We start from the raw sequence: 72,089 nt of genomic DNA, 5'->3' as shown, positions 1-72,089 counted from the left end.
TAGGTTTGGTATTTTATTGGGGATTTTGTTCTCTGTGCAACCACCACAGTGCTTACGTCTCTTTTCTTGGATGTGCCACCAGACTATAGAGCCTTGTTGGTAGCTTGCAAAGCCTCAAGGTTTGTGACCATACCACTTTTAATGCCTTCCTCGATCCTCTCCCCTAGCTTGATGATGTCAGAAAATTTCTGGCCTTCAATCAGCATCAACCTTTCATAGTACTGTGGGTCTTAAGCTCGGACGAAAAACCTGTTCATTTGTTCTTCTTCCAAAGTCGGCCTTACTTTGGCAGCTTCTGATCTCCAACGAGTAGCATACTCGCGGAATGTCTCCGTAGGCTTCTTCTTTAAGTTCTGGATATAGAACACATCTGGCGCATTCTCCGTGTTGAATCTGAATCTGTCCATGAAATCGAATGCCATACTTACCCAATTCGACCACCTCTTTGGGTTTTGGCTAATGTACCAAGATAGAGCATCCCCTTTCAGGCTTCTCATAAAGAGCTTCATGCGAGTCTTTTCATCCTTCCTTACTTCGACCAGCTTGTCACAGTAGGTCCTCAAATGGACTCTGGGATCCCATGTGCCATCAAACATCTCGAACTTGGGAGGTTTGTACCCCTCGGACAGTTCGACATCTGGCTGAATGCAAAGGTCTTCGTAATTCAATCCCTCGATCCCCTTGCTTCCTTCAACACCCTGAACTCGGCTAGTCAGCTTCTTGATTTCTGCAGCCAGATTCCTGATAAGAGAGTCTTTGTCATCAAACTCAGGTGTTCTTGAAATAGGTTGAGTATAGTGTGGTATGGTTTCCACATAGATGGGGGTGTTGTGGAGATGATCATTTGTAGAGTTTAGTGGTTCAGGGATGAGCAGTAGGGTGTTGTTTGAAGTGTGACATGTGTTGCAGTGGTGATGGGGAGCGGATTGGTTTTATTGTTTCAGGATGTTTTATGGAGGTGTGGGGGTTTGAGTGTTGCGAAAGTTGACATCTGGGGTGGTGAGAGAAAATGACAAGCTTGCCAAGTTCCGAACTTTGTCCAGTTCTTCCTGAAATTTCAATAACTTCTGTTCGAGCTGAGAGTCACTTTCCTTGGAAACCTGAATACCCTGAGGAACCTTTACCCTTTCAATTGAGTTTTCCTTTTTGATGCTGCTCAAATCTTTCATTTTTCCCTTGTTCTTGTTCTTGATAAGACTCGGAGGAGGAGGAGGTGGAGGGACCTTAGATCTTGTGGAGTATGATAACGATGCCAGAGTGCACGGACTAACATTTGGGGAGGGGAATAAAACAAAAGTAAAAACAAAAAGGTAGCAAGTTAGTGCGGATTATGAGAAGAAAACGTTGCAATATTTAAACACATAGTGCAAGAATATAAATCATGTCCTAATTTGGGAGCCTCATTATGCCAGAGGTAGGCCTAGTGACAAGTTGATTTGGAGAACTTATAATTCTAAATGCTTCATTTTATTGATAAAAATAAGACGAATCCCAAAACAACACTAAAAATAGCAGAAAATAAAATGTCACTAATGGCCATTGGCCTTATTACATTCTTAAAGCAAAAGAAAAGATCCTAACTACTTGGTCCCAGAAGGACCTTCCCCAGACTCGGCATCTTTAGCTCCATTGAACAACTTCACCAGCTCACGTAGTCCCAGCAGCAGGTAGGCTCTAGCCAGGCGTCCTCCTTCGTTTCCCTCGGCATTCTGGCAGTTTTCGATCCTCTGGATGAACTTCCTTTCTAGCTCCACTAAACCCCACTCCAAATATCCCAGCCGCTTGTTGGCGTTGACAACCATGTCTTTCCATTCTTCAATCAGCTTTTGATGGGCTTCCTGAATTCTCCGATGCTCACTTTCGCATTCCTGAATCCTCTTGCGCAATTGGTTGTACTTAACCTGTACTTTAGCCTTTTCGTCGATGATTCTGTGACCTCGAACAAGCCCGAGTTGTCCTAACCCACTATGATCGTCTTCCAACCAACTTGGATAGTATGGAGTATAACCAGCATGGTACCTATCTGGTTCTATGGAATCCTTTCCCAGGATGATTTTGCAGTGCCACATATGCTAAGCTTGACACTTGTATGGACTATCGTCATCTTGAAAGTCAACCCTGAAGTGACTCATTTTGTCGACCCTGGGTATAACATGCTTCCTTCCTTCCTGCCTCATGACTCGGAGAAGGACATAAGGATAAGTTCCTCTCAGACCAATGAGTATAAGAAATGGTGCATCCCGAGATTGGACAATGACTCTCCAATAGGGAACCATTCGAACATCCATTGCACTTGGTCCTCTTTCAGATTTCCGAACAACTCTACCCACCCTTTAGCATCTTTTGGTTGGGAAAACATGTTATGTATATAGTTCATTTGCCTTGGGTGATGGAAGACGATAAGATCATCCCAGTCTCTGCGCAGAATCTCTTGTCGATATTCACCCTTTTGGAGGTGCCCCATGAGCCAGAGTTGGAGCAGTAAGTTACAACCCTCAAAGTGTTTGGCCCCTCATTGATAGTTTTCCAGGGCTCCGCAACGATCATTTGTATTATGCTAAAAGGCTGCCCGCCAATTCCTTCCATCAAAGTCTTGGTGACCATGGCCAGTCTGGTATGGATCTTAGCCTTCTTCATAGGAAATACTATCATCCCCAAAAAGCAAAACATAAAGACGAAGACTCTTCTGTGGATATGCCCTAATGATGTGAGGGCGAATTCATCTAGGTAAGTGCGGTAGGACTTGCTATGGCCGTACCTCTCGTACAGATAGTCGAAAGGAATTCATCTAGTCAAGTCTGTGTTCTTCTTTAGTCCCATCATTTTGAGAAAGCCCCTACCCTTGCGATTTTCCGGCATAAGTAAACCCAGAGTCTCCCATAGAATACCAGCTAATACTCCTATTTCCTCGAGCAAAGGTGTCATTTCAAGGTCTCCGAAGCGGAACACCGATCTATCTCCGTCCCAAAATAGAGTTACAACCTCTATGATTTTGTTGTCGGGTTGGATCTCCAAAAGAGAAGGCAAATTTCCTAAATATTTGCGGATGAGGGTCTGATCACTGGAGTGAAGGTCTTCCTACCAACTTAGCAACCTTGGGTGAATGTTGGTTACCATGCCTAATTTGGGGACTTCATGCCTCATTTTTCTGCAAAATAAAGTATTAGACCCTTACCCCCGCCAGACCCGACTATTTAAATATCAATAATTGGCATAAGCAACATTTAGTTCTCCAAATAAATGCACAGACGTGGTAATGTCCGTTTGGGTTCCAAGGGAACCTAGTGGACTTTGGACAAGGCTATCTTAAAGAGTCATTATGCGGATATCATAACTGACTCGGCTAGGTTTGACAGTGATGCATGCACAATTGAATAGAGTAAGGTTTCTATGGGTATTAGACCGGTACCCTTGAGCGGACAACTCAAGAGGGAAAGGCACAGAACCATCGACTGCACCGCTGATCGATTGGTTTTACCGCAAATACGCCTTTGCCAAATTTAGGGGTGACAATATTGGAAGGGAGCAACCACTCATTATAAGCGTTGCTATGGTATTTTGTTTTTGCACGAGTGGAATATGATGTTGAATATGCAATTACAAGAATGAAAAAAGTTGTCATGTATTTGCACGTTCATAAAGTAATGATTACAATAATTGCTCATAATTACAACAGTATTGAAGGAAAGCAGTAAAAGAAAGCATTAAAGAAAAGAAACAAAGAGCCAAGTCAGTTTCATAGCAGAAAAGAGGTAGAGACATTAAATAAAGGTAATAAAGAAGCAGTGAAGTCACAAGTAACATGAGATGGTAAAAGCCTAAAGAAGTCCCCAGCAGAGTCGCCATGTTGTCGCGCCCCCTTTTTATAAAAGCGAAATCGAGTTCATGACATTTGGGAGGACAACTCGTTCCCTCTTGGGAATTGGGTTTTTTGGGTTGAAGAGTCTCCACCTAATGATTAAAGTGCATTAGGACACTAAAGAAGAGTTCGAGTTGGAAAACCAGAGTTCGGGTAAGGGCTAGAAATTATCTCGAGGTGAAGGTGTTAGGCACCCCCCAAGATCCACTAGTGTGGTTCCCAGCCATACTACAATTGTGACTTTGAATAACAAGTAAGCAAATAGAAGTCTCAAGTAGAAGGGGGTTTTCACATAATATTGCAAGCAAGTTGAGAGTTTGACGAAAGTAAAGAAAGCAGAAATTTTAAAGAAATTGTTTGAGGATAAAATAAACAAATAAAGGAAAGGGGGTCCTAGGTTTACACATAATATGGATCACATCAATGCAATACCCGGTAATCACTCCTCAAAAGAGGGGCTACACGTGGTATTAGCGCAGCAAGCATCATATCCATATCTACCCTTCCCACCCCGTTAAGGTATTAAAGCGCGGAATAGTATCGTTTCTTATTGCATGCTATTACCCGTCCCAAACCTATCAGTCCCGAAGGCATTTGAGACTACTAATCCTAAAGGGGAGGGAGTTGGGGATTTCCAGAGTTTTAAAAGGATAAAAGTCTAGGCGACAAACAAAACACATAAGCAATTAGGGGAAAAACAAATAGCAGTTAAGGCTCAAACAAGCCTCCTCACCGAGAGGAGCAAATATATAGCATGACTTCAAATACTGGTTATGGTCTGAATTAAAGTGTTAGGACAGGCTGATTTATCACATATTTCTCAAATGAGGAGTCCGAATTAGCCTTGTCTGATTGTAGTTTATCAAAACTGACACAGTTAATTAATCACCTAATGGTTCGCCTAGGTGAGACCTATAGGCATGACATCTAACAACACTGATTTTAAAGAAGGGATTACTGGTTTTATAAACAAGAGTTCTACAGATTGTAAACGATATTACTACTGATTCTAAACTCAGAGATGGAATAGCGAAACTAATTCAATTGATTACTCCTATAGGCATGATTTCTAAGCGTTATTGGTTTTTAAACGATTGCAAAAATGCAAGAGTCCTATAGGCATGATATCTAGAATGAAGTTGATTATTATTAAACCTATGATTGTTTGCCCAATGACATGTATATGCAGAAGTGCAGAAAACCTATGATCATGATTTCTATATGCAGAAATGCAGAATCCTAGATACAGGATTTCTAATGCAGAAATGCAGAAACCTAGATACATGATTTCTATATGCAGAAACGTAGAAACCTAGATACAGGATTTCTATATGCAGAAACACAGAAACCTAGATACAGGAGTTCTATATGTAGAAATGCAGAAACCTATAGGCATAATTTCTAATATGCAGAAATTTATAAGTAACCTATAGGCATGCTGTTTGTGTGAATGCAGGAATCAAAAAATCCTATAGGCATGTTATCTACCCCTTTGCATACATTCATCCCATCTCTTTCCACTAGCCATCCCCAATAGTTATTACAAAATATTACAGACCTGAATGACTCAGAGAAAAAAAAGGTAAAAAAAATACATCAGAAGTTCCAGCTACAACCAAACAGCCTAATTCAGACTCAAAGTCCAACAATATAAGATAAACCAACTTCCAAGATCGGATTTCCAAAAGCCTTTCTCATACTTGGGATGTGTCAAAGTTCCTAAGAGTCTCAAAGGGACTCCGGACAGTGCTTAGACCCCAAACACATTGCAGAATTAAGATCATAGTGCAGTGTGGAAGGGCCAGCCCTCAGATGTCCAAGTTTAGAGGGAACTTAAGGTCCCAAAGCAAGGCTCATAAGAGGGGGGCAGAACTTAAGAGTCTAAGAGTAAGTGTAAGTGCATAGGGGAGATCAGGGAAAGCCATGGCAGGCTGGTGATCATGCCCAGCAATTGGGAGTGCTAGCACACCCCTAACCATCTTATTAGCCAAATCTTAGGAGTTAGGATCCATTGTGGATCAAGTTATGACCTGGGCAGTAATTTGGATACTGCCAGGCCAAGAACCTTAACTCAAACACATAGAAGGGAATATGGGGTAGGGATTCACAATAGAAACATATGCAAAGAAAGGACATACGTAGTTTAATCACTGAACAACAATATTAAAGTAGACAAGAATGCCGAAGCTATGAAGTAAAAACATAGGGGTGAGGCAGAAAATTAAACCAGAACATACCAGTTTAAGGGAAAACAAGTAAAAACTGTAATCTTGAAAGAGCCAAGTTGTAAGCAAAGCAGTTCCAAAAGATCTCAAGCAAAGCAGAGTATTGAAAAAAGTATTGAATTCAAAGCAGTATTGTAAGTATTTAATTGAAAGTTTAAAGATTGGTAGTGTGAAGGTGTCGTGTATTGAACTCGAAGTGTCTTAAAAATGCAGAAGGGTAGTCCCTTTTATAGTGCAGAGAAACAAGTAAGAAAGGCAAGGAAATATCATTGAAATCAATCTCCCTTTGGTTAAGGGATTCTGATTCCACGGGTAAAAGCCAGTTAAGGAAATAAATTTTAATTAAAACCTTTCAAAGTAGCACAAAAGGGGAAAATACATAGAAGTTATTTAAGGAAAACATTCAATGGTACACGGTTTGTGCCAAATATGGCAAGGGAATCAATCAAACAACCATGAAACCAAAATTACAGGTTCAATTCGAATGAACCAAGTCAAGAAAGGTAAAGGAGGTTCAATCGAAGAAAAATCAGTGACAATTCGTCAGCCTTATTAAAAGGATTTCGGAATCAATCAATCAGTTGGTAAAAACCTTTTGAAAGAGAAATTTCACATATATAAAGCATACCAATCAAACGAAAGGAATCGTCAGGTTACTCAGAAAAAGAGTCTAACATTGAAAGCCTTAGAGTCACAAACAAAAGGGAATCGAGTTCAGTTATAGACTCATAGTGAGTCTGAAAGCCTAGGGTCCCAAAGTGGAACCCTAATATCACCTGCCAAAGAAAACCCCAAATCCTAGAGTTTCGAATTGAGTCAGACATAGAGGTGAGAGAGCAGGTCATTGAAAGAGGCTCAGAAGTCTCTTCTAAAGACTTTATGAGAAACAAACATACATGATAGAAAGAACTAATTCAAGGTCATGAGAACATATTTGAGAAAACTCGGAGTTTAAACAAGTTCAGAAGAAAGAGATGATATGAGCTTAAACAAAAACAGGTGAAATTTGCTTAGCAAGAACACAAACAGAGCTAAATAAAGTGAACAAAATCAAAGAACTCAACCATAAATACGTATAGCAAAGAATAAGGATTAACAACACGGATTAACATGTGAGTACAGGAATAGCTACAAAAGTAGAAGAATCTTGCATAATAGGAAGGAAATAAAAGAGCAAACTCAAGCATAGTAGAAAAGAAAGAGTACGAGCATAACATAGGTAAACACACATGAAAAAATGACAGAAAGAGTCGGAAAGATATTTGAAGAAACTTTTTTAGAAACCCTAAAATTGAAATTGAGCGATTTTGAAAAAGAAATTTGGGGAAAAACCTTTTAAAATGTCAAGTAAAGCCCAGACATATCATAGATCTAAGAAAAAAATAGGCGAGTACAGAACCTCAGATGGCTTAGAGTTGCAGAGAAAACCCTAGAAATGAGAAAGGTCTTGAGGAAAGTCAGATCCTGAGTCGAAAAGACTCATATTGCTTGAACATGCCGGGGTAATGGCCGGAGAAGCCATAGATCTACAGATCTAAGAAGGATATGAAGAGAGCCATCAAGGTCAGGTCTCGAATCTTCGAACAACCATGGTTTACTGATGGAGGGGAGTGAGTACCAACCATCCATGGCCTGAGAAGCCATAGATTCCGGTGGAGTGGTGGTTGAAGAGGGGTAAAAGGAGGCTAGGGTTTCGGAGAGTTTGAGAGAGTTTGAGAGATGAGAGGTTTCAAAGGCGGCTGATAGATGGGAAATGAGGGATTAGGGTAGTCGTTTGGGGTTAAAAAAAGTAAGGGTAGTTTATGGCCGTTGATCAAAATGATCAACGACCTGGATCAATAGTAGGAATCGGGCGGGTCATTTGGAATCGGGTCGTGGGTTGGGTCCAAATAGAATTGGGCTGGTTTAATTGAGTCAAATTAAGGGCTACAATTGAAATGTAATGGGGCTGTTATTGAAATAAAAATGGGGCTAAATATTAAATAGCCAATTTTCCCTTTTTATTTTATAAAAATAATAATTTTAAAAGTAAATTAAAAATATTGAGCCAACAAATACTATATAAATATTAATTTAAAAATATTAGAAATAATTTTATAATTTTAAAATGCTACTAATCGTGAGATAGACTATAATTTCAATTACATGCAATTTAGCTTAAAAATACCAAATAGATTTGTAAAAAATTTACAAAAATCATCTTAATTATATTTTGGTGTAAATATGAGAATAAAATAAGTTATTCACCAAAATGATAATCTTGGGAATAATTATTGGATTTTGTACTGCTAAAAATAGACAATAAATTAATTTTAAAATCTTAAAAATTAGGAAAAAATACCAAACTCTTGGGCATGCTTATATATGTATGTAAATGTTATTTTGAAAGTATTTTGTATATAAAAATACATAGGGAAAAATTGGGTATCAACAGGTAGAATGACCAGGAGTCCCTCTCCACTCTAAACGGGGCAAATCCGGTAAGGCTAAGGTCATAGTTTTGGAATGATAGTCCAAGATAGCGTGGTAAGGTGATAACCAGTCCATCCCCAATATAACATCGAAATTGACCATGTCTAGAAGCAACAAATCCATGCGAGTCTCAAGACCCCCAATCACCACAATACAAGAACGATGGACTCAATTGATCATAATAAAATCACCCACCGGTTTAGACACATAAACAAGAATACTCAATGAATCACTAGGCATGACCATGTACGATGCAAAATAAGTTGACACATACGAATAAGTAGACCCTGGATCAAATAGCACTGAAACATCTCTATCACAACCCAGAATGGTACCTGTAATGACTGCATTTGAAGCCTTAGCCTCGGGCCTAGCTAGAAGGGCGTAACATCGGGGCTGGGCCCCACCACCCTGAACTACCTCTCTGGGACGGCCTGTTACTGGTTGGCCTCCACCTCTGGTGGCCTGAGCTCTAACTCTTGGACCTCTACCTCCACCTCTAGCACCTCTACCCCCACCTCTAACTAGCTGGGCGGGCCGTGGAACACCTGATGCCTGTACCATAGCACGAGAACCTTGATGTTGAGAGCTACCCAGTGCTCGAGGGTAAAATCTGGCAATATGACCCGGATCACCACAAGTGTAACAAGCCCTCGGCTACTGAGACTGCTGGCCCTGTCGACCTGAATGACCACCTCGGAAACTCTGAAGCGGCGGTGCACTGATGGGAGCTGGTGGTGCATTGTAAGGCTGCTGATCAGAATAATGCGTCTGAGAACCACGACCACCTGAAGTACCATGTGAGACCTGGAGAGCTGACTGAAAGGGCCTAGGAGGATGGCCTCTACCATATGAATCTCTACCTCCAGACGAGGTACCACTGAATATGCCTGAATGACGGGGCCTCTTATCCGACCAATGACCACCTCCTTGTGACAGAACCATCTCAACTCTACGGGCCACATTGGCCGCCTCTTGAAAGGTGATCTCACTCCCGGCCTCCTTGGCCATCTGAAGATGAATCGGCTGAATAAGACCATCAATAAACCTCCTCAACCCCTCTCTCTCTCTCTCTCGGTAGGAAGTATGACAAGGGCATGGCGAGCTAGATCGATGAACCTGATCTCATACTGGGTGACCGTCATGGAACCCTGCTAGAGGTACTCAATCTGCCTCCGATAGGCCTCTCTCTAAGTAACGGGGAGAAACTTCTCCAGAAACAACACTGTAAACTGCTCCCATGTCAAAGATGGCTAACCGGCTGGCATGGCTAAGCAATAATCCCTCCACCAAGTCTTGGCAGATCCCGACAGACGAAAGGTAGCAAAATCAACTCCATTGGTCTCAACAATCCCCATGTTCCGAAGAACCTCGTGCAACTATCCAGATAATCCCGGGGATCCTCAGTAGATGCATCGCTGAATGTAGAAGTGAAGAGCTTGGTGAACCTATCCAGCGTCCACAAAGCATCGGCGGACATAGCCGCTCCATCGCCAGTCTGAGCTACTACACTCAACTGAACTACTCCAGCTGGCTGAACCGCTAGAATTTGAATCTGGGGAGCCACCTGCTCCGGAGTGCGAGTAGCAGGAGTCTGAGCCCCTCCTCCAGCCTGAGAAGTGGCTGGTGCTACAGGAAGCAAACCTGCTCGGGTGACACTCTCCATGAGGCCCACCAATCGGACCAGAGCATCTTGAAGAACTGGGGTGGCAATGAACCCCTCTGGGAATTGAGCTGGTCCCACCGAAACTGCTAGGGCCGGAACCGCCTCCTCAAAATCAACCTGAGGCTCCGCCACTGGTGCTGCTGCTCGGGGCTGAGCTCTGCCCCAACCTCGACCTCTAACACGGCCTCTACCTCGCCCACTGCCCCTAGTGGAAGCCGCTGCTGGGGGCTCGGGCTGCTGAGCGGTAGATGAGGAAGCGCGTGTTCTCGCCATCTGTGAAAGAATAGAGTAGAAATCCAATTAGCATTGAGAAACAAATCCGCACGACAAGAAAGAACAAATGTGAAATTTTTTCTAACTCTATAGCCTCTAGGGGATAAATACGGACGTCTCCATACCGATCCCTCAGACTCTACTAAGATTGTCTGTGAAATGTGAGACCTATGTAACCTAGAGCTATGATACCAACTTATCACGACCCGATTTTTTTTTGTCATGACCCGGATTTCCCACACTTGGGAGTCGTGATGGCGCCTACTAATAAGAGCTAGGCAAGCCAACCCTTAACTACCTTTTTCATTAACAAATTATTTTTTTCAATTACCAGTGATAACATGAAAACAACGGAATTAAATAAATCAGCGAAAGTCAACAATTTTTATAACTCAAGACTACGTCTCTTACAACTTTCAAAATCTCAATACCCAAAGCCTGGTATCATAGTGTCACAGACTGTCTAAGAGTCACTACAAACAAGGCCTGAAGAAAATACAATAAATTGTTTCTGAATGAAAGAAAATGAACAGGAAATAGAGATAGAGGGAGATGCCAGGGCCCGCGAACGCCTGCAGGTCTACCTTGGGTCTCCGAGTGGACTGAAGGAAGCCCTCCAACTACTGTCCGTAAGCTGCTCCGGGAACTGCACACAGTGCAGAGTGTAGTATCAGCACAACCGACCCCATATGCTGGTAAGTGTCTAGCCTAACCTCGACGAAGTAGTGACGAGGCTAGGACCAAACTACCAAATAAACCTGTACAATTTAAATATATACAACGGAAAGGAAAATGCTGAAATAACCAGTAAATGTGGGAAGGGGAAACATGCTGTGGGGGAATAACGATTCCGAATAGAAAGCATCAGGTAAGGAAAGTAACAACATAACTAGAATATCATCAAGAATCAGAAATCAACAATTTGCACGGCATCACCCTTCGTTCTTTTACTCTCGTTCTCACCAAATCAATCATATAATAACAACGTGCACAGCATCACCTTTCGTGCTTTTACTCTCGTCCTCACCAAATAATATTTTATAACAAAAGGGTACACGACATCACCCTTCGTGATTTTACTCTCCTTCTTCACCATATAGTCAATGATAATCGGTACGGAATGGTACATCGTACGACACAACATCACCCTTCGTGCTTTACACTCTTTCCTCACCATAGCAAACAATGCACGACATCACCCTTCGTGCTTTAACGCTCTTCCTCACCCAAACAACAATCACAAACAAAGGGGCAATGGAGTAAAAAAATAACAATAGAAATCCCGAAAAGGGAACACAATTAAAGAGTTAAATTACGGCAAGGGAACAATATCAATAATCTCAGCATCCCGGCAAGGGAGATAATCAACAAAGCAACAAACATCCCGGCAAGGGAACAATTTAAAAACTCTTTCTCTTTTTTTCACTTTTACTTCATAACTCACTTTACCATTTGAGCCAATGCTCCAAAGGGTTCAATAATATCATATACTTTCACACTTTGTAATATAACTCGAGCCAATGCTCCTCGAAGTTCAAAGGTCATAATTTCTTTCACAAGCTTTTCACAACATAAAGAAATCATCACTAAGGCATGAAAGACACAACAAAATCAGGATATTCACAACATAAAGACTCACGATCATGCTAGACACCAACGTATAGATACTCGTCACCATGCCTATACGTCGTACTCAATAATTATCACATAGCAAATAGGACTCAACTCCTAATCCCTCAAGCTAAGGTTAGACCAAACACTTACCTCAAACTTCCACGGATAATTCAATCCTCAATTACCGCTTTTCCTCTAGAATTTGGATCCAAATCGATTGTATCTATACACAAATGACTTCATAACATCAATAAATGCTAAACAATTCGAATCCAATGCCTAATTATTGCTTCCCAAGTATTCTTCCCAAAATCCCAAAAATCGACCTCGGACCCGCTTGGTCAAAACACTAGGTTCAAACCAAAATCCGATAACCCATTCATCCACGAGCTCGAATATATAATTATTTTCAGAATTTTACCCCAAAACGAGGTCTAAATTACAATTAATTAAAAAGCCCTAACTCTACCCAATTCCCTAATTTCTACCTTTAATTACATGTTTTAGGCCTAGAAATTCAATAGATGTTGATGAAAATGGAAGGAAATAAGTTAAAGATTACTAACCCAAGAGTTTATGGTGAAAGGATGCTCCAAAAGTCGCCCTAGAACTTTGGAGAAGAAAGAGTTTGTGAAATTTTTGTGAAATCCGTAATGGGTTCTGTTTTAGGACTTTGAAATAACTGGGCAAAATCCTTCTTCGCGTTCGCGATAAGCTCAACGCGTTCCGATGAGTCAGGTCTGAAGACCTTCGCGTTCGCGATACTAGGATTGCGTTCGCGATGCTTTAGCACCTCGAGCCCTCGCGTTCGCGGGCCAGTGGCCGCGTTCGCGTAGAATAAACTGGTGGCCCCTCCCCTGAACCCTATGCGTTCGCGAAGGGTCTCCCCTCTGAGCTTTGCGTTCGCGTATCAACCTCCGCATTCGCGAAGAAGAAACTAGGCACTTGGGATATTTGCCTTACGCGTTCACGAGTGAGACCAGGCGAACGCGAAGAACAAAATCCCTGGGCACAACAACAGAAAATCTGCAACAATTCTAGAGCCAAAAACCATTCCGAAACACCTATGAAACACTCCCGAGCCCTCGGGGCTCCTAACCAAACATAGACACTAACTCAACAACATCATATGAACTTATCTGTGTGATTAAATCGCCTAAATAACCTCAAAATCAATGAATCAAATCTCAAAATCAATGAATCAAACCTCAAAATCAAGAATTTTTCCTCAAATTCATCAAGTTTCCAATTTAGAAATTTAAGTCCGAAACACGTCAAACGACGTCCAATTTCAACCAAATTTTACAAGAACTTAAAACATATATAAGACCTGTACCGGGCGCCGAAACCAAATTACGGGCCCGATACCATCACTTTCTAATCAGATTTCATTTTCAATTTCCTTAAACATTTTCAGAAAATAATTTTACTTAAAAATTCATTTCTCGGGATTGGGACCTCGGAATTCGATTCCGGACATATGCCCACGTCCCATATTTTCCTACGGACCCTCTGGGACTGTCAAATCACGGGTTCGGGTCCATTTGCCCAAAATGTTGACCAAAGTCAAACTTATTCATTTTAACATCAAAACTTAGCATTTTTCACAAAATTTCATATTTAAGCTTTCCGGCTACGCGCCCGGACTATGCACGCAAATTGAGGTGACTCTAAATGAGGTTTTCAAGTCCTCGGAAGCACAAAATGGATAAGAATATAGGTGATGACCCCTTTGGGTTGTCACAAAACCATATTTGCGATGCCTTGCCCGCACCTGCGCCTTCGCAGGTGCGGCTCCACAACCGCTTATACGGCTACAACTTTCCCAGCCTATTTTTGCTTCTGCGACCAATCTCCCACATTTGCGGCGTCGCACCTTCGGTCCTAAATCTGCAGGTGCGGAAACAACAGAAATAGCAAATCTGCAGCATTCATCAAACTCCTAATCTCTCCATCGACCATCCGAAATCACCCCGAGGCCCCCGGGACCTCAACCAAAAGCACAAACATATTCGATAACCTTATTCAAACTCGTCCCAACCTTCGAAACGCTCAAAACAGAATTAAAACACCTAAATCACATCAAATTCAAGCTTAGGATTCCAAAATCTTCCGAATTCCGCTTTTGATCAAAACCCAACCAAACCACGTCCGAATGACCTGAAATTTTGCACACAAATCCCAAATGTCACAACAGAACCACTGCAACTTCCGAAATTCCATTCTGACCTCTATATCAAAATCTCACCTATCAACCGGAAAAACACCGAAATCTCAATTTCGCCAATTCAAGCCTAAACCTTTCCACGGACTTCTAAAATGCATTCCGATCATGCTTCTAAGTCCCAAATCTCCTAACGGAGCTAACCAAATCATAAAAATTCTGATCTGAGATCATATACTAACAAGTCAAATCTTGGTCAAACCTTTCAAATTTCAAGCTTCAAACTGAGAGTTGTTCTTCGAAATTCATTCCGAATACCCTGAAAACCAAAACCAACGACTTACATGAGTCATAATACATCACACGGGGAAAGCCATGACCGAGAACTAGCGAGCAAAGTGCAAAAGCTCAAAACGACCGGTCGGGTCATTACATCCTTCCCCACTTAAACATACGTTCGTCCTCGAACGTACCCAGAGTTGTTCCAAAAGCCAACCAATTGCTGAATAACCTTACCATGCATATACCCTATCTCGTATAGGTCCGATAACACAATGTAGCTGAAATTTTACAATCCAACCTAGCCCATAAACCTTAGAACCACATTTCCACTCCCGAAATCATCCACCAGACCAGAATCTCACATTTATACTCTGAATTAAGGGTGTTAAACGGGTGGTCCGGGCCAGGTTGGGTTGGGATTTTTTGGACCCGTACAAGTTATGGTCCGGGCCGGTTACGGGTTGGGGCTTACCAGGTTTAACGGGTTTGGGTTCATCCGGATAAAAATTGAACCGTAAGGGTTACGGGTTGAGGAGGCCGGACCGGGCCGGGTTTTGTGTATTTTTAATTTTTTTTTTGGAATTTTGTATAACTATTGTAAGTTATATTAATACTTATATTAATACAAAGTATTAATATAAAGAATACAAGGAAGATGGGGAAAAATTGCACTTATAAATTGCAAGTGCTACATTTATTTCAAAATTCAAACTTACAAATTGAAAGGTTTACATTTAACAAGTAAATTAACCAAAAAAGAGTAAATTCAAAGGTTTTGCATTGCCTTAGTTAGTTCTTCATAATCAATATGAACTGAATGACCTTCTTCTGGAGTGTTAAATTCGGATGGGTTACCATGTGTTAATATATCTCCAAGTTCCTCGTCTTCTGGGCTATTAACATCTCCACGTCCTTGATTTCTTCGTTCCGATCTAATCCAATCTCTGAAACATACTAAAACTTCCAAAGCATTGCTTCCCAATGAGTGCGAGTGTCTCCAAGTTGTTGTCTTGCTTGGCTAAATGCACTCTCTGATGCAACAGTTGAAATTGGCACATTCAGCACGTCCCGAGCCATAGCGAAAAGAACAGGAAATTGCTTTCCATTCTCATGCCACCATCCAAACGGTGAAAATTCCTTTGTGCGAGGCTCTTTTTGCTTCTGCAAGTAGAATTGAAGTTCATCAATGTTCCTGCTACTGGTTTGAGTGTTAGAAAATGTAGAAAAAATATTAGAACTATCAAGGCCTTCTTCATCATCCACAGTAGCAGAAGTGGTACAGTGCATAGTGGGATTAACATTGCCTACCTTAAGAGCATCATCATCAATTACATTTGCATAATAATTATATAATTATTGTAAATATTCATTTAGCTTGTTCATACAAGTATATAAATCTGGGGTTTCAGTTGGTCCAATCTCCATATAAGTACATAAAACATTCATTAATTGGTGACAATCAGACATCTTAATAGAAGGATTTAAAACAGCACCAATTAAGTAAATCGGAGGAATTGGAAAGAAATATTTTTTGAATTTTGCTTGCATTTTTTCAACAACATCCCTATATTTTTCTTTCTTCTTAAATTCAAAGAGTAGAAAAGAAATTTCAGCTATATGTACTAAAGCCATAGTAACAGTAGGGTAATATGCTCCAGAAAACTCAAAGTAGCTGTATAAAATTTATGTAAAAATTTAACAACATCATTAATGATCTCCCAAGTAATAGTTGTTAACATACGGTTTGGATAAGTACAATGCGCATTAGCAACTTCAATTATTGGGAATCTATATTTGTAGCAATATTTTAAAAATATATATGTAAAATTCCATCTAGTAACAATTTCGTCTGGCATGAATCTGGGTTTAAGGTTATACTGGACACACTTATTCTTAAATTCTTTTATTCTAGATTGTCTATTATTTCCTTGAATAACACCAACTGCTCTTCTAACATGAGTAATCTCAGTTGAAAATAAATCAAGGCCACTTTTAACAATTAAATTATAAACATGACATGCACACCTAACATGAAAAATTTCATCAAGAGGTGGTTGCAAATACAATTTTAATATTGAAATTGCGGCATTATTGTTAGAAGCATTATCAAAAGACATACACAATACTTTTTGCTTGAGATTATAAAATTCAACAACTTCACAAATAGTACTACTTATAAATACAGCAATATGACTCGGATCTTCATCATATCTAAAAGTGATAATACGTTTTTGCATACAAGTAGTATCATCTATCCAATGACATGTAATTGTAAAATAATCATTTCCATTAACAGCTCGCCAATACCAGAAGTTAGAGAAACTCTACAAGGAAGGTGGCTAAACAAATAACGTATGTATGTTTGATATTGTCCATGAAGTCTAAAAATATCAACTCTACAAGTACTTCTAGGGATACCTTTAAATAAAACATTGTAAATCCTTTGAATATACATAATAAGATATGATGAAAAAGCAAAAGAAAAAGAGACAACCCAAAGCAATCATTTTTGCTAACTCCTCACGATCCTTCATTTTATCATATTTCACAAGACCACCAGTAGTAGGGTTTAGAGTTGATTGATTTCCATCTCCATCAGATCCCCATTCTATAGGATGCTCAGTTCTCATATGTCTACTAAGTGTCCCAGTCCCCCGTAATTATCCCCCAGTCTTATGTTTAAAAGTATCATTACAAAGTTTACATTTAACTCTATTAGTACCTTCTATTTCCTCAAAAAATTTCCAAACCTTACTTCTTTTTCTACGATTACTAGTCGGGGCCACAAGTGGTCTACTACTAGCAACATGACCACCACCCCTGCTAGCAGCTCCAACACTACTAGGTGTAAGTGGTATCTCATCTTTCATTTCTAATTCATTATCATCTATACCAAAATCTTCCTGCAATTGTTCATAATCTATATTATTATCAGGTAATGTTTCAGGAATATTAGGAGAGGTATTTAAATTACTACCAGATGCTGAACCTGAAGTACTACCTCTTTTTTTATTTCCCCGATTAGTAACCTTGTTACAAACTCTTTTTGCAGCATTAAACATATTGTAAAAATTTAACTACTAGAAACAAAACAAATAAATATGCAAATAAATTAGTAAATAAGAGGAAGAGTTGGAGGGAGTGCACCGAATTTGGCAATAAATTGAGCTCTTGATGATTCTGCAACTCCAATGTTACCACAAAGAAACGCCAATTGTTCCAATTTTGAAGTTCAATTGTTCAAACTTCAAAAAATAAATACTACGATAAATTAAATTCCCAAAAAATAGCCAAATAGTTGATTGCACTTTAATAGGTGAAGAATGAAGATTGAAGAATGAGAGAATATGAGAATTGAGAGATGAGTGAAAAAATGAGGAAGAGGGGGGGGGTATTTATAGATTTTGAAAGGGGGTTAATTTAAAAAAAAAAAAACCCAAAATTGGGCTATTTGTGCAATTCACCCGTTGGGCAACGACTATTTTCTGAAATGGACCGTTGCCAACGGTCAGATCTGGCCCATATTTTAAAAAAAATTTAAATTTTTTTTACCGTTAAACCGGGCCGGGCCGGGCCGGTTAAGCGGTTTACGAACACTGTTCACCTAATGAGTTGGACCGGTCCGGGTAACCGGTATTCCAAACGTAAACAGAGCAACCCGCGCGTCCCCCCTAACCCACCCAACCCAGCCCCCTTTAACCGGTCTAGGCCGGTCCCGGTTTTAGGGCTGACCCGACCCGTTTAACACCCTTAATCTGAATAAGCCCGAACAAGCTGTAATAACCCATACCTGCAACCTCATGTGCAATTGCATGATATACCACATGACTCAAATGCTTGTAGCGATAACTTCTAATCACAACAGCTGCACATAACAATCAGATACCGATAGAAAACCTCTTATCAACTAAAGTCTCATCCCAACACTTTCATACAATGCCAATGATAAATGAAACACATAATAAACCGTAACCATTTCTCAGATCAACCATTCATGAAGCCAATTCTCCTTTGGCAAGGACCATAGCAAATTTCTGAGTCGAACCTCGATGTTATCCTTCCCACACGCTGAAACTGAATCCGTTTATATTCATTCTAGATCCCAACGATCTCATCTAATCCAACACAACTACTCTGGCGACCTGACATCTCAATACAGACTAAAGCCACATCTTGCGCAATCTGTGCACCAATAAGCAACAATCCGAACATACTCAAATCATGGAAATGACTCAAATGAAAGAGCTGTACTACAAGCTCCCTGGTACCATCTCAACATAATGCTGAGAATCTGACACACGTCGTAGAAACAGAACACACGAATCCAATCCACAGGATCATACCTCCACATAGCTTCGCTCCAATGCGCGACCTCATCCAAACACTGGTCCACATGAAACACCTCAAGTCACTATGCTTAAAATCGACAACCATGTGCAACATGATGTCTCAAACCAAAGCAATCATCATAACTACCGCAAAGTAATTGACATAACATTACACAACCTGAAAGGACATAACTAACCGCCGAGAAATACCCAATACTCTTTTCGCTCAAATTACACTACGAAACCCCAATAGAACCGCACCAAATGTGCCTATAACCAACAAATTCCAACGCCTCGCAACATATAAAGGTAACTTATAGATCCTCTCAGAACTCTAATAGCTCAATAACAATTGAATCAACACATCCCTCACCAATGGCAACTCGAAGTCAACAAAGCCGTCTCGATGCAGAACATACATCCATATAGGTATACCAATGAACCCCTCATCAAGGAGTTCCGGAAGCTACTCCTTCAACTCCTCTCACTCTGCCGGTGCCATACGATACGGTGTCCTGCACCAAATCAATACCGAAATTAACAACCCTATCCGGTGACATGCCCGGCAGCAGGAAACACATCCGGAAAAGTCCCCCATTTCTAGGACTGAATCAATGGTAGGAGTTTCTGCACTGACATCCATCACAAAGGTCAAATAGAAAGACAACCCTTCCCAGCCATCCGCTGGGTCTTCAAAAATGACACCACCCTACTGGGAACATAATCCATCGAACCTCGTCACTCAATCTGTGGCATTCCTGGCATAGCCAACATCGCCGCCTTAGCGCAATAGTCCAGGACAACACGACACGAAGACAACTAGTCTATACCCAATATTACACCAAAATCTAACATACAAAGCAACACAAGATCCACTCGGATCTCCAAACCCCGATAGTCATTAAACAGTGCCGATACACACGACCCACAACCACAACATAGCCTGAATATGAGAACTCCCAGTCTCCAACTCCATATAGCACACGAATCACCATACCTGATCCTAGTTCCGCCGTCCGAATACATACTACACCTCTAATACCCAATCATTCCATGAGAGATACTCTAAAATTCTTCTATGCCACCAAGCAAACTCGAATATCAGCAGTCGATCTAACAAGAGAGTGCCGCAATACTACCGAAGTACCATCAACTTAACCACATTGCCTTTTCTGGAATATATACCCTCGTCAAATCACCCCAATTAGCAATACCATTTCCTTAATCATCTGAAGATCATTTCCCAAATCATCTGAAGCTCATTTCCCTAATTATCTGGAGCTCATTTCTCTAATTATCTGGAGCTCATTTCTCTAATTATCTGAAACTGCCTGTGCTGCCTAAGAATTATGACCTTCTTTTCATAACTGATGCAAATCTAAGTCTTGCACAACATACCGCATATACCCTACCATCCTAAGGTAAACATGAGAACTTCATATCCACTTTGATCCATACGCAACTACGTACTCAACTAGCCCAGAACTTTTCCATTGGACCTCGTCTGGGAGAAAATCGTTATACATCCCATGCTCTTCATGCCCGTGGAAAATATACACCTCTAACAGTGGTAGAATCATCAAGAACTTTCCGAATTCCATTTGCACAAAACTAAACCTTCAGGACTGAATCCTTCTAACTCAACCAAGCCACGCAGGCCACTAAAAACCCAAGAGGGCTACCGCAAAACAACTGCACAAACTCATTACCTCGCAAACACCCAAGGAACTAACCATATCCCTACCTTACCAATCCGGCCTACTACCAAGCTATCCCATCTATCCAAGTTCCTTCTGATTTACCTTCAACTTGATACTCTTTCTTGCTATAACACCACTATTCCTCAACCCAGACTTACCACATGAGACCCAAGCATAAAATCATATCGTCTAAGACTCATAAGCCGTCGAACTCTCTCTTAAATATTCCCAAAAGCACCACATTCAAAATACCTACCCCGAAGAGATTTCCCTGCGGATCCAAAGCCATTACCTTCACCTTCTGATACTGATACATAGAATCCCATAATGATATAGAAATACTAGAAACCTTGATACCCTTCAAGGCAAACCTCAGTTTCTAACAAATTATACAATTTGAAAATCTCCAATGATTACATGTAAGATCTTGAACCCATTAGAACCATTCTCGAGAGTCATCCACTCTACTCAAATCGCAATTAGACTAATCAAATGAACTGAACAACATGTGCCTCATTAGCACTCCGACACCGTAGAATGTAACCCTACCTTAATGCAACCAAGCAACTCACTGTTCTAAGCACCCTTTACCCATAACAACTCAAGATATTCCGTGATTCTCATACACCTATGAATCATACTATAACCTTTGTCAAGAATTTTCCTTTACTCGAGCCATCTTCGGTCTCAATCTCCGTAGGCCATAACTGATTCTCCCGCACGCCTCAAACTGGAATCAATATAGCACATAACCGTGCAATCAACTAATAAATAGCAGACTCCCCCACTTGGCTCGAAGACATAGATCAACACACATAATAACTCATAATGCATATACTCTATTGTTGCCGTAATACCATAGTGAGATTAAACTCAATCCTTCATAAGCTCGTGGAACACAGACCATCTAGTACTTTAAATCCTCTGCAAATCTCTCATTCACTCTCGTAATAGTTAAACCCACTCTCTTAAGAGACCCAAATTTAATTTTCAACACATATATTTCACTTGTAAATAACATCTTCTAACAGACAACATAAGGATCGCACAAACTTCCAAACACTCCGCAGAAGATAATCCACCTGCTTTGCCTCCAACTAACATTTCTGTAGGCCTTCCATCGTCATAAATATTACGCAGTCACTGAGTCTTCCTGAGTCTGAACTCAAACCGCAACATGAAATTTACTCCCAATTAGGAAACATGAAAAGATTCTTCACACCCCAATAACTCGGGGCTATACCTCAAATCAAGGTGGAAATCAAGCACCTAATAGTCCTTGCTGTAGACATGTGATTTTTGACCCTCCCCAAGATTTTTTTATATTTTAGCATGTAAATATATAATTTAGGCCTAATATCGTTATTTCAATTAATTTTGACTCTTTTACTTTATTTTATTACAAGAAAATAAAAATTACAAAAAAAAATAGTTTCATTAATGTGTTGTAGTCATTTTTAATCTTGAAAAATACCAAAAATAGTTTTGTTTTAACAGTCAGTCTTACTTTAATAGTTATTTTTATTTAAGTAAAATTAATTAATAAATAAGATAGTATTTTAGTCTTTTTCACCGATAAAGAAAGAGAAATTTTCATAAAGCACTATCTTTTAGTAGTAATTAGCCATCTATAGATATCATTTGCTATATTACGGATTATAGATACCTTTTCTGTGGTTATAAAATGTATTTGATGTATTTAAGCTATTCTATTCATGAATACAGTAGCAAAAATAGGCGTGAATCGGGGAAGTCCAGCTAATCAGTTGCTCTATTCGAGTGTATTCGACTGTATTCATGGAGTGAAACATGGGATTACAGTTGGACATATTATTGTATTCGACTGTATTCACGATGTGAAATAGGGGATTACACTATTTTTAAAACGGAAAGTGAATCAATTAACATAATAGACTCCTAATATAACTCAACAAACTCAATTATAACACACAAAAATTATATTTTCAGTTATAAAAAGATTCTCGATAGAAAAATATCCCAAAAACATAGCAATCTTCAGAGAAATTATATAATATATTGAATACATGAAGTATAACAAGTCATCTATAGTGCATAAACATATGAATACATACTGCAGATATATTTGAATACATATATACATCTGAATACATAAATTATATTAATTAAAAAAATATACTATGAATACGTTCATGGAACATAGCGAGACAGTGAATATAATGAAATACATGGAATACAACGAGATACAATGAAATACAATGAAAAAAGACAATGAATACAATGAAATACAGCGAGATACATTGAAATACATTTTTAAAAAAGTAACAAAATTCTCAAGTTGCTCAGCCCCAAAATCCGTTGTCTTTGTTCATGAACAACCATAATGTCGTCTCATCGAGTTGCAGCCCTAACCAAACATTTTTGCAGCACAAATAGTGTTTCATCATCTTCAAATAACCAAAGCCCAAACTAAATAAAACTTGATTCCAATGTTTGGCAGTAACCTAATTTCCGCCGTCAAAAACCAATGAATGTCAAACCAAACTTCGCCCTTTTCCTTTTCTTTTAACAAATAATTAGCCGCATCATGAGGAAACAGAATCAATAAGGTAAGAAAATAGAAATTCAAATTTGGCACCGCAAACATGATGTCCTCAAAATCGCCAAATTCAACACAAGGAACTACTATCGACAGAGAAACTGATGAGCGAGAATACATAAGTTTGTATTCATGGAGAAAATTGGCATTGAGAAAGAGGGTGGAGAAAAATCTGAAAGAATGGTTGAGAAAAATAATACAAAGCGTATTTTATGGCTTAACGGTTGGAGGTGACTATAAATATATATTTGGCTATAAAAATCAAAAGGTAGCTATGGAATATAATTTTTTAAAATAATATTTATTTAAAATAAATAAGGTATCAACCTTTGATATAGGAGGTAAAAATTCCGAAAAAAATAATAAGTTATTTCAGTCAATTGCTATAACATTGAGAGAAACATATAGCTAATAATAAGTTATTCCAATTTACGGTTCCACGGGACGGACCGAGTCATAATCCCCACGATGCATGCCCATACACCCGTCATCTAGCATGTGCGTCACCTCTAAAGTAATCACATAGCACAACGTCCGGGGTTTCATACCCTCAGGACCAGATTTATAATTGTTACTTACCTCAATCCGGGCAAAACTCTACTCTAAAATGCCCTTGCTTCACGAGTCGGTCTCCCAATGCCCCGAATCTAGCCACAAGCAGTACAATATATGTTATACACCATGTTTTCGTACGTGAAAGTCTGCCATAAGTAAATTGATGTAAGCTTGAAAATGAGATATTACATTGTTACATCTCGCATTTTCGTATGTTAAAGTTTCGTCGTAAGTTAATCGACGTAAGTTCGGGAATGAGATTATTTTGAGATTATAAGCATTATGCTATTTCAAATAAGTGATGAATAAATTTGTGGAGGATGCAGGGTAAGCAAATCGAAGAAAATAATTTTTGTCGAAGTTTGACATTTTGGGATAAAAATATGGTCCGAGCTATAATATCTGGTATTTATGGATTAGTGCCATACAAATACCACATGACCATGATAGTGAGGTGTATGAGGTGTGCTAAATAATAAGCAATATCTTAAGTAATTTGAGATAATTCTTAATTATGTGAATAATTGGGTAATTATAAATTTTTAGTGGGAGATTAACTAAGTAAATTAAGCTAATTAATAATTTTGGATATGCTTAATAAGCAAAAAACGTGGCAGCAATTGGAACAAAGATCAAAGACACTAAATGTGACTCTTAAAGTGCATAAGATAGGTGTCACATTTAAAGTATGAGGTGGCTTCATGTAAAGTGTACAAGATCTCTCAAAATAGCAAATTGAGATGCTATAAGAAACGATTTCCTTCAGCAACATTCATGTCAATACTATGGCAACTCATTCAGAATGTTAACAACATGAATTCTGCTACAAAAATCATACGAGATTACGTAATGTTATGGTAGTGGGATTTTGTAATTCTAAGGGAGTACGGTGCAATCATTCTCAAAGAATATCATTCGATCTTGCCGTCACGTGTTTTGTCGCGATTGCCGTATGTCAGAAGGATTGTTAAGAGAATCGACTTATGTATGTTAAGACTATCACTTCTTTCTTTTTGGCATGATCCATACAATACAAACGAAACGAGCAAATGCACAACTTCTATAAATGACTCTATTCATAGAAATACTAGAGGTTACTATATTCTTGAATTTCAGTATGTCTTATTTTTCTATCGTCTGTTCATGAGTCTCAGAAATACGTAAGTTTATAAGGTTTATTTCATGATATTAATCAGAGGCAGAATTGTCTTATGACACTCCGAAAGATTTTATTGACGTACTTCTCATGCATTGCATTCATTTACATTGACCCATAACCAGATGGCGTTATATACGCATATATATGTATATATATTTATATATATGTATATGGGATATGGAAAAAGGTTACGGTGTTATATACGCACCACCACCCGATCAACTGATATACGTTGATGATTTGCCCACAGTGGCCGAGATGATATGATGGGATGCCCCTCAGAGGCTTGATGATGTTATGAACGCATATACCCATGCATGATATGACATTTATGCGCATATGCATGATATTATAATATTAAATGATTCACAAAGCTATTCAGATATACATGTTGAGTCTTTTACTCCATGTTTCTCGCATGTCTATTGTTTACTGATTTTCATTCCTTACATACTCGGTACATTATTTGTACTGACATCTCTTTTGTCCGGGCACACTGCGTTTCATGCCCGCAGGTCCCGATAGACAGGTTGAGAGTCCTCCAAGTAGGCTATCAGCTCAGTGGAAGATGTTGGTGTGCTCTATTTGCTCCGAAGTTACTTTTTTGGTTAGTATGATTTAGATATGTATTGATTGGTATGTCGGGGCCCTGTCCCGGCCTTATGACGTTTATGTACTCTTAGAGGCTTGTAGACATATGTCATGTGTATGAAATATTATATGGCCTTGTCGGCCTATGTTTAGTGTATGAGTGATTATTTTGGTCTTATTGGCCCGAACGTCATATGTATAAGTTAGTATATAAGGTTGTGTTGTTTTATATCGAGTGTTTTCTCATATTTTATTCTTGTTACCTTATACGACCCTTCTGGCCCATTTGTCCATGTTGATGTAATGAGAAAGATACGTTACGTTGGTAATCGGTTGAGTAAGGGCACCAGGTGCGCGTCGCGGCCATCGGTTTGGGTCGTGACAATATAATTAATATAGGCTAAAGGGATCAGTTCCACAAGAAAACTAATAAATTAGACCCAAAAATCCGAAATTGGCTCAACCCGACCCCTGGGCCCACGTCTTGAAATCCGACAAAAGTCACAAAACCCAAAAGCCCATTCGTTCACGAGTCTAACCATACTAAATTTATCAAAATACGACACCATTTGGTCATTCAAATCCCCAAAAATTCATTCTCAATTCTCAAGCCCTAAACTCCCAAATTTCACTTCAAAATCTCACTAATTAGCTGTAAAATAAGTGGGGAAATACCATTATTGAAGATAAATAGGCACAAGGACTCAGTAATCACTTCGAAATCCCTCTCAAAATCTCCAAAATCCGAGCTCAAAAATGATAAAAATGGTAAAAAATCTCGAAGTCTTCTATTTATAGGTTCTGCCCAGGTTTTTTCACAACTGCGGCTAAAACTTTGCTCCTGCGGGCTCCGCATCTGCGGTAGAAGTGCCGCTTCTGTAGAAGTCACTTGAATCCCCAAGGCCCGCACCCGCGCCCTCTTGTCCGCATATGCGCTACCGCAAGTGCGTGAAATCCTTCGCACCTGCGACTCCTGACCTTCCTGACCTTGCCTGCACCTGCGACCTTCCTCTCCGCTTCTGCAAGCTCGCACCTGCGATGAAAGTTCCGCAGGTGCGATTACACCAGCTGAGTCCAACTTCAGCAGCCTTCAAACTTTAAAACTTGTTCCGTTAACCACCCGAAATCAACCCGAGGCCCTCAGGACCTCAACCAAATATACCAACAAGTCTTATAACCCGATACGAACTTAGTTGAATCCTCAAATCACCTCCAACAACATCGAAAACACGAACTACATATGGATTCAAGCCTAAAGAACTTTGAAATTTTCAAATTCTACAAACGACGTCAAAACATATCAAGTCATGTCTGATTGACCCCAAATTTTGCACACAAGTCCTAAATGACACCACGGACCTAGTCCAATTTTCGAAAATCCAATTCCACCCCGATATCAAAAAGTCCACTCCCGGTCAACCAAAATCCCAACTTTCGCCAATTCAAGCCTAATTCTAATACGGACCCCCAAATCACAATCCGGACGCGCTCCAAATTCCAAAATCACCTAATGGAGCTAACAGAACCATCAAAATTCAAATCCTAGGTTGTTTACACATAAGTCAACATCCGGTCAACTTTTTCAGCTTAAGCTTCCAAATAAGAGACTAAGTGTCTCAATTCACTCTAAAATCACTCCAGACCCGAAACAACTATCCCGGTAAGTCATAATACAGTTGCAGAGCACAAAAGAGGCAAAAAAATAGGGGAACGAGGCTACAACTCTCGGAACAACCGGTCGGATCGTTAAAGTAATCTTGTAGAAAGAAGAATTATCCACATTTTTAATTAATGTAAATGATAAAAATGAGCTTTATTCCCTAAATAGATTAATTGAAAAGATAAAGGAATAGATGAAAAAAATGGAGCGGGACTTCTTTGGGTAAAAACTTATTCATACTCGGTGTTATACAATACCAATAAAAGCACATCATGTATTTGCATAAAGAATTTTTGCTTCTTATATTCTGAACTTATCACTTTAAATGAAAGTACAAAGATTTTCTTGTTCCCCAAATTCAATAATCAACACACTTTATAATGGTCAATTGACCTTCAAAATAGTAACAAACTGTAATCTAATTAGAAAACAAAATAGCAGACTGCTAATCAGAGTTTGTCTTTTATATCAGTGATCCCTTCATGAAAAATTTAAGATTTTGCTTCACCTTCAGCTAAACATGGAGGACTGACTATTTTATAAATTCACTCCTCTGCTCTACCCTTCCTCATAGCTAGTTTGTAACAAATTAGAAGAAAAACAAGTAAAATTTTAGCTAAGTTTGTTAATTGACAAGAGTATGGCGTGTATAAAATTTAAACTCGTACTCTGTCAAATTATAGTATATAAAGATATCGAACCCATAGATATTGGTTTATATATTCTACAGACGTTTCTTGTTTTAATTACTATTTGAGAAAACCAGGAAGAGTTGAGTTGTGAATTAACTAACTAAAAATGCATGAATAGAGCAATAGAAAATATTTTATTTTTCACAAATATAATAAAAAGGTGTTGGGATCATAACTTCACTTAATATTTCTATTATATAATAGGTAAAATTATCCTTCAATTTCTATTTCTCACAAATGTATAAATGCCTCTCACGATTACATTTATATATCATTACTTAAGTTGAACAATTAATTGCATTCCTCTCGGTTATACAAATTAATCGTCAGAATAGTAATATTAAAGATTCAGAAATATATGCTTAAACTAAAACTTGCTCTTTTTAGTAAGTCCCTTTCGATTACCCTACTTGTTATAACTGATTACTACAATATTCGCCTCTTTCGATTACAAATAAGTGTAGAATCAATTTTAACATATAAGAGTTAGATATCACTAAATAAAAGTTAACATTTATCAATACCAAAATTAGATATTTACTCTTCTGCCTCTTTCGATTACAGAATTAGTAAGAGTTAATGTTTAGTATGAAGTAGATAGATGTTAACAAATTAAATAACACCTAACTATAAAGCAGATAAAATTTAAATGAAAAACTTCAGCTCAAACATGTGAAATTGAGGGATAATATCTACTATTATATAGAAATATTAAGATTCATCACTCTCCCAACACAAGAAAAGTTACTCCATAATGGAGTTAGTACTGACAACGGAAATATTCTTGCCCATTAAATAAGAAAATAGAAAGAAATATTCAAGAGAATAATTTCCCCTATTTAATTAAAAACAGATGCTAGAGTAATTTCCAATATTATAATTTATTCGGAACTAGAAATAAAAATAAGAACTTAGAAAATTGAAAGAAATGAGTTGATCAAGAATGAGGCTTCTACTTTCTGCTCTCATTCAAACAACTCAAGATGCAGCTATTTATAGCAAGTTCTCCCCAACAATTCCCGTTATTTCTGGACTTCTTTTTCCATTAAATAAAACTTTGTCAGCTTTTTCATTTAAGTTGGCCCAAGTTGCCAACTAACAAATGCCAAATTGATTTCATGGCAACTTGGATCTACTTGGCAAATTAAACTTTGTGTCTTGAAATTGGTTTTGCTGACAAAAGTTTTCTTTCAAAAGTAGCACATGTCCACTTGCTACAAACCACTTTACAATGGTTTTGGATCTACAATGGTTGTCCCTTTTCTTTCTCCATTTTGTTTGTCTTGAATTTTTTATGTGCACAACTACTTTCATTATTTGTTAAGTTGCATAAACCACTTTACTTTTAATTTTTCAGCATTATAGTTTTTCTTTGCAAACTTGGAAAATGGACTTTTTCTTCTCATTGTTCCTTTTTCTTATTAGTTTAATTATCTCCTGCAAAGAAAGAGAAAAATATTAGTACTAAAAATTAGACTCCAGCTCAACTTATGCATGGTATTTTTCTCTTATCAAATTCTCTCACACTTAAATGTTTACTTGTCCTCGAGCAAAAAAGAATATCAAATAAACATGGTAGCTAAACACTTTGAGTAAAATCATGAGAAGTTTTGATAGAGAAGAATTAATTAAGACTAATCCACGAGTTCAAAGAATTTTAACCGTACTCATGTTCACTTATTGAGTATCCAAATCATAATAATTTTTTAATCCCAAGTGTGTCTCACTAGAAGAAGAGAGATGTCCATATATCACACAATATATAGATAAAGAACAGAGAAGGGCATGAATAGAAAATTTCGCTCACTCTAAAAAAAAAGTACCTCAAGCTACTGGAAATTACCATAAGCTTGACTATTATGTGATTCTCTACTAATATAGGAGTCTATGAGTTGAGATCATGTAGGACTTTTACAAGGTTGTAATGAAGGCTTAGGGATTAGAATGATACATATTGATAATAGTGACTCAAATTCCCTGTAGGCTCTACACTTTACTTTATCGCTCAAGCACGATTGTCTTCCATATTTCTTTAAGCAATCGACATCCCCCTTTTTCTTCTTCTTCTTCTTCTTCTTCTTCTTCTTCTTCTTCTTCTTCTTCTTCTTCTTCTTCTTCTTCTTCTTTTTTACCCCATTCACAACTTTCATTTTTTTTATATAAAAACATCTCAAGAGATCAACAAGCTCAAATACTTGTTCTTACATCAGTTCTTTCCACAATTACACCTCACCCCTAGATTTTTACATTTAGATCAACTCTTAAAGTGCCCAAAGGAAATTGGGTGAACAAATAATAAGTTTTAACAACAAACAAGATAAGAGTTAAAGCTTGGCTACCAAAAAAATAATAATAATAATTTATTTAGGCTCAACTAGGCTAACTAAGGATAAAGATCATCAAGGTAGGTTAATTTAGGTGGTGACTCAACAAAGAAGGCCTACTTTCATTTCTCAACTCAAAGATCTACCTAGAATTTCGCTTCAAACCACATTCAAGGCAAGTTCTAGATTTTCAAATAAGCAGGAGAACTAGACAATATAAGCTAACCGCACAATACACTTGGAATCACAAAAATTATGATTTCAATCACCAATAAGTAAGTATGAGCTTAGAAAGGTAATCATAAAACCCGTGATTGGTACTTAATCAATTTTTTTTTCAAGTCTCATGTTTTTCAAGTCAAATCAAGGTTATCCAACTTATTTACCAAAATAAATTAAACAACTAAAAGTCCTAAAAAATGTTCGATTCAAAATATTACGACCATGACAAAGAACCGAACAAGAAATTCATGGAAGTACATGAAATAAGTCGCCTTAGGAATAAGGCAACTCAAATTTTATCAAGTTTTTTTTTACCTTTTGCTTTTAATAGAGGAAAAAGAAAAAACTTTAAAGAAACACATATATAACAAAAATATTCCTCTACCCCAAGCTTAAATAATATCATGTCCTCATGATAAAGAAATAAAAAAATAAAAAATAAAAGGAGTTAAAGGTGCTTCCCTGATTTTTTTCGATTCTGGACTCATTTCCTTTTCCTTGGCTTCTCAAGGTTTTTCTCATATAACAAAGACAAGATTATGACAAAGAAAATATTCTTTTTCATGATAGGAGAAAACTTTCATTGTCAAAATCATGGGAGTGCTTCTTTATCATGGCAAAATATATTAATACATACTAAATACACACACACACACACACACACACACACACACACACACACACACACACATATATATATATATATATATATATATATATATATATACACACACACACACACAAATATACATATAAATATTATTATTATTTTTAGTTTTTTTATATAAGAAAAAAAACTAAATTTATTAAATAAATTTACTAAAAAGGAAATATTATATATTACTACTAATAATTACTTAAACAATTAAAGAGAGGGAAAGAAAATAGTTCTAAGTTTAACGTCGCCAGCTTGACTTATTTTAAAAATTAGGCAAAAAGGATTGTTGAAGCCTGTTTGTTGAAGAATCTGCTGATATAAGGCTTCAAATGATGACCGTTTACTTTTGAATTTGTCTCCCTCATCTGTATGTTGTATTTCAATGACACCATAGGGGGTAACTTCTGTTACAATGTACGGTCCTAACCAACGGGACTTGAATTTTTCCGGGAATAATCTCAACCGGCTATTGTACAAAAGAACTTGGTCTCCGATTGTAAACTCCTTATGGCGAATGAAGTTATCATGCCATTTTTTTGTTTTTTCTTTGTACAAGTTAGCATTTTCATATGCTTCAAATCTGAACTCCTCCAATTCATCAAGCTGCAACAGACGGTTTTTACCTGCATCTGGCAAATTTAGATTTAACAACTTTATAGCCCAATATGCTTTATGTTCAAGTTCCACGGGTAAATGACAAGCTTTTTCAAAAACTAATCTATAAGGAGATGTGCCTATGGGAGTTTCGAAAGCAGTTCTGTATGCCCATAAAGCATCATCTAACTTTAAAGACCAATCTTTCGAGATGAACCAACAGTTTTTCTAAAAGTCTTTTTAATTCTCTATTGGATACTTCAACTTGTCCGCTTGTTTGAGCATGATATGTAGTTCCTGTTTTATGAGTTATTCCATATCTTGACAACAAACTAGCAAATTATTTATTTACAAAATGAGTTCCCCGATCACTTATGATAACTCGTGGAGTTCCAAATCTAGAAAAAATATTTTCTTGATAAAAGCACAAACAACATGAGCATCATTTTTTCTAGTGGCCATTGCTTCTACCCATTTTGAGACATAGTCAACAGCAACTAAAATATATTCACAACTGTTTGAAGGAGGAAAAGGACCCATAAAATCAATGCCCTAAACATCAAATATTTCACACATAAGGATAGAGTTAAGAGGCATCTCATCCCTTTTTGAAATGTTACCGCTTCTCTGGCATTTGTCACAAGTGGCGACATAATTTCTTGTATCTCTAAGTAAAATGGGCAAAAAAAAAACAGCTTCAAGCACTTTTGCGGCTATTTGTCTTCCTCTATAGTATCCTTCTACAACTCCATCATGACAGTGGCTTACGATATTGTTCATCTCTATTTCTGCTACACATCTCCTGATTATACCATCTGCACAAAATTTAAACAAGTAAGGATCTTCCCAAAAATAGTATCTTATTTCTTTTTTGAGCTTTTTTCTTTGTTCGTAAGATAAATCTTTTAGGATCCATCCTCCAACCAAGTAGTTGGCAATGTCAGCAAACCAAGGTGTCTGATTTGTAACTGTAGCAATTGTATAAACATGCTCATCAGGAAATTCCTCCTTCATATCTGTTGTTTCAGTTGGAGGATTTTCAAAACGTTATAGGTGGTCAGCCACCTGAATTTCTGAACCTTTTCTATCTTTTATTTCAAGATCAAATTCTTGAAAAAGAAGTATCCATCTTAGAAATCTAGGTCTAGCATCTTTCATTGCTAAGAGGTATTTTAAAGCAACATGATCAGTAAATACTGTAATCTTCGTTCCTATCAAATAGGAACGAAATTTGTCAAATGCAAATACTACTGTAACAACACGACCGGTAGTTTTGAGTAATTACAATTCGCTTGGTTGTTTGAGGGCATAAGTAGCTCCGTAGGAAGTATTATGACTTATGTAAATCGTCAGTTTTGGTTTTCATGTTATTTGGAATTAATTTGGAAGAATGATTCTCAGCTAGAAGCTTTAAATTTGAAAGGTTTGACCAAATTTTAACTTTTTAAAATTTGACCTCAGATTGGATTTCTGATGGTTCCGTTAGCTCAATTGTGTAATTTTGGACTTAGGATCACGTCCAGATTGTGATTTGGAGATCCGTAGTAGAATTTGGCTTGAAATAGTGAAAGTTGGAATTTTGAAAAGTTTGACCGGGAGTGGACTTTTTGATATCGGGGTCGGATTCCGATTCCGGAAGTTGGAGCAAGTCCACAATTAAAATTTGACTTGTGTACAAAATTTGAGGTCAATCGGACATGATTTGGTATGTTTCAGCATCGGTTGTGGAAGTTTGAAGTTTCAAGTTCATTGATTTCGAATTGAGGTGTAATTCGTCATTTCAATATTGTTATGTGTATTTTGAGGCCTCAAGTATGTCCGAGTTATGATATGAGACATGTTGGTATGCTTGAACAAGGTCCCGAGGGGCTCGGGTGAGTTTCAGATAGGTTTGGGTTGTGTTGCGCTCGTTTTTTATGTTTCGACGTCGTTTTTCAAGCATAAATGGTACTACATTAATCAAATGTGCTCTGATTTCTGTTTTTATTGAAGCATTAGATCTGTATTGTAATTACAGAGTCATAACAAAAAGAATTATTGAATTTCGACATCGTATGAGGACTTTATGATATTTTACTAAGAATTGGCTAGATTTTTTCAAATTAATTACGAAATTGCCACTAGATTCGTATTTAAAAATCTGCACTATTTTCAAATATTGAAACCATCATATCTCCTTCAATATAAGGTCAAATGGAGAGATTCAAGAGCCTAACTTGACTAAACTTTCACAAGAAATCCATTGGATGTATTAAAATCGAGTTTCAAGATCATTTGGCATGAGAATCAAGGCATAATAACTGGCAAAAAATTATATAAAATAAGAGTTTGTTCATTTGGTCATATTTTGAGTTGGGGAGCTCGGATTTGGGCGATTTTGGAGGCGATTTTCACCATATGTATTGGGGTAAGTGTTCTCCACTCGATTTTGGTTATATTTCATGAATCCATCTTAGTTTTTGGCATTTGATTGATGATTTCAAAGTGAAATTTGGGGGCTTTGCCTAAAGTTTCATAAAGTGAATTTTTAAGTTTTCGAGATGGATTCGGAGTCGGAATTGGATGATACTAGTATGGTTGGACTCATAATTGAATGGGTTGTCGGATTTTGTGATTTTTGTCGGGTTCAGAGATGCAGGCCCGAGTTGGGTTTTTTGGCCGATTTTGGGCTTTTGATTAAAGATTCTACATTTTTCAATTGGGATTGGTTGCTTTAGCATTGTTTGATGTATTTGAGTTATTTTTGGTTAGTTTCGAGCCTTTTGGAGGTCAGAACGCGCGAGATGGTATTTTTGGAGCATCACTTGGCTTGCTCGGTATTGGAATTGGCTTGATTGAGTTAAGTAATAATTGTAAATGTTGTCCTGAGGGTGTGAAACCCCGAATTTCACATTGTTGTGCTACTTTGAGGTGGCACACGCTAGATGACCAGCGTGGGATCGTGCACCGTTGGGGATTATGACTTAGTCCGTCCCATATGACTATTAAGTCGCGTATTTGATTGAAAGCTGTTTGATATCATTATGTTTTTGGAAATTATTACCGTGTTTTGGGCTGAATGCTATATTTGGGCTTCGTGCCAACTGTTTTGGACCCTTAGGGGATTTCTACTACTATTCATCACTGTTTTGATTTCATATTTGACTCAGTCATGTTGTATTCTACTGTGTTCATAACTCAATCATATTTACTCAGTTTTAATATTTTAAATGATATTTTGGGCTAAGCATCATGTTTTACTGGTACCCGAGTGGCTTGAGAGATTTCTGACTGAGTGAGGTCGAGGGCCTGTGTTGTGAGGATACTGTGGGATCGGGCTGCGCGCCGCAGTAGTAATGTATTGATTCATGATTATGAGGCCGAGGGCCTGATTTGTTATGCCACGAGGTGGCTTGATATGAGGTCGAGAGCCTGTTTGATTACGCCACGAGATGGCTTGTTATTGCGCTTGGGTTATAAAGAGCCCCTCTCGGAGTTTGTACACTCCCAGTGAGCGCAGGTACCCAGTGTGAGTGATATAATATAGCCCGAGGGGCTATTGTTGTTTCATATTATTGCCCGAGGGGCTGTTCTTGATCCATGTTTTGCCAGAGGGGCGGTTCTTGGTTCATGTTATGCCCGAGGGGCTGATTACGAGTGATTGTGAGGTAGCCTCAGAGGCTGGTTCTGTTGATATTATGCCCGAGGGGTGGTTTATGGTACATATTTTGCCTGAGGGGTTATTTACGTTTCTATCATTTTTACTCACTATTTTATCACTTGTTTGAAACTATTGAAAGTTGTTTTAAAAGGTTTTATTGAAACTGGGCTTGATTTATGAAGTAAATGATTTCTGTACTATTTTAGAGATGTACTGCATTTGCTGTAGCGTTATGACGTGGCTTACGTGTTTTCTTACTGCTCAGTCTTTATTTACTTTTATTACTTACTGAGTTGGCGTACTCACATTACTCCCTGCACCTTGTGTGCAGATTCAGGTATTTCTGAACCCGGTAACGGGTATTAATTACTTAGTGGTAGGTTCATCGGAGTTAGCAAGGTAGCTGCCCTGCGATCGCAGCCCTGGTTTTCTCCCTCCTTATCCCCCCTTAGTTGTATTCAGTTATTTCCAGGCTATGTTAGTCTTGATGTTGTCAAACGGTTGTAGTAGATGCTCATGACTAGTGACACCCGAAGTCGGGCTTGTGTAATTATTCTGCACTGTTCATTTGGACTTACATTATGAGATATTTGATTAATTAAAGGCTTAAAATGATTTTTATTGAATAATGGTTAATTCGGAAGTTTATGTCGGCTGGCCTAGTTTCACGATAGGCGCCATCACGACCGAATCAGTTTTAGGGTCGTGACAAGTTGGTATCAGAGCCTAGGTTACATAGGTCTTAGAAGTCATGACCGGGTTTAGTAGAGTCTCGCGGATCGATATGGAGACGTCTGTACTTATCCTTAGGAGGCTACAAAACCTTTAGGAAAAACTTCACATTCTTGAATTCTTATCGTGCGTCCTTGATTCAACTTGAAATGTAACTCTTTGAATTCCTTTCCACGCGTTCGTATGCGCGCATGAGTGCTCGGTATCGGTTGTGTGTCGACGGCTTGTGATTCCCTGATCGAGGGGCGAGATATGATCTCTGTGTGTGGATGTTGGGACAGTCTGGAGGACTTGAGGCCAGGCCTTGCCTGTAGCTTGAACCCTGAGTTGTTGATTGCGCGAGCGCATGTTTCTGGATTTATATGTTCGATAGTGTCCCTATTAAGGGATGTGATGATTGGATAGTTACGTAATGAGTGTGACGTGACTGCGAGATGTGTTCATATGATTTGAATGAGACGAGAAAGGTTTGCTTGGGGGTAGTAAAAACTATTTGGTACTTGATTTCTATCTTGATTTGATGTATAGCTCCGAGTTATGGGTGTGTTGAAGGATTTTTTCATGTTGTTTAGCTGTGGAATGAAGTAAATTTCATGTCGTGATATGAGTTCAGACTCAGGAAGATTAAGTGATTGCGTGATGTTTATGATGGTGGAAGGGTATAAAGAGATGTTAGTTTGAGACGAAGCAGGCGGGTTATCTCCTGCAGGGTGTCCTGAGGGCGTGTGATCCCTATGCTATTTTGTAGCGAGTCCTCTTTTACCAGTGAATTATATGTGTTGTAGATTGAGTTTGGATCGCGTATGAGAGTTGTCTTGACTGTTACAAGGGTGGATGCGAGATTTGCAGATGGTTTGAAGTACTAGATGGTTTGTGTTGCACGAGTTTATGAAGGATTTAGTTCAATCTCACTATGGTATTATGGCAGTAATAGAGTATGGCATTTGTGAGTTTTTGTATGTTTTGATCTATGGCTTTGAGCCAAGTGGGGTAGTCTGCTATTGATAAGTTGATTGCACGACTAAGTGTCGTATTAGTTTCAGTTTGAGATGTATTGGTGAATCAATTATGACTTGCAGAGGTTGAGATCAAGGATGACTCGAGTAAAGAGAATTTTTGGATACGAGTTGTATTAGGTTTTATGAGTATATGAGAATCATGAAATGATTTGAGCTGTTATTGGTGAAAGATGTGATGTGCGTGGAGTAGAAATTTATCTGGTTTCATTAAGACGGGGTTACATCCTTGGGTGTTGGAGTGCTAATGGGGCTCAGGTCGATCGACCCGTTTGATCAGTCTAATTGAGATTTGAGTAGAGTGGATAACTCTCGAGAATGGTTCTAATGGGTCCAAGATTTTACGTGTAATAATTGGAGATTTTCAAGTTGTATATTTGGCTAGAAACTAAGGTTTGCATTGGAGGGTGTCAAGACTCGTGGTATTTCTATATCATTATGGGATGCTATATATCGGTATCAGGAAGGTGAAGGTAATGGCTTTGGATTCGCAGGGAGTCACTTCAGGGTAGGTATTTGAATGTGGTGCTTTTAGGAATATTTAACAGAGTATTCAGCGACTTATGAGCCTTAGACGGTGTAGTTTTATGCTTGAGTCTCGTGTGGTGAGTCTGGGTTGAGGAATTGTGGTGTTATAGCGAGAAGAAGTATCAAGTTGAAGGTAAAATAAAAGGAACTTGGATAGATGGGATAGCTTGGAAGTAGGTCGAATCGGCATGGTAAGGATATGATTAGTTTTTTGGATGCTTACGAGGTAATGAGTTTCTGCAGGTGTTTCGCTGCAATGCTCTTGGGTTTTAGTGGCCTGTGTAGCTTGGTTGAGTTAGAAGGATTCAGTCATGACGATTTAGTTTTGTGCAAATGGAATTCGGAGAGTTCTTGATGGTTTCTACCACGGTTAGAGATGTATATTTTCTACGAGCGTGAGGAGCATGGGATGTGTAGCGGTTTTCTTCTAGATGGGATCAATGAAAAGTTCTTGGCTAGTTGAGTACGTAGTTTCTTGTGGCTCGGAATGGATATGAAGTTCTCATATTTATCCTAGGATGGTATGGTATATGTTGTATGTTGTGTAGGATTGAGATTCACATGTGTAAGGTCACGATTCAGTTTTGAAAGGAAGGTCATAAATTCTTAGACAGCATGGGCAGTTTCAGACGACTAGGTAAATAATATCACTGATTGGTGTGACTTGATGAGGATATACATTTTATAAAGGGCGATGTGTTTGAGTTGAGGATACTTCATTAGTATTGCGACACTCTCTTGTTGGATCAACTGCTGATATTCGAGTTTGCTTGGTGGCACAGAAGAATTTTATGAGTACCTCTCTTGGTATAATTGGGTATTAGAGGTGTGGTATGTATTCGGACGGTGGAGTTGGGATCAGATATGGTGATTCGCATGCTGTATGGATTTGGAGACTGGGAGTTCTCATAAACAGGTTAGGTCGTAGTTGTGGACCGCGTATATCAGTCTTGTGTGGTAACTATTGGAGGTTTGGAGACCCGAGTGGATCCTTGTTGCTTAGTATGCTAGATTTTGGTGTGAGATTGGGTATGGACTGGTTGTCTCCGTATCGTGTTATTCTGGGCTGCCACGCTAGGACGATGACGTTAGCTATGCTGGGGATGCCACGGATTGAGTGGCAAGGTTCGACAGATTGTGTTTCTAGTAGTTTGATTTCATTTTTGAAGACCCAGCGGATGGCTGGGAAGGGTTGCCTTTCTTATTTGGGCCTTTGTGATGGATGTCAGTTAGAGACTCCTACCATTGATTTAGTTCCGGTGGTGAGGGATTTTTCGGATGTGTTTCCTGCTGTCGGGCATGTTACCGGTCAGGGTTGTTGATTTCGGTATTGATTTGGTGTCGGGCACTCAGCCCATTTCTATTTCACCGTATCGTATGGCACCGAAGGAGTTAAATGAGTTGAAGGAGCAGCTTTAGGAACTCCTTGAAAAGGGGTTCATTGGTAGGCCAATATGGATGTGTGTTCTGCATCGGGTCAACTTTGTTGACTCCGAACTGCTATTGTTGAGGGATGTGCCATTCGATTGTTGTTGAGCTTATTCGTGTTCTGGAGTGATCTATGAGCTACTATTCTATGTTACGAGGGGTTATGATTTGTTGGTTATATGCACATATGGTGAGGTTCCATTGGGGTCTTATAGCGGAATTTGAGCGGGAAGAGTATTGGGTATTGCTTGGTGGATGACGTATTGGTTATGCTCTTTCGTGTTTTGTGTGGCGTTATGTCATTTGCTTCTCCGTGATTATGGTAATGCACTTTGAGTACTTGATGTCGTTGCGCATGGTTATTGATTTTGAGCAAGGTGTCTTGAGGTATATGCCACAGATTAGTATTTGGATGGGGCACACATTGCAGCGAAATTATGTTGAGGTATGAACCTTTGTGTTAGATTTGTGTGATGGTCCTACGGGATGTGATGGATTTTTAGTATTTCATGGTGGCAATACATTTTAAGCTTGGGGGACAGTCCTCTCGTTTAAGTCTTTTTTTTTCATGATTTGAGTACATTTGGGATGTTGCTATTGGGTGCACGAGTTGCACAAGTTATGGCTTTATATTGTATTGATGTGTCATGTCATTAGAGTGGTAGTGTTGGATGAGATGAGGTTATTGGACCTAGAATGAATACTATCAGAATTGGTTACAATATGGTTTGAAGGATAATATCGGAAGTCGACTTAGAAATCTACTATAAATCCTGTCGGAGAAGAGGGAGCTCCATGACTTGTTTATTTGACAAATGGTTATGAGTTTCTGTGTGTTTCTTTCATCATTGGCAGTATATGAAAGTGTTAGAATGAGGCTTTGTTTGTTAAGAGGTATATTACCGGTATTGAATGGTTTTGAGCAGCTACTATGATTAGGAATTATCGTCATGAGTGTTTGAGTTATGTGGTATATCATGTGATTACATCTTGGGTTACATATATGGTTTGATACAGCTTGTTCATACTTATACACTGTGTAGATGCGAGGTTCTGATCTTATAAAAAATTCTAGATGTTGGAAATTGGGCAGTAAGACTTATGGACTAGGTTGGATTAAGAAATTTCAGTCACATTGTGTTATCAGACCTATATGAGTTAGAGTGACGTGGGATCACCCCTGGGTATGTGCATAGTGAGATTTTACAGCAAGTTGATGGCTTTTGGAACAACATTGGGCATGCTCGAGGACGAACGTATGTTTAAGTGGGGGAGGATGTAACAACCCGACCGGTAGTTTTGAGCAATTACACTTTGCTCGGTTGTTTGAGGGCATGAGTAGCTCCGTTGGAAGTATTATGACTTATGTGAATCTTCGGTTTTGGTTTTCAGGTTATTTGGAATTGATTTGGAAGAATGATTCTCAGCTAGAAGCTTTAAATTTGAAAGATTTGACCAAGTTTTGACTTCTTAGAATTTAACCTCAGATTGGATTTCTGATGGCTCCGTTGGGTAATTTTGGACTTAGGAGCGCGTCCAGATTGTGATTTGGAGATCCGTAGTAGAATTTGGCTTGAAATAGCGAATGTTGGAATTTTGGAAAGTTTGACAGGGAGTGGACTTTTTGATATCGAGATCGGATTCCGATTCCGGAAGTTGGAGCAGGTTCATAATGTAAAATTTGACTTGTGTGCAAAATTTGAGGTCAATCGGACATGATTTGATATGTTTCAGCATCGGTTGTGGAAGTTTCAAGTTCATTGATTTCGAATTGAGGTGTGATTCGTCTTTTCGATGTTGTTATGTGTGTTTTGAGGCATCAAGTATGTCTGTGTTATGATATGAGACATGTTGGTATGCTCGAACAGGGTCCTGAGGGGCTCGGGTGAGTTTCATATAGGTTTGGGTTGTGTTGCGCTCGTTTTTTATGTTTCGACGTCGTTTTTCAAGCATAAATGGTACTACATTAATCAAATATGCTCCGATTTTTGTTTTTATTGAAGCATTAGATCTGTATCATAATTACGGAACCATAGCAAAAAGAATCGTTGAATTTGGACATCGTATGAGGATTTTATGGTCATTTTACTCAGAATTGGGTTGTTAGATTTTTTCAGATTAATTACAGAATTGCCACTGAATTCGTATTTAAAAATCTGCACTATTTTTAAATATTGAAACCATCATATCTCCTTCAATATAAGGTCAAATGGAGTGATTCAAGAGCCTAACTTAACTATAAATTTATAAGGAATTCATTGGAGGTATCAAAAGCAAGTTTTGGAATCATTTGCATGACAATCGAGGCAGAATAGCTCGCAAAAAAATATATTAAATAAGAGTTTGTTCATTTGGTCATATTTTGAGTTGGGGAGCTCGGATTTGGACGATTTTGGAGTCAATTTTCACCATATGTATTGGGGTAAGTGTTCTCTACTCGATTTTGGTTATATTTCATGAATCCATCTTCGCTTTTGGCATTTGATTGATGATTTCAAAGTAAAATTTGGGGGTTTTGCCTAAAGTTTCATAAAGTGAATTTTTAAGTTTTCTACATCGATTCGGAGTCGGAATTGGATGAAACTAGTATGGTTGGACTCATAATTAAATGGGTTGTCGGATTTTGTGAATTTTGTCAGGTTTAGAGATGCATGCCCGAGTTGGGCTTTTGGCCGATTTTGGGCTTTTGATTAAAGATTCTACATTTTTCAATTGGGATTGGTTGCTTTAGCGTTGTTTGATGTATTTGAGTTTTTTTTGGTTAGTTTCGAGCCTTTTGGAGGTCAGAACGCGTGAGATGGTATTTTTGGAGCATCACTTGGCTTGCTCGGTATTGGAATTGGCTTGATTGAGGTAAGTAATAATTGTAAATGTTGTCCTGAGGGTGTGAAACCCCGAATTTTACATTGTTGTGCTACTTTGAGGTGACACACGCTAGATGACCAACGTGGGATCGTGCACCGTTGGGGATTGTGACATAGTCCGTCCCGTATGACTGTTAAGTCACGTATTTGATTGAAAACTGTTTGATATCATTGTCTTTTTGGAAATTATTACCATGTTTTGGGCTGAATGCCATATTTGGGCCTCGTGCCAACTGTTTTGGACCCTTAGGAGATTTTTACTACTATTCCTCACTGTTTTGACTTCATATTTGTACTCAGTCATGTTGTATTCTATTGTGTTCATAACTCAGCCATATTTACTCCTTTTTGATATTTTAAATGATATTTTGGGCTGAGCATCATGTTTTACTGTTGCCCGAGTGGCTTAAGAGATTTCTGACTAAGTGAGACCGAGGGCCTGTGTTGTAAGGTTACTGTGGGATCGGGCTGCGCGCCGCATCAGTGTTGTACTGATTCATGATTATGAGGCCGAGGGCCTGATTTGTTACGCCACAAGGTGGCTTGATATGAGGCCGAGAGCCTGTTTGATTATGCCATGAGATGGCTTGTTGTTGCGCTTGGGCTGTAAGGAGCCCCTCCCGGAGTCTATATACCCCCAATGAGCGTAGGTACCCAGTGAGAGTGATATGATGTAGCCCGAGGGGCTATTATTATTTCATATTTTTACCCGAAGGGCTGTTCTTGATCCATGTTTTTCACGAGGGGCAGTTCTTGATTCATGTTATGCCCGAGGGGCTGATTACGAGTGATTGTGAGGTAGCCCGAGGGGCTGGTTCTGTTGATATTATTCCCGAGGGGCGGTTTATGGTACATGTTTTGCCTGAGGGGCTATTTATATTTCTATCATTTTTACTCACTATTTTATCACTCGTTTGAAACTATTGAAAGTTGTTTTAAAAGGTTTTACTGAACTGAGCTTGATTTACGAAGTAAATGATTTCTGTACTGTTTTGGAAATGTACTGCATTTGCTGTAGCGTTATGACGTGGCTTACGTGTTTTCTTACTGCTCAGTCTTTATTTACTTTTATTACTTACTGAGTTGGCATACTCACATTACTCCATGCACTTTATGTGCAGATTCAAGTATTTCTGAACCCAGTAACGGGTATTGATTACTTAGTGGCAGGTTCATCGAAGTTAGCAAGGTAGCTGCCCGGCGATCGCAGCCTTGCTTTTCTCCTTCCTTATCCTCCCTTAGTTGTATTTAGTTATTTCCAGGCTATGCTAGTCTTGATGTTTTCAAACGGTTATTGTAGATGCTCATGACTAGTGATACCCCGAACTCGGGCTTGTGTAATTATTCCGCACTGTTCATTTAGACTTACATTATGAGATATTTGATTAATTAAAGGCTTAAAATGATTTTTATTGAATAATGGTTAATTCGAAGTTGTGTCGGCTGGCCTAGTTTCACGATAGGTGCCATCACGACCAGGTCAGTTTTAAGGTCGTGACAACTACTGCAAGCAGCTCTTTCTCAGTTGTGGCATAATTCTTTTGAGCTTCATTGAGGGTTCTTCTGGCGTAGTAAATAGGCCTGAAAATCTTGTCTCTCTTTTGTCCCAATATTACTCCAATTGCTATATCACTTGCATCACACATTATTTCAAATGGTTCGCTCCAATCAGGAGAAACAACAATTGGAGCATTAGTCAAATGTTCCTTAAGAATCTCAAATGCTTTCTTGCAATTATCTGAAAATTCAAACTTCACATCTTTCATCAGTAGGTTAGTCAGAGGTTTTGAAATTTTTGAAAAATCTTTTATAAACCTTCTATAAAAACCTGCATGCCCTAAGAAGCTTCTAATACCTTTAACAGTGGTAGGAGGGGGTAATCCTGCTATAAGATTAATTTTAACCTTATCAACTTCTATTCCTTTAGCAGAAATTTTATGTCCTAAAACAATTTCCTCTGTTACCATGAAGTGACATTTTTTTCCAATTAAGAACCAAATTTGTCTCTTCACATCTTTTAAGCACCAAAGTTAAATGATAGAGACAATCTTCAAATGTTATATCAAAAAGTGTGAAATCATCCATGAAAATTTCAAGAAACTTTTCAGTCATGTCTGAGAAAATTGCCGACATGCAACGCTGAAATGTAGCAGGAGCGTTACATAGCCCAAAGGGCATTCTTCTGTAAGCATACGTACCTTGGAGGCATGTGAATGTGGTTTTTTCCTGATCTTCTGGAGTAATTGGTATCTGATTATACCCTGAATATCCGTCAAGAAAGCAGTAAAAACCATGGCCTGCAACTCTTTCAAGCATTTGGTTAATAAAAGGTAAAGGAAAATGATCTTTCCTTGTGGCATCATTAAGTCGTCTGTAATCAATACAGACTCTCCATTCTGTGACTGTTCTAGTAGGTATGAGTTCATTATTTTTATTTTTTATTACTGTCATACCTCCTTTCTTTGGTACTACATGTACAGGACTCACCCAAGGACTGTCAGATATTGGATAAATGAAACCTGTTGCTATAAGTTTCTCCAATTCTTTCTTGATGACTTCCTGCATTGCTGGGTTTAGTCTCCTTTGGGGTTGGACTATTGGCTTGTAATTATCCTCCATAAGAATCTTATGCGTGCAAATAGCTGGACTGATTTCATTGATGTCAGCTATAGTCCATCCTAAGGCTCTTTTGTGTTCTCTTAACACCTTCATTAGTTTTATTTCTTGTTCTACAGTCAAAGAAGATGAAATAATTACTGGAAATAATTCAGGTTCAAGAAAAATATATTTCAAATGATAATGAAGAGTTTTGAGTTCAATTTTTTGGTTGAACTTCTTCTAGTGAGACTTTTTCATTTTTAGAATTTTTTCCCAGTATTTCAGCTTCTTTTCTGATTGTGATGTCATCATAACTTAGTGGTACCTAACTGTGCCAAACATCTTTCCAATGAATCAGTAATCAGTTGATCATTTTTATATTCATCTGCAAGGTAATTCAACAAATCAATTTGAAAACAAGATGATGATGATGATGACTCATCTTCAGGATATTTCATTATTTTCTGCATATCAAAAATCACTCTTTCCTCATCAATTCGCAAAATTATTTGTCCTTGATGGACATCAATTATTGCTCTTCCTATTGCAAGAAATGGTCTGCCTAAAATCAATGGTACCTCAGTATTTTCTTCTATTTCAAGTACTATAAAATCTACTGAAAATATAAATTTATCAATTCTAACAAGGACATTTTCAAGTATTCCTTTCGGTTTTCTAGTACTTTGATCAGCCAATTGTAGAGACACACTAGTGTCCTTCATTTCACCAAGTTCTAATTTCCTGAAAATTGAAAAAGGCATTAGATTTATTGAAGCAGCTGAATCACATAATGTTTTTTCAAAGTGAGCACCTCCTAAAGTACAAGGAATTGTAAAACTGCCTGGATCACCAAGTTTCTGTGGAAGCTTATTTTGAAGTATAACACTACATTTTTCTATAAGCTTAACTACTGAAACTTCTTCTAGTTTTCTTTTACTTGACAAAATTTCTTTAAGAAATTTAGCATATGCCAGCATTTGATTCAAATCATCTGTAAAAGGTATGTTAATGTAAAGCTGTTTTAAAATTTTTAGAAACTTTGAAAACTGTTTGTCAAGCTTTTCTCTTTTTAGCTTTTGGAAAAATGGGAGGGGTACAGAGTAAGGATTTGTCATCAATTAATTTTCTTGTACCTTTTTTCCTTTATCTTTTTGTTTTTTAGAAGTTTAGAGTCTCTTTTATTCTCACTTTCATTTACCTGTTCAACTTCTTGTGGATTTCCTTGTCTATTTGCATATGGATCATCAAGAGTTTTACCTGATCGTAGAGAGATGGCTTTGAGGTGTTCCTTTGGATTTTTCTCGGTGTTACTTGGTAAAAAACCTTTTATTTGCCAGACATGAGCGTTGCTAATTGGCTTACCTGAATTTTTAAATTCTTGATAGTTGAATGTTGACTTTCAACCTTCTCGTCAGTAGCCTTAATGAATTTGTACATCAGGTCTTCAAGGCTTTGTTGATGAGCTCTGTGGGGCTGCTGCTGATTTTGTTGAAAATTTTGTTGCCCTTTATTTTGATTTTGATAACCAGGTGGTCCTTGTACCTGCTACTTTTGATTAAAAGATCTTTGAGGATTTTCAGCACCATTAGGATTACTCCATTGAAATCCTGGATGTTTTTGTGTCATGGGTACCGAATGAGTAATCATTTCAATAACCAATAATATTTACTTGTTCTTCATTTTGCATTGAAGCCTGGTACTCATGATTGGGATGATTACCTCCACAAATATCACAATTCTCGTGTTGAGATGATGATTGAGTATTTACCTGAAAGGCCTCAACTTTTTGTGTCATAGTTGCAATTTGTTGCGCTAATGAATTTCAAGCTTCAACCTGATTGACACTTGCTGCTTTCTTAACAATCATTCTATCAGAGGGCCATTGAACAACATTTTCTAAAATTTTATTGAGCAATTTCATGGCTTCTACAGTAGTTTATTATGGATCTTCTTGATGCTGCAGCAATAACATTTCCAGCAGAGGGTTTAAGACCATGATAAAAAATATATAAGATGTGAGGATCTTGGATACCATAGTGTGGGCATTTTCTTAACATTGCTTTTAATCGTTCCCATGCTTGGTATACAGATTCGGAATCTGTCTGCATAAAATTATTGATTTCTTGCTTCATTTTAAATGTTTTTGCAGGTGAAAAATATTTATTAAGAAATTTCTGAGTCATTTGGTCCCATGTAGTGATTGAACCTCTTGACAGACTTCGCAACCATGTTTTTGCTTCACCTTCTAATGAAAAAGGAAAAAGTTGTAACCTGATAGCGTCTGTTGTGACTCCATTATACCTGCAAGTTTCAACTAATTCAAGAAAATCAATTAGATGGGTGTGAGGATCTTCACTCGCATCACCAGTAAACTGACATGACTGTTGAATGGTTTGAATCTGCCTGTGCGAATTTCAAAGTTGTTTGCTGCAATTGGTGGTCTCCTCACACTTGATTCTCCTTCAAAATGATCCGGCCTTGCATAATCTCTGAGTATTCTATCACGTTGTGGAGCAACCTCATCGAACTGTTCTTCCACTTGATGTGGTAGAAGTTGGTTATTATTAAGCTCTTCATTCTCCATTTCTTCACAAGTTATACTTTGAGGATATGATGTTTTTCCTTTTTCCTACGCAATCGAAGAGTTTATTCAATTTCTGAATCGTAATTCGTCAACTCTTTTGCAGAAGAGCTGGTCATAAACTACCTGAATTCCTTAAAGAAAAGATTTTTTTTTATTTTTTTGAAAGAAAATCAAACTTAGTTCCTAAAATAGTAGTGGTGAAAAAATAATTATATTAAAATAGTAGTAGTAATTAATATTACTAGTGATACTAATTAAAAATAGAAAATAAAATATGTTTTTTAATGAAATGAGCTAGCTGATCCTAGAAACAATAGAATGATACCGTAGAATAAAATAAAAATAAAAAAGATGAAGAAAGAAAAATGATACGAAAACAGTAAGTAGTAATATTGTAAATAAGAGATTCTAGAAAGACATTACTAGTAACAATAATTACAGTAGTAACAAAAAAAACAAAACAAAGATAACAATAATACTAATACTACTACTACTACTACTACTAATAATAATAGTAAGTTCTCAAATTACTCCTACTGCTACTGCTACTCCTACTGCTACTGCTACTGCTACTGCTACTACTGCTACTGCTACTGCTACTGCTACTGCTACTGCTACTGCTACTGCTGCTGCTACTGCTACTGCTACTGCTGCTGCTACTACTGCTACTACTACTGCTACTACTGCTACTACTACTACTACTACTACTACTGCTACTGCTTCTGCTACTGCTACTGCTGCTACTACTACTACTGCTACTCCTACTGCTACTACTACTACTACTACTGCTACTACTACTACTGCTACTGCTACTGCTACTGCTGCTGCTGCTACTGCTACTGCTACTGCTACTGCTACTGCTACTGCTACTGCTGCTACTGCTACTGCTACTACTGCTACTGCTACTGCTGCTACTGCTACTACTACTGCTACTGCTATTGCTACTGCTACTGCTACTGCTACTGCTACTGCTACTGCTACTATTAGTAATAATAATAATAGTAAGTTCTCAAATTAATAACAAAACAACTAATCTGAAGCAGATGTTGCTAATCCCCGGCAACATCGCCAAAAATTTGACGAGAGTCTGGCGTGTATAAAATTTAAACTCATACTCTATCAAATTATAGTATAAAAAGATGTCGAACCCACAGAGATTGGTTTATCTATTCTACAGACGTTTCTTGTTTTAATTACTATTTGAGAAAACCAGGAAGAGTTGAGTTGTGAATTAACTAACTAAAAATGCATGAATAGAGCAATAGAAAATATTTTGTTTTTCACAAATATAATAAAAAGGTGTTGGGATCATAATTTCACTTAATATTTCAATTATATAATAGGTAAAATTATCCTTCAATTTCTATTTCTCACAAATGTATAAATGTCTCTCACGGTTACATTTATATATCATTACTTAAGTTGAACAATTAATTGCATTCCTCTCGGTTATACAAATTAATCGTCAGAATAGTAATATTAAAGAGCCAGAAATATATGCTTAAACTAAAACTTGCTCTTTAGTAAGTCCCTTTCGGTTATCCTACTTATTATAACTGATTACTACAATATTCGCCTCTTTCGATTACAAATAAGTGTAGAATTAATTTTAATATGTAAGAGTTAGATGTCACTAAATAAAAGTTAACATTTATCAATACCAAAATTAACTATTTACTCTTCCGCCTCTTACGATTACAGAATTAGTAAGAGTTAATGTTTAGTATGAAATAGATAGATGTTAACAAATTAAATAACACCTAACTATAAAGCAGATAAAATTTAAATGAAAAACTTCAACTCAAACATGTGAAATTGAGGGATAATATCTACTATTATATAGAAATATTAAGATTCGTCACTCTCCTAACACAAGAAAAGTTACTCCATAATGGAGTTAGTACTGACAACGAAAATATTCTTGCCCATTAAATAAGAAAATAGAAAGAAATATTCAAGAGAATAATTCCCCCTATTTAATTAAAAACAGGTGCTAGAGTAATTTCCAAAATTATAATTTATTCGGAACTAGAAATGAAAATAAGAACTTAGAAAATTGAAAGAAATGAGTTGATCAAGAATGAGGCTTCTACTTTCTGCTCTCCTTCAAACAACTCAAGATGCAGCTATTTATAGCAAGTTCTCCCCAACAATTCCCGTTATTTCTGAACTTCTTTTTCAATTAAATAAAACTTTGTCAGACTTTTCATTTAAGTTTGCCCAAGTTGCCAACCAACAAATGCCAAATTGATTTCACGACAACTTGGATCTATTTGGCAAATTAAACTTTGTGTCTTGAAATTGGTTTTGCAGACAAAGTTTTCTTTCAAAAGTAGCACATGTCCACTTGCTACTAATGATTTTATTCCTTTTTGGTTTCCTCTTTCTAGCAATGGTTGTCCTTTTTCTTTCTCCATTTTGTTTGTCTTGGTTTTTTTTATGTGCACTACTACTTTCATCATTTGTAAAATCGCATAAACCACTTTACTTTTAATTTTTCAGCATTATAGTTTTTCTTTGCAAACTTGGAAAGTGAACTTTTTCTTTTCATTGTTCCTTTTTATTATTAGTTTAATTATTTCCTGCAAAGAAAAAAAAAATATTAATACTAAAAATTAGATTCCAGCTCAACTTATGCATGATATTTTTCTCTTATCATTAACCTTCTGTAAAGAATCGTTAAATTGATGGGTCAACCACTTGTATCATCACAATTTCGGATCATACTATTTTACATTTTTTTTCCTTCTCATATTTTTTACTTTAGCTATGAATGTCTTTAACGTTACTATTTTTTTTTCTTTTTACCTTAAAGAAAGAAAGTAGATAAAATTTAAAATGGAAATCAAAATTCTAACATGCATCATTTGTGGAGCTTGAACCCCTTTTATGCTTTAATTTCTATTTTATAATTAACATACATATTTTTAGAATACTAGTTTCGTTGCCCGTGTATGTCAAATTTTATAGTACATTGTGTTGCAAAATTATATCTAACATTTTTTAAAATAAAGCTTTGAGAGATAAATATATATAAATAAATAAAGTACAAGTTTGTATGAGTGATCAATTTAGATCGTGATAATTTGTTTGTTGATTGACTGAAATCGTGATAATTGTTTGTTGATTAATTGAAAATAAAGTTGATTGAATATTGTATGGGTTGAAATCTGACCACACGAGAATCGGCACAAAAAGGAATGGCGAGGGGTCGATTAAGCCGTGGTTGTATTCATAAGGCACCACGACGACGAGCATCTCGGCCACGGCCGAGGTCGAACCGTCAAAAAGCCTATATGGCAAAATACACGCCATGGCACTTAGGGAGATCGACCTAAAGTGCAATTGGCAGATTAGGGTATCCTGGCTAAGGATCGTTGGGTAAAGGGGAATACCTATTATATGTATACTAGGTAAGAGGAGGTAAAGGGGGGACTTTTTTTCCTTCCTCTCTTAACAGATAAGAACGGAAGAATGTTTCTCAGGAAACCCAAGAGAAGGTCTAGAACTTGGTTGTTGATCTTTGTAATCATCACTACGGAATCAATAAAGATAGATCTGGTTGTTGTTAATGGTGTACCTTCTCTCTCTTCTTCATTTTTACATTACGGAATAGTAGCGTTCAGAATGTAAGCACGTCATATACATTTGATATCTTTATAATCTTAAAGAGTTCATGAGCTTAATTATATCCTATTTTCCTACTTAATATTCTTTGATCTAGAGTTAATTATCCTTGGCTAGGATTTATCCTCTATTTTCTTATTAATTCGTTTTAAGAAAAGGTTTCACACTTTTTTGGTAAAACAATTTGGCGCTGTCTGTGGGGATTTTCTAGCCAAAATTTTAGTTTCCTCTAGATCTAACGTCATCCAGAGTTTCATTTCTCGGCTGTCATGACCTCGCCCTCTTAATATAAACACCAACTTGAGAAAGTTGTAGGCAAACTTTTAAAATAACCAAACCAACCAGTGTCAGATCTTGGCATGAAATCGAAATTATGTCTGATACCTATACAAAATCCATGTCTTGTTGTAGCGATGGGTTTGACACATCGTATGAGTTGTCAAAGTGGGATTACGGCCACTACACACTGAGCACATCCGCAATCCTATTTGCTATATTAACGTTAGACACTGATCTATACTTCCACCTCTTAGGAAGGGACGATAGCTTATTGTGCGATTCTTTGAAATAACCAGCATATTTTTGTATCCGTATGTACAAAGTATAACTTATGTACAGAGTATAACTTATGTTTCCTTTATTTTTGTGCACATCAAACGGGATCGGATCAGGACTCGAGCTCGAGATCCCAATGGGCAAAGTGGTCAGCCCATAAAAAGCATAGACGCGGCTATCGGCGAAGCTAAACATAAGGCTACCAAATCTGAAGTCGTCATTCGAGTATGGGATAAAATGAGTCGTCCTACAACGACCTTCTCCCCTAGCCAACCTACCAGGTCAAGGTAGCAGACGATTTCGTTTGGGTTTAACTTGTTATTTTTCTTTTGTGGATTGGGATAGGAACACGAGCATTCTCCCAGGTGCTCGAACATGGAACAAACCCCACCAAAAACGAGACACTAGGAAAATATTCCACACCATATCATCTCGTAGGCGACGGTCGAGCAAAACCCTCCACACCGTACCATATTACAAATAACAGACAAACGGCTCAGAACAAGCCGGCATTATTAAGAAACAACCTCCATAACTTGGGACCGAGCGGTAAGCCCATGGAACGTACAGTCTCTCCAACACGGGCAGAACATGAACTCGAAAAACTTGCATGTATGCTCGCCATGACAATCCTACGCCAACTCAGCCGACTAAATATTACGAATCACGTCCAAACTTCATTTGAATTAATCGTCCCAGGGTGCCCTGAAGCCCAAGCAATGAAGGGACTAGATAAACTAGGACTCCACTGACTCATACAAACTATGCAACAATGCATAATATTCTCCAATGAAAGCAAGAGTAAATAAACTGGGACTCATCCCGACGCATGCATAAACGATACAACATCGAGTAATATTCTCCAATAAAAGCAAGGCCGCGTGCGACATTCTTACCACTCCACCGAACCAGCACATCGCCAAGTGAAAGTAAAATTCGACCTTGTTTGAATTCATAATGGGTTACAATTCGACCTCGCTCGAATTTACACCTTTACAGCCCCCGGCCATCGCCAAGTAAAGGTACAGTTCAGCCTCGCTCGAACTCATTACGGGTCAAAATTCGACATTGTTCGAATTCACACCCATGTGTCCACCGGCACATCGCCAAGTGAAAGTAAAATTCAACCTCGTTCGAATTCATAATGGGTTGCAATTCGACCTCATTCGAATTTACACACTTACGGCCCCCGGCCATCTCCAAAAGAAAGAAAAATTCGACCTCGTTCGAATTAACAAATCAATGTTCGACCTAGCTTGAACGCATCACGGGTCACAATCCGACCTCATTTGAATTACACTCATGCGGCCCCCGGCCATCGCCAAGCAAAAGTAAAATTCGACCTTGTTCGAATTAATGTCAAATTCGACCTCGCTTGAATTTACAAGTCAAAACTGGCTTCGCCCAAGTTGGCGAGATAAAACTCGACCTCGCTCGTATTAACAAGTCAAAAATGGCTTCGCTCAAAACTGACTTCGCTCAAATTTGCAAGACGAAATTCAACCCCGCTCGGATTAACAAAGTCAAGTTCAAATTAGCAGGTCTAATTCGATAGCACTTAGATCAACTACAAGAAGTCAGGGACTTCTTGCGAGAAACTCTAGGAAATTCGAAAAGGAAAAGAAAAAGGAAAGCCAAAAACATACAAACAAAGATTAGCCGACTATTTCATTCAAAAAAAAGATGAGTATATTACAAAGGGCCAAAAAGGGGGGCCCACCCAGCAACAACAAAAAGAACAGAAAAAAAGCTAAGTACAAAAAGCTATAAAAATTTCACTCAGCCTTATCTCCACCACCGCTCTCTCCAGCATGGTCGTCATCGGAAGGAGGTCCATCTTCAATCTCAGTACCCCCACCGGCCTCCGGTGTTGTAGGGTCATAACCACAGGCAAGACGAGCCTCGCATGCCTTAACCCGAGCATCTTCAAAAGCGGCTTCAGGAACGCTCCTCGCCGTCCACAAACCCTTATATATATATCGTTGGGCCTCAATATGGACCCACAATTCATACAAACAGCGGGGGACAACAACAGAGACAGATTCTTGAGGGGGGCCTGAGCCAAAAACTGCGCCTTCTCGGTCTCGAAAGCCGCAACTCGGGTCTCCCAGGCTCGAGGCATTCCAATCAAGCTTGCTGATCCGATCCTCGAGCCATGCCTCCCTTAGTGTGGTTGTCTCCCTCTCAGCTTTCTGCTTAGAGCGGAGGATGCGGATAGTGTCTTACAACGCTGCTGCCCTCGCCAAAGCCGCTAGTTAGGCTTTCTTTGCCTTGTCTAACTCGGCCATCTTCCTCTCTAGCTCAGCCAGTTTCTCCATCCACTCTTCACTTAGACTGGCAACTCTAGTGGCATTCTGCTCAAGCTCGGCTCGCAAAGATAACACCTTTGCCTGAAGATCCTCGCATTCCGCCGCAACCCCTTTGCCCACCTTGAGCTCGTCGTCTTTGGCACTAAGCAGCCCTTCGAGCTCGTTGCATCTGCGGATAGACCGCATCAGATCCTCGTCCCTCTTCTCCAACTCCTCCTTGAGGGATTGAGTATTATTTCCCGCCCTAAGCTACTCATGCATCTCACAGCACCTGTTGCGATACCGACGATACTTCTTGGCCATTTTCAGAAAGACAGTGGCCTGCGTCTCAGCTCGACGAGCACTCTCGATCTCCAGTATGTAAGTCTGGGGAAGAAAAAAGGAAGAATTAGCGAAAGCACATGGCACAAAACAAAGAAAATAGCAAAAGAAAACTCACCCTCAAGGCCATCCCAGCCACACCGCGTGACAACCCAGAATCACTGATCTCCCACAGAGACCCGCTTTCGGCGGCGGAGCACAAGAGGTCAAATTGGGGTACCAAGTCCACTGTGTCCTCTAACAAGTTAAAGTCTGACAGAATTTCGAGCACACGGGAAGGGCCCTCCGCACTCACATCAACCCTGGTAAAACCTTCCTCGAACATCCTCATGTTCTCAGGATCGATAATAGAATCAAACTCATAATCATCTACCACTATGCCCTTCAACCTCTCATTAGCCGAAGAGGGGGTGCGGGCCTGCCGAGACATCGATGGACCAATTGAAACAATCGCGGCAGCCTCCGGACTCTGCCCCCTACCATGATAACTCCTTCCATATCAGAAACGGGCATCATCTCCATGCCCAGACTGGTATCACCACCGTCTTCAGACACCGTCAAAACAGGATCACCCCCCGAGGACGCCTCGATCAAAAGCGTCCCCTGCAACGTTATCCTATGCCTCTTTGATGGGGCCTCTTCTCCATCACCATCAGAAAGGTCATCCTCCAAATGAACCGAGGAGCAACCTCTAAACAACCAGATCTGGATGCGGACATGATCTGCGGAGTAGCCAGATTTTGAACGCCCTCATCCGGAGTTGCCACTAGCACGAGCCTTGCAGAAGAGGCCGGTTGATGAAGAGCAAGGGTGATAGCCCTCGCCATTCTCGCCCATCTCTGACCTGCCAATAACAGATTCGACCAAATGAAATGTAAGGCAAAGAAAAATACAGAGCAAAGAACAAGATAGCTAAGGCCGAGACAAGACAACTTACCTGCGGAAGGTTTGCGCCCAAACCTCTAGTGAAAGGATGCCCATTCACGAATCCCTATCGTATGGGGCAGAATCGAGCTCACCCACCCGCGATTATCAAAAACTTGCAGAGGGGGCGGTCTCTCGGCTACAAAAACAAAAACTCAATGAGATCACTAGAGGAAAACAACCAACAATCGTTATTATTAAATAAAAAAAGAGACGAAAAGAAAGGCCTACGGGCGAAATTCTACGCCTCAGGGAACGCAGCAGAGTTAGACACCACGTGCTCCGTGCGGACATAGAAGTAGTTTTCCCAGAAGTGACGGTTGGTCTTGTCATCCATCTTTACCACCAGGCCCTTAGTACCTCGGTGATGAAGATGTAGCATGGTGCCATTATGGAAGCTGGGGACAAAGAGATGAAGCAGGTGTTGAAGAGAAACCCCCCGGTCGGCCAGCTCTGCATATTTGATGATCATTAAGAAGCGTTTGTATATATACGGTGAGAGCTGAGCCAGACACACCTCGTAGAAGCGGCAAATATCCGCCGGCAGAGAAGGGAGAGGAAGTGTTATCCGATGACAAAATGGTACGCATAGTATCCTGAGCGGTGTATGTGCACAATGTCAGAATCCGCTGGAACGAGTTTGATATGCTCAGGGATTCCCCATTTGGCTTAAATGCCGCGAGTGTCGCGACATCCACCGTAAAAAGAACAGGTCCCAGCTCATCCCCAACAGGGCTATTGAAGTCTGTCTTTGCCTTCCCTGGACGAGGAACCACCTCATCTACCGTCGAAAAACTCTCGTCCTCCGCCAGACCTACTCCCTCTTCGAGTAGGGGTAGATCGTTTTCCGGCACCGGAGCACCAACGACTCGATCAGGGTTAGAAGAAGCACTAGCCATTGCTTTAGGTGACTGTACAGGTCAGGAGTGTAAAGAAAGAGGGATAACAGCCATAAGGATTGTTGATAGAAAAATAAATACGAAGAACTGAAGAAGAAGGAAGAATGACCTAAGATTATCATGTGAATGAATGGGAAACTTTTCCCTACTTATATAGATATGGATATGCTGGTTTCAGAAACCAAGCCCCGCCTTTTTTCAAAAATAACGGAAGGGGCACGGGAAATGATGCGACGCATAGAGAACGTGTGCCATAATGACGTCTGTCAAATTTAATGTCATTTCGAACAGACACAATGGTCTATGAAGCACCCGAAACGTTACATCATCATCTCGCTAAGAGGTGTTCACCCATCGCCCAAAATGCTCAGATTTCTGAATGGTTTTCTTATTGATGAAGCCTGCCCATCGAGCTCACCCAAAGACGACCTCAATAGGCGGAGAGACTAACTGTATGGGTCGAAATCTAACCACACAAAATTGACACAAAAAGGAATGGCGAAGGGTCGATTAAGCCGTGGTTGTATTCATAAGGCACCACGACGACGAGCATTTCGGCCACGGCCGAGGTCGAACCGTCAAAAAGCCTGTATGGCGAAGTACATGCCATGGCACTTAGGGAGATCGATCTAAAGTGCAGTTGGCAGATTAGGGTATCCTGGCTAAGGAACGTTAGGTAAATGGGAATACCTATTATATATATACTAGGTAAGAGAAGGTAAGGGGGACTTTTTTTTCTTCCTCTCTTGACAAATAAGAACGAAAGAATGTTTCTCAGGAAGCCCAAGAGAAGGTCTAGAACTTGGCTGCTGATCTTTGTAATTATCACGATGGAATCAATAAAGATAGATCCCATAGCTATTAATGGTGTGCCTTCTCTCTCTTCTTCATTTTTACATTACAGAATAGTAGCATTCAGAATGTAAGCCCGTCATATACATTTGATATCTTTATAATCTTAAAGAGTTCATGAGCTTAATTATATCCTATTTTCCTGCTTAATATTCTTTGATCTAGAGTTAATTATCCTTGGCTGGGATTTATCCTCTATTTTCTTATTAATTCGTTTTAAGAAAAAGGTTTAACACTTTTTTTGGTAAAACAAATATGAATTTCTTTTACTTATTTTGATTTTATGAGGTTCAAACAAGTAATAAAGTGTATCTCGCCTAATACTTTCTTACGTTCAATACTTTCTATGTATGTTCCTTTGATATGTTTAGATTGCTCTGTCATGATGAAGACTTTTGTTGTCGATATTGATATTGAGAGTGCAACGTTATTGTAAACACAATCGAATATTTGGGATTATTTGAACATGTACTCCATTATCATTGCCAAATATAAATGCATGAAAAGTTGGTTTAAACAAGTTTAAAAGGATATCCATCATTGTCACGAGGAAGAAGTTGAAATCATCTTCTAGTTAGTAACTATTTAAATCTTCTATAGAGTCAAAACAATTCTATAGAAGATTTAAATAGCTACTAACAAGAAGATGATTTCAACAATTTCGCTACACATTTCAGTGTAAACAATTTTTTTATGAAATGTCACAACTTCTCAATTAACAAAATTTCATGTGAAAGAACAAAATCTTTCTTCAAAGGCACATAAACTAACTTTTTAATTGGCAGGTTCATCAATTTCAATATTCATTTGGAAATTGATTTAAAGAGTTTGAAAAATACATTATTTAAATAAATTATTAATCATAAGCCAAATATCCCACATTTTAAATATTTCGATTGTCTTTTTCATAATACATATGGAAATTCAAAGTAATAATCAACCATTCAAATGAAATATTACTATTAAATTTGAATTATTTTGTTGAGCTCAAGATTTTTCACATAAAAAACGCTTGAAGGAAGTTCCATAATAAAATATGAAAACTAAAGTAGTGCAACAAGTCTAAGAAGTTCCTAATATATAATTTCAAAAAGGAGAAAGAGAGAAGAATGCTATGTGAATGCTCCAATATAGTTTCAGAAACAAGAAAGCAATAACTTAAAAATTTATCAACAACAACAACCCAATATAATCTCACTTAGTGGGATCTGGGGAGGGTAATGTGTACGCAAACCTTACCCCTACCCTGAGATCCTTCCCTCCAAGAACTTCCCACCTTGCTCTTGGGGAGACTCGAACTCACAATCTCTTGGTTGAAAGTAGAGGTTGCTTACCATCAGAGCAACCCCTCTTGTCTAACTCACAGATTTATCACTTTTCCTTTAAAAAAGAACCTTCCCCTTTCTTGATTCTCTTCCGACATTCATGGACACATCCCAAAAAGAGGAAAGGATGATTAGGGGTGCTTCTCAAGCGGATAATTACATTTAATGATTTGTTTTATCGATTATCAGATTATAAATAAAATAATATTTGTTTTATCGATTATCAGATTATAAATAAAATAATCGTTTATAAATAAAATAATCCACTAACCATTCAATAGGATAACAGGCGGAATGGTATTGGATTAACGATTATCGGACGTTTTATCAGCTAAATCAAATAGAATTTTTTTGAACAATTCTAGTCTTGTGAATACCAAACGGCGAAACCTGATAAAGTGACTCGACTATAAGTTCCATCCCCTTTTTAGTTTACCAAGTTTGTTAACATCTGTTGCTACATGATAGAATCTGTTAACACTTTGTAGTTTGTACTGCACTTATTATAAGTATTTCTTTTGGTTACATAGCTATCATGTTGCATATAAAATAAAAAGGAAAAGACTAAAAACTTATATATAATCGGGATCCCTTACACCTACAAAACTTGAAGACATTTTCAAAAGATTTATTTTCTGATAATACTCCTGTAACTTCTGTTGATCCCACATGAAGTGTAAATGTAAAAATTCTTAACGGGTTAACGATTTATCCAATAAGAAAATTGAGTAATCTGTCACCAAATAATTAAACTGTTAATAAAATCTCAATCCGTTCACCAACAATAACCCGATACCAATAAGCCAATAAGCCATTTGTTCAGTTCGGTTCAATTTTGAACAACCCTAAGGACGATGGAATGTACCCTTTCTTTTATTTTAGGTTCTTTACCCCCCTTCCGCGAGATAAATATGAGAACATATGGAATGAGACGGTAAAAGGACTCAAAAGGAAACTACATTTACATTTGGTAGAAGGAAGGAATATTGTTCTACAAAAAGTGTACCACACACTTTTATGATGGTCAATTGACCTTGCAAAATGATGAAAACAAAAATAGTACATGGACAATTTGCAGTTTACAGTTAGTCCTTTACATCAGTGACCCCTTCAGGAGAAATTTGAAATCTTGCTTCAGCTTCAGCTAGACAAGGAGAACTGACTACCTTACAAATCCGCTCCTCCGCTCTACCCTTCCTCATAGCTAGTCTGTCAGGAGTTATAAAAAAGAATTAAGTTAAATTTCAGCTACCAAGCAAAGCTGCAATTGGTAGTTGCACTATGCGCATACCTCGTTGTAGAAGCATGTGCCATGATGTTGCCACCAATAGGTTTTATTTGAGGCCCAGCAAAAACAGCAGAACCATCCACTTGAGCAACGACTTGATTAGTAATAACAACAGCAACACCAAACTGCAAGCATAAAAGTAAAGGTTTGACGGAAAAGTAAGTCAAGAACCTCTCATCTGATTCTGAAACATTAACCACCACTAAAATGGAGACATGCTAAACTACCTCATCTGCTAACTTCTGAAGGCTTCTAAGAAACTTTGCAAGATGCATCTGCCTGGCAGACAACTCTCCTCTCCCTGAGAAATCAGTCCTATAAAGGGCAGTAGCACTGTCCACAATCATAAGAGCAAACCTGCTCCATCAAAACAGGTTTAAAAGTTAAACTCCTAACATAAGAGGTCTTTTTTATACCTAATGATATGAATTCAAATAACTGACAAAGCGATATAGAGGTATTAAGTATGCATGATCGTCTAAGAAGCAATTTTTTTTATAAATGGGCTAACTTTACATATCGGAGTTAATTCTATAACACTTCAAACAGATAAATCACTGGGTTTTTGTTAAGTGACCGAACAGATGAATGCAAACATGCATTAGACGTAGGAATGTTGGAACGGAGAGCTGCTTCAAACTGGAACCCTCAAGATACACTGATCAAGAGTTGGAATACTCTCTAAGCTACAATTTAGTCCATTTTCTCGCCCAAAGCAACACCGCCACAGAGAAGATAGAGAAAAAAATTGAGAGAACAGCAACAGAATTTGGAGAAAATTTCACTTTATGGCAACACCAAGAGGAAGCTATCAACTACAACAATAATTACTACCCCACAATTCAAAGCAAAAGGGCAAGCACAGATTATGCATTCTTCATGCAAAGCTAGAAATCAGCAAACAAATATATGCATATCAAGATAACATTTAACCTGGTCTCCACCATCATTGAAGCTGCTTCCAGCAAAAGCCTTGATTGATGATCAGTATTATAAGCTCGAGCATAGGCTACATTCTCCAGAACATCAGCACCATTCAATCCAAATCTGCAGCATTTAACACCAATGATTACGAAAAGTTTGAACTTTATAATACAAGAAAAAATGTAAGTTGAGATTATAAATAGAAGACCTGTCTGCAATTTGTAGAAGTCTTTGCGGCCTGAAAGTACCTTCAGCATCAATGTACATTGCTTTCCCTTCACCACCTCCCTGATCTAATGGAAGCTAAAAAAAAAGAGATAAAGAATGATATTTAAATGTAATGTTTGTTACAAATTACAATTTGTAGCACCTTATTTATGGTTTTTCGAATAAAAGAACATTATCATCGTACTTGACAAGTGACACATAGTGTGTGACACAGCTGAGTTTTTCCAGATCGGAACTCCCCATAAATTTCAGTAATGGATCCAGTTTCAATTCCTCCTGACAAGTGAGAAAAAAGCATCAAGTTGTGAGGCCAGAACAAATTCCAGGTCTAGAAATTCACAAAAGAAATAGATATCTACCTTCTAATATCTTGTCAAGCTCTTTTGATCCAGAAGTTATCTGAATGATTTCAAGCCTCTGTGCATGGAGTTGGCTGGCACTAGTGAACCCCAAAGGCACTAATTTTGAAGCTGTTCATATGCAGCAATAAAAGGTTTAGTACTGATTACTCATAAGCAAATGCAGAAATGGAAGTAAAAAGAAGAGAAACATGCCTGCCTCAATTATCTTGTCGACTTTAGCTTCACTAATTCCTTTTATATGCAGAAGCTCCTTTCTTGGAGCATAACAAACAGATTCAACCGTGCATATACCGGCATCCTTGAGTTTTTTCACGTCTAGGGCTGCAATCCCTGATGCCTTGAGGACAAAACAGCTAAATGCCTCAGTAATTACTGGACCATTTTCTTTTTAAGTTAAAAAGAACTTACAGGGTTTCATTCAACAGAAACAACTATACTACGAGCTAGACTAGAAAAAGAAAGGCAAAGATACTGACTTTTAAATATTCACAATTCAAAGAAATTTCTAGTAAATGCCTGGTCCGGCTTTTATGTAATACCAGAAGCAGTAAATATCCACAGGAAATATTATTCAACTTTATGTAAATCTTTTTAAAACCTGCAGTATGAGCAAAACTGAAGAGTCAATCACATCACTCAGATGCAGACAAAATAAGAGACCGCCAACCCCCAATGCTGGTAATACCATATCATGCCTCAGGATGTTAATTATTTTGTGTCAAGTGCCTCTAAACAAGCAGTTTTCATGATGCCCTTAAAATGATTGGAACAGCATTTCTACCAATGGAGTATCGCACAAGGGACGTATTATCTTGATTGGATAAAAAGAAAGCATTTATCCAGATTTTCAAGATCAGTGGTACCACTTCGAGAATCCGTTTCACTTAATTTTTACTTTATCACACCAGATTTATTATACTAACTTTTGTAACTAAAAAGTCAATCAACTTTGCCTAGTGTCACAGAAAGTCACTAAGCGACTTTTTTTAAGCCAAAAAGTCACTCAACTTTGTCTAAATAATAGTATGTCCACTGTCACCAGGTCTTCAGTGTATCCTCCTAGTGACTTTTTATGATACTTAGACAAAGTGGACTGAATGTTTGGTTACAAAAAAAATTAAAAACAGACTAGTTTGTAACTTTCTATGACACTTAGGTGAAGTCGAGCAACTTTTTCTTTACAAAAGATAATTTAGTGACTTTGGTGCAATAATTTGAAAATAGTGACCATTCATGAAATTAACCCTACCATAATGGGATAACTAAATTTATCTTCAAAACTCAGGCACTGAGTAGTATAGATAAAGGAACGGTAGAATCAACTGTAAAAGTATTAGCTTGAAATAATCCGCAAGAACACATCAAAACACAAACCCATTTCAGACACAAGATTCCAAGAATTCAGAAACTGGGAATGCCCAAAAAATTATTTCCCTAGGGTTGAAAAGAACCGGGTCGGGTAAGATTCAACCACAAAGAAGAAAAATTCCCGTTTCATGAAATTCAGCCACAAAGAAGCACAATTCAAGATTCAAGATAAAACCCAGCTACAACGTCGAGTCTGAAGCAATAAACAATCATTAATTTAACATAAGCATGACTACCCCAAATTGGGTTAAACAAAAAAATCAAGCCACTTCAAGATCTTGGAGAAACGGGAAAATGGGTTTAGGAAAAAATCATTAGCTTAGTATAAGAATGACGTAGAACGAAGGGCGAAGCAACATATAATCCCTAAATACAAGAATGAAAAGGGGGAATCAGAAATGGGGGTGAAGGGGTTTGAGACCTGAAGTTGCTCAACAGGGAAAGGGCCATGTTGAACGTCATCGAGTTCCTCATTCTGGTCTTGCTGCATCGTCTTCTGATTCCTTTGCTGCTGCTCCATTGCTTCTTTTCTCTTGATGCTACTGAGTTACAGAGATGAGTCTTTGTTGTGTTGAAAGAGAAGGCAGAATGGGGGCGAATGGAAATATTTCAAAAGCGTGCCGAACCGCCAAATATACTTGGGAGGCCGCGTACACCAAACTAAAAGGTGAAGCTTGCTTTGTAAGCTGTGTAATGGAAGCGCATTTGAGCGGTTTTTCTTCTATACAAATTTTAGAGAAAATGACAAATATGGTCACTTTGTGTAATGTTTGGCCATAGATTCCAAATTTGTTTTGAAAAAACTGATTTGGGTGAAGTTTGGTTTAACGATGAAAATGTATTTGGCCATAAGTTTTCAAAACATGTTTCATTTTAAAAAAAAAAAATATGAAACATGACTTATACCCATAAGTTCTAAAAACTATCACAAATACCCAACAATACCTTTACCAATAACATTCATTATATTATCGCAAATCATAGTCCTGAACATAAATAAATTTGGTACAAAATTATTATTTTTATAATGAACTACATAATACACTATGAGGTGACCGAGAAGACGAAGCAGCATTGTTACAAAATAATAAATGGCGGACTCTTTTATAAAATACAAAAATTTGGGCAATTTTTAAAAAATATAATAGTGATATTTTGGGCCAAAACCAGCTCAAAATTTGCTAAAATATAGATAAAATATATGGTCAAACATGTATTTGCTAAAAAAATCTCAACTATATTTTGGCAAAATCTATGGCAAAAAATTAGTCCCTTGTATATACAATTGAGTAATGTATCAAATATTTAATAAATTCTAATCATTAGATTTAATGAGAACGGTGAATAAATATATTTAATGGGAACTCATATTTAGAGGTGCAATTTCTGGTATTTTTGATTTATTTTTTTATGTCTGATTTAGCTGTTAAATGTGAAATTTCTATTATTTTTATTCTACTTTTTGGTGTATGGTGAAGTTTTTGGTCTTGCAGTTTCTGAGATTATAAAGGACTTTTATGGTGTTTCTAGTCAATCTTTTTTTGTTTGTACGATTCCTTTAAATTTAAAAATAGGAGTTTGTTAAATATGTGATGGAGATTAAAAGTGCCCATTTTGAAAAACTTAAATGACCAAACTTGCTAAATGAAAAACTTAAATGACCAAAACCTGCTTAGGGTGGCGTGACTCCTATGAACGACAAGATACGAGAAGCGAGGTTTAGATGGTTCGAGCATGTGCGGAGGAAGAGCCTAGATGCTCTGGTTAGAAGGTGTGAGTGGTTCGTTTGGGCAGGTACGAGAAGAGGCAGATGGCGACCTAAGGAGTATTGGAGCGAGATGATCAAACAGGACATGGTGTGGCTTCAGATTTCTGAGAACATGACTATTGATAGGAAGGTGTGAAGGTCGAGCATTAGGGTTGTGGGTTAGGGGGTAGTCGAGAATTTTTCTTCGTTGTACCGACTAGTCTGGTAGTGTTTTATCTAGGACTGCTAGCGGTTTTTGTTGTGTTTCACACTTTCTTTTTATTGTCCTTCCATTTATTTGTTGTCTCTTACGATGTTGATATTATTTTTCTGATTTCTGTTGTTGTTACGAATCTATTATCTCTGAGCTGGGGCCTCCCCGAAATAACCTCTCTACCCCTCCAGGGTAGGGGTAAGGTTTGCATACACTCTACTCACCCCAGACTTCACTGATAGGATTCTACTAGGTTGTTGTTGTTGGATAATGTGTTTTGTATTTCGAGTCTTAGACAAAACATAATTTCTCTTCAGTTATTGGATAATGCTAGTTATCTAGTGACTTTTGAATATAATAAAGCTGAAATATTTATGGCTCCAAATGTGTTTGTAACGACCCGACCGATCATTTTGTGTATTTGAGCTCCATTTTTTCTTTTGAAGCTTTATGTATGTGTATTTATGGTTATATGACTTTCGTGGACGGTTGTTTGGGTTTCGGGGAGGTTTTGGATTGATTTGGAATATTTGGTTCTTAGTTTGGAAGCTTAAATTGGAAATGTTGACCGAGGTTTGATTTTTGTGAAAACGTCAGTGGAATGGTATTTTGATGGTCCCAATAGATTCCTATGCTGATTTTGGACTTAGGCGTATGCCTGAAGTTGAATTTGAAGGTTCTAGGTTGATTTGTCTCTTTCGTCGGAAGTTGGCAATTTGAAAGTTTAGAATATTCCTAAGTTTGAACATTGGTTGGCTTTGTGGCTATCGGGATTGAATTTTGATTTTGGAACTTGGAATAGGTCCATTTTGTCATTTGGAACTTATGCGCAAAGTTTGGTATCATTCCGAGTTGGTTTGATAGGAATCGGACGCTTGATTGTGATTTTAGCGATTCTTGAGTTTTATTGTAGTTTTGGATGTTATTTTAGTGTTTGAGCTCGGGAACGAGTTCGTAAGATATTTTTAGACTTGTGTATTTGTTTGGTATAGAGTCGTGGGGGGCTTAGGTGAGTTTCAGACGTGTTTCAAAATGTATTGGACTTGGTTCATGTTGCTAGTGTGCTGGTGCTGCGGTTATCGTAAATGCGAGCACCAGTTCATATTTGCGATGTTTTTGGATGCAATTGGGAAGGAGGGCTAGGGTGACATTTGCGAAACCTGGATCGCAATTGCAATGGGGGAGCTGGGCAGGGTCTGATCGCTTTTGTGATGCATCCAGTCTCCGCACAACATTCATATGACTAGTCAGGCTTCGCATTTGCGATGTATGTGTTGCATTTGCGAGGGGTCGCATTTGCAAATTCTGTAGTTGAATCAAAGTTGGGACTTCGGGACTTAGTCTCATTTTATCATATTTTTTAGCCATAGGCTCGGTGGGAGGTGATTTTATGAGGGAATTTTTATACAAAGCTATTGGCTAAGTGATTTTGACTTAATTTTGATATTATAACATAATTATTATGAATTTTAACATCATAATGAGATTTAAAGAGAAATTTTAGGGATTTTTGAATATGTTTTGAGAAATGAAAATTTAAAATTTGAGATTCGATTTGAACTCGGATATAAAATCAATCACATATTTGGACTCATGGGGTTATTAGTAGTCGAGATCTACCCATCGACTCGAGTTTTGATCAGGCAAACCTGATGTTGACTTATGTTGACTTTTTAAAAATTGCGAAAGGTCTTAACTTTATTAATTGAAATTGATTTTATCTTGCATTATTTGATATTATTAAGTTATTTTTGGCTAGATTTGAGTTGAGCGGAGGTAAATTTTAAAGGAAAAGCATTTTTAGAGTGTTAACTGGGTCTATCTGAAGTAAGTATCTTACATAACTTTGTGTAGGAAATTACCCTTTAGGATTTGGTCTAAATTGCATTATTTATGCTATGTGAAATGACATATATACAAGGTGACGAGTGTGTACGCAAACATATGTATGGTTTGTGACTGGATTAGACATTAGGCTATTAATATGCCTTCAATTAGGGTTGTTTGCTATATGAACATGCTTTATTGTTGTATATTTCCCCGCACTCTTATACTATTGTCATGTTATTGTATCTCATTGGGAGTCGTGGGCTATATTTTGATGTGACTTGTGGATGTTGTAGCTTTTATAATATTGTGGCACATGTTGGCTTATTGTGCGGATCGATTGTTATTGTGTGGAGTATAATGGTGGTGAGATGCATATGCGGCGACATAAGGGTGGTGTTTATTGATGCTCATGCGGTGAGATAAAGGGACTTATGCGCGTGTAACAATATAAGGGAAAATATGTCATTGTGATGCTCACACGGTGTCATAAGGGTGGCTTGTTGATGATGTTATTGCGGTATTTCGGAGTGATCCTTGATGTTACTCATGTGTTGGTATGGATTGATGTTTTGAACTCTTAAATAATTTCACTTTGTGTTTAATGAGTTGTTGGTTGATTTTCCATGTTATCATATGTCCCACTCTTGGTTGATATTTATTCTGTAAATTCTTTGTTGTAAGTTTTATATTGATATCTTGCACGTTATTTGACTAGGGAGTGTCTTGACTTGAACCTCTTCACTACTATATCGAGGTTAGTCTTGAAACCTACTGGGTACCGACTGTGGCGTAGTCATACAACGCTTCTGCATATTCTTTGTGCAGATCCAGGTACAGACACTAACCTTATCCAAAGTAGACTTCAATCTTTCAAATTGCCATTTCCTTTTTCCTTGGCCTCTAGATGCCTTTAATCTAGCCAAAAAAATACTCAACAAGTTCAAATAAAGCTATAAATAGAGAATTTTTCTTATTTGAAGTCGGGTCTTGTGCAACCTTAGGAGTTTTATTCCATGTTTTGTTTCTCTTGACCTTCCTACCACTCTATATCTTCTCCAACACACACCATAGCCTTGTTAACAGACTTCAATGACTTTATTATACACTCGTGTTTGTTTCAGATACCTTATGTACAGTTATGTGAATTTACAACATTGATCGCCATAATTTGGTATTTAATATTGAGTTAGCAAGGGTACATTAGCCACACACATATTTTTTCATCATTTGGAAAGAAGTTCATTTTATTTTTGAAAATATAATATTTGCTAATGTATACGTAGTCCAAACGGAAGAATGTTGGGAAGATAGGCTTATATTACCTAAATAACTACCTAAATATTTTATTTTTTATTTTAACTATTTCTGATTGTATGGTAGTTTATATATTTGAACAAAATATAAATGTGACAATTGAATATTAGATGATGCAGTCTGTGTTTGGTGATCTAGTGAGGCGATGGATGTATGTTTAGTCCAATGAGACTCGTAATGAGAGCGCTCATTAGATTTTTAATATTTGCAGCAATGATAGGAGACTATATTATGCGATGTAGATGCTATTTATGCTCTAAATTAACCATACTTTATTGATGTTTTAAGTGCTAAATGATAATAAAATGCTCTAATTGAGGTTTTTATGCTTTGCAGGAGCTACTCCGAGTTAGGAGGAGGATATAGAGTGTTTTGGGGTCAAATATGTAGATACAAGACCAATCGAGAAGATCCTGGATGAAAACGAGCAAGAAAAGGCGAAGAAAACCTGGGCAACAGTCCACCGCGACTGGAACGCGGTGAAAGAAAGGCAAAAACCAGAAAGTCTAAAATGACCGCGGTTGGCCCGTGACCGCGGTCGATCTGGAGAAGGCCAATAAAGTTTAAGGGCTAAAGTGTAAAGCGTGGGAAACTTATCCTAACCCTATATAAACTCAACAAACTCGCTCAAGTGAAGGTTAAGCTTGTCTTTAGACTAAATTGGAGGCAAGAACAAGTGTGAGAAGATCAAAACACCATTAGAGTTTTTCATTCTTCTTCCTGTCATTATTATTTTGTGAATTATGAATTATTTTATGGCTTTATCTTGTTTTACCATGAGTAGCTAAATATTTAATCTAGGGTTTTGATGGAACCTCTTTGAGGATGAATTTCTTGCTATGTTAATATAGATTTGCCTTTATATTTTCTGTGTTTGTTCAACTATATTGTTATTGTTGTTGATTGAAGGGCCCTCAATCGGCTGTGCCTATTTAGTATGCATTACTCAGAAGAGAGTATATATTTAGGAAGTTATTGAATAACACCACTCCTAACGTATATGAGGGATCAATACAAAGGGTTTAAAGGTGGGATTAGGGATAACGAAACAATAGGTGTGATCTAAGTGAGCTGTAACTAAGGCCAGCTAGTGTAATTCAGGAAAATATGTCTAGCTTATTATTGTAATTACTCGGGAGAGAGTTACGACAGTCAAAGAGCTCATGATCGATAGAGAAGATTTAGGCAAATTTATAGCAAACATAGCGGAAAGGATTCCGACAAGAGGGTAAATCATAACCTTAGACCATTCTCATTCTTGCTTACAATCAGTCTGTAGCTAGTCTTAATTTACTGCATTTTATTACATAATCTCTAGTTAATAAACACCGAAATTGTTAATCAAATATCTCTGAAGATTGAATACGTGAATTTCTGTGAGTCCAATAGTTGTTATTGATAGGTTAATTCCCTATGGGATTCGACTCCGGACTTGTTAACCGGAATATATTTGCAGCGACGCTTTGTCCTTTTTATAAGACATAGTTGGGCGTGACCAAAATTTTTAGCGCCGTTGCCGGAGAATTAATGGTGTTATTGATTGCAGTTAAAAAGAAGTGCAGAAATTTTTACTGTAGTGAATTTTCTTCAATTTAATTATTAAAATTCTAACGTTTGTAGTCGTGGTTGTCACAGGTGCATACCTAGAAACTCCTCAAGAATTGGAGAATTGTTCGAAGCATTATCAGATCCTAAGAAGGTGTTCACGGCTTTGAACCGTGCAAACAGGAAAGGCAAACAACAACAAAACTCAACCGAAAGAATTGAATCAGACATGGAAGACGATAATCTAAACAACAGGGACAACGTGAATGACCCAAACAACAGAAACAATGCAAATGACCCAAATGATCAGGGTGTGGCACCTCTTGTTCCAGAAGCAGCACTATATGACTGGGCACAACCCACAACTGACAACTTAGCAACTGCTATTGTAGTCCCTCAGATACAAGCAAACTCATTCTAGATCACCAATAACATGCTACATCTGTTGCAGAACAAAGGACTATTCTCTGGGTCATACGTTGAAGATCCTCAACAACATCTAAAGAACTTCCTCTCAATCTGTGCCACGCAAAGACAACACAATGTCACATTGGAAGCAATATGTTTGTTGTTGTTTCCATTCTCAGTGATAGGAGCAGCCCAAACTTGGCTTAATTCACTCCCTATCAACTCCATCACTGCTTGGGAGGAATTAGTCAAGTAATATTTGAGCAAATTTCACCCACCCAACAAGACTGCTCAACAAATTGATGAGATATTGAGTTTCAAACAGAGACCCACTGAGACGCTGCATGAGACATGGGAGAGATTCAAGGGTCTCCTGGTTACATGTCCACATCATGGTATTTCGGAGCAAATGTTGGGGCAGAGATTTTACCTGGGTTTAGTATATACTTTGAAGGCTAATGTTGATGCTTCAGCAGGTGGAGCATTTTTGAGCAAGAAATTCAGAGAGAGCAAGATCTTGCCTGATAAGATGGCACAAAACTCAGGGTGGACAACAAGGAACGCTCCAATCACTCATGTGGTTCACTTAGTGGCTCTAGACCCAGCTAACTCCATAGCTGAAAATATGGCCACTTTGATGACACAAATGAGCATCATCACCAAAAATGTGGAAGAATCAGGCCAAAAGCAGCAGGTACACATAGTTGATGCAACTAATGGGGGTCTATGCATATCATGCATTAATCAGCCATATGTCTGCTCATGGAGTGCTGAAGGTGATAATCAACAATATTAGGAGAACATGAATTATGTGGCTAACTATGGGGGACCGAGACCAGGTGGTCAGAATTGGGGTCAGCAAAATCAACAATACAGACCGGCTCAGCAGCAATACAATAACAACAATAATCATAGGGCTATGCGACCACAGGGGCAAATGGTGCCTTACCAAAGGCAACAAGGGTACAACCAGCAAAATCAGCAACAGGCTTATCAACAACCTCCACAACAACAGATTGTGAGACATGAAGATGGGTTTTCTAAACTCAAGGGTATGATACAACAAGTGATTGGGTCCACTGGAAAGCTAGCTGACAGAGTAGACTCACATGAGTCAGCAATCAAAAATATTGAGATCCAGTTAGGACAGATTTCCAAGGCCCTAAATAATCGTCCTCATGGGACGTTACCTGCTGACACCCAAATCAATCCAAAAGAGCAGGGCCCGAAGCAGTTGATGGCAGTGAGTCTCCAAAATGGTAGAGATTTAGACCTGGAGCAAGAAATTGCTCGTGAAAGCAGGCCGACTGAGACACTGGTGCCAGTACCCATTGAGATAGATGATTCAAAAGGTTTAACTAGGGTGACGGTACAGAATGCGCAAGAAAATACCAACAACGAAGATGTGGTTGAAAAAGAGACTGAAGTTACACCAGAACCGACAGTAGAAGTAGTGCCTGAACAAGAGAAAAGCCAAATAACAGGGAAGAAGCGACCTCCAACACCATTCCCACAGAGATTGACTAAGTATAAAAAGGATGAGCAGTACAAGAAATTCTTGGAGATGTTGAAGCATATTTAGGTAAACATTCCATTGATTGAGGCTTTAAAGAAAATGCCTGGGTATGCAAAGATGATGAAGGACTTGATGTTTCGTAAGTTTGACTTCCTAAAGTTGGCCATGGTTACATTGACTCTAACCTGCAGTGCTATTGTGACGAGACCCATAGCTGAAAAGCTATCTGACCCAGGGAGTTTCACAATCCCTTGAACAATAGGAAACTTTGCATTTGCTAAGGCACTGTGTGATCTGGGTGCAAGCATAAACCTTATGTCCCTAGCTATCTACAAAAGGCCAGGCATTGGAAGAGCTAGACCCACGTCTATGCTACTACAATTGGCTGACCGAACTGTGAAAAGGCCCTCCGGGATTCTAGATAATGTATTGGTGTAGGTTGGGAAGTTTGTGTTTCCAGTAGATTTCGTCATCCTTGATTGTCGGGTTGACGAGGAAATTCCCATAATTTTGGGAAGACCATTCTTGGCCACTAGGAGAGCTCTAATTGATTGTGAAACTGGAGAGCTCAAAATGAGATTGAACGATGAAGAGATAACATTCAACGTACATAAATCTATGCGCAGACCTAATGAATTTGCCAATTGCTCTCTAATAGATGCGGTGGATGTAGTGTTGGAAGAGGACGATGTAGCATTGAACCTTAAAGATCCTCTAGCAGCTTGTCTCATGAACTTAGACGAAGCTAATGGTGAAAACTTGGTAGAGTGGGTACTTGCTCTTGAAGGCCAAGGTTTTTGGAAAAGGGAGTTGGAATTTGAGCCTTTGCACTTGGAGGAAAGAAAAACTCCTCCAGCTAAGCCATCAATAGAAGAGCCACTAAAGCTGGAACTAAAGCCATTGTCATCCCATCTCAGGTATACATTCTTAGGACATGACTCAACTCTACCTGTTATTATTTCATCCAGTTTGTTAGATGTGTAGGCAGAACAACTTTTGCAGATACTAACTGAGTGCAAGACTGCAATTGGGTGGACCATTGCAGACATTAAGGGGATTAGCCCGGCCTTCTGTATGCATAAGATTCTGCTGGAAGATGGGCACAAACATTCTAGAGAACATTAAAGAAGGCTGAACTCCAACATGAAAGAAGTGGTGAAAAGGGAAGTGATAAAATTGTTAGATGCGTGAATCATATTCCCCATCTCTGACAACAACTGGGTTAGCCCAGTGCAATATGTACCGAAAAAAGAGGTATGACGGTAGTGAAAAATGAGAAGAATGAGTTGATCTCTACACAAACAGTCATAAGATGGTGAATCTGTATGGACTATAGGAAGTTGAACTTGGCCACCAAGAAGGACCACTTCCCACTACCATTCATTTATCAGATGCTAGATAGATTGGCAGGGAGGTCTCACTTTTGCTTCCTGGATGGGTACTCGAGGTATAATCAGATTTCAATTGCCCGGAGGATAGAGAGAAAACGACATTCACCTACCCTTATGGAATCTATGCTTTTTGGAG

General features: G+C 38.2%; 2 protein-coding genes and 2 non-coding genes across 4 annotated transcripts; 1 reads left to right on the top strand and 3 right to left on the bottom strand.

Annotated features, from left to right (window-relative positions):
• Window positions 1–31,229: 31,229 nt before the first annotated feature.
• LOC142172491 (uncharacterized) lies at window positions 31,230–32,630 on the bottom strand. Its single transcript, XM_075236120.1, has 2 exons — window positions 32,237–32,630; window positions 31,230–31,819 (listed from the first exon to the last, which is right to left on the bottom strand). Exons 1-2 carry the CDS (start codon window positions 32,628–32,630, stop codon window positions 31,230–31,232), a joined length of 984 nt encoding a protein of 327 aa, XP_075092221.1.
• Window positions 32,631–46,450: 13,820 nt separating this feature from the next.
• Window positions 46,451–46,557, top strand: LOC142173135 (small nucleolar RNA R71). The gene has a single exon (XR_012702567.1). It is a non-coding gene; the product is annotated as a small nucleolar RNA R71 (small nucleolar RNA).
• Window positions 46,558–58,757: 12,200 nt separating this feature from the next.
• LOC107775656 (DNA repair protein RAD51 homolog) lies at window positions 58,758–62,652 on the bottom strand. Its single transcript, XM_016595404.2, has 9 exons — window positions 62,410–62,652; window positions 60,813–60,957; window positions 60,618–60,728; window positions 60,443–60,534; window positions 60,239–60,333; window positions 60,040–60,153; window positions 59,334–59,463; window positions 59,110–59,231; window positions 58,758–59,027 (listed from the first exon to the last, which is right to left on the bottom strand). The coding sequence occupies exons 1-9, from the start codon at window positions 62,506–62,508 to the stop codon at window positions 58,904–58,906; spliced, it is 1,032 nt and encodes a 343-aa protein (XP_016450890.1). The 5' UTR covers window positions 62,509–62,652; the 3' UTR covers window positions 58,758–58,903.
• A 6,686-nt stretch (window positions 62,653–69,338) lies between these two features.
• LOC142173103 (small nucleolar RNA R71) lies at window positions 69,339–69,445 on the bottom strand. Its single transcript, XR_012702533.1, has one exon. It is a non-coding gene; the product is annotated as a small nucleolar RNA R71 (small nucleolar RNA).
• Window positions 69,446–72,089: the final 2,644 nt, after the last annotated feature.

This window comes from Nicotiana tabacum, chromosome 18 (genome assembly GCF_000715075.1).
Source record: "Nicotiana tabacum cultivar K326 chromosome 18, ASM71507v2, whole genome shotgun sequence".
Classification (NCBI taxonomy): Eukaryota; Viridiplantae; Streptophyta; class Magnoliopsida; order Solanales; family Solanaceae; genus Nicotiana; species Nicotiana tabacum.
Note: the sequence above shows the minus strand (reverse complement) of the source record. Positions and strands in the feature narration are given on the sequence as shown.

What these genes read in the sequence shown, in the direction of transcription:
- LOC142172491 (XM_075236120.1), bottom strand. Translation starts at nt 32,630, where the DNA reads ATGAAGGAGGAATTTCCTGATGAGCATGTTTATACAATTGCTACAGTT. An exon ending in TGACAAATGCCAGAGAAGCG is followed by an intron (nt 31,820 to 32,236) that starts GTAACATTTCAA and finishes TCATCTCGAAAG; the next exon opens with ATTGGTCTTTAAAGTTAGAT.
- LOC107775656 (XM_016595404.2), bottom strand. Translation starts at nt 62,508, where the DNA reads ATGGAGCAGCAGCAAAGGAATCAGAAGACGATGCAGCAAGACCAGAAT. An exon ending in CACTATGTGTCACTTGTCAA is followed by an intron (nt 60,334 to 60,442) that starts GTACGATGATAA and finishes CTTTTTTTTTAG; the next exon opens with CTTCCATTAGATCAGGGAGG. An exon ending in GCACATGCTTCTACAACGAG is followed by an intron (nt 59,028 to 59,109) that starts GTATGCGCATAG and finishes AACTCCTGACAG; the next exon opens with ACTAGCTATGAGGAAGGGTA.